Source organism: Glycine max, chromosome 5 (genome assembly GCF_000004515.6).
Source record: "Glycine max cultivar Williams 82 chromosome 5, Glycine_max_v4.0, whole genome shotgun sequence".
Lineage (NCBI taxonomy): Eukaryota > Viridiplantae > Streptophyta > Magnoliopsida > Fabales > Fabaceae > Glycine > Glycine max.
The window spans coordinates 22,201,723-22,273,811 of NC_038241.2; the positions used below are offsets into that span (position 1 = coordinate 22,201,723).

The 72,089-nt window shown below is 35.8% G+C and overlaps 4 protein-coding genes, 1 long non-coding RNA gene and 1 pseudogene across 52 annotated transcripts; 4 read left to right on the plus strand and 2 right to left on the minus strand.

Annotated features, from left to right (window-relative positions):
- Positions 1 to 10,391: 10,391 nt before the first annotated feature.
- Positions 10,392 to 14,936, plus strand: LOC100796045 (cell division cycle protein 48 homolog). Of its 46 annotated transcripts, none has more exons than XM_041015402.1 (10): positions 10,431 to 10,754; positions 10,954 to 11,003; positions 11,186 to 11,232; positions 11,324 to 11,365; positions 11,447 to 11,779; positions 11,941 to 12,656; positions 13,719 to 13,933; positions 14,040 to 14,261; positions 14,375 to 14,446; positions 14,526 to 14,936. In XM_041015402.1, the coding sequence occupies exons 7-10, from the start codon at positions 13,829 to 13,831 to the stop codon at positions 14,709 to 14,711; spliced, it is 585 nt and encodes a 194-aa protein (XP_040871336.1). In that variant the 5' UTR covers positions 10,431 to 10,754; positions 10,954 to 11,003; positions 11,186 to 11,232; positions 11,324 to 11,365; positions 11,447 to 11,779; positions 11,941 to 12,656; positions 13,719 to 13,828; the 3' UTR covers positions 14,712 to 14,936. The 46 variants fall into 46 exon arrangements, with proteins under 46 accessions (XP_040871305.1, XP_040871336.1, XP_040871309.1 ...); XM_041015375.1 differs by having other exon boundaries at positions 11,186 to 11,222; positions 11,294 to 11,365; positions 14,614 to 14,936; XM_041015394.1 differs by having other exon boundaries at positions 10,431 to 10,686; positions 11,294 to 11,365.
- Positions 12,112 to 12,570, plus strand: LOC106798825 (1-aminocyclopropane-1-carboxylate oxidase homolog). Its single transcript, XM_014776001.1, has one exon. The coding sequence runs from the start codon at positions 12,112 to 12,114 to the stop codon at positions 12,568 to 12,570; it is 459 nt and encodes a 152-aa protein (XP_014631487.1).
- A 4,056-nt stretch (positions 14,937 to 18,992) lies between the features above and the next one.
- On the minus strand, positions 18,993 to 21,960 carry LOC100782987 (uncharacterized; annotated as a pseudogene).
- A 9,931-nt stretch (positions 21,961 to 31,891) lies between these two features.
- Positions 31,892 to 34,101, minus strand: LOC106798727 (uncharacterized). Of its 3 annotated transcripts, XR_005891398.1 has the most exons (4): positions 33,561 to 33,990; positions 33,374 to 33,466; positions 32,641 to 32,724; positions 31,912 to 32,452 (listed from the first exon to the last, which is right to left on the minus strand). It is a non-coding gene; the product is annotated as an uncharacterized lncRNA (long non-coding RNA). The 3 variants fall into 3 exon arrangements; XR_003267030.2 differs by having other exon boundaries at positions 31,892 to 32,452; positions 32,678 to 32,724; positions 33,374 to 34,101; XR_005891397.1 differs by having other exon boundaries at positions 33,374 to 34,101.
- Positions 34,102 to 46,350: 12,249 nt separating this feature from the next.
- LOC100784061 (filament-like plant protein 7) lies at positions 46,351 to 52,794 on the plus strand. Its single transcript, XM_006579824.4, has 6 exons — positions 46,351 to 46,856; positions 47,512 to 47,635; positions 47,995 to 48,139; positions 48,248 to 50,813; positions 50,918 to 50,975; positions 52,223 to 52,794. Exons 2-6 carry the CDS (start codon positions 47,540 to 47,542, stop codon positions 52,706 to 52,708), a joined length of 3,351 nt encoding a protein of 1,116 aa, XP_006579887.1. The 5' UTR covers positions 46,351 to 46,856; positions 47,512 to 47,539; the 3' UTR covers positions 52,709 to 52,794.
- Positions 52,795 to 57,697: 4,903 nt separating this feature from the next.
- LOC100796566 (60S ribosomal protein L5, mitochondrial) lies at positions 57,698 to 60,199 on the plus strand. Its single transcript, XM_014775574.3, is given in 4 exon segments — positions 57,698 to 58,007; positions 58,010 to 58,082; positions 58,084 to 58,225; positions 58,227 to 60,199. Coding segments are annotated over 4 exon segments (510 nt in total). The 5' UTR covers positions 57,698 to 57,823; the 3' UTR covers positions 58,338 to 60,199.
- The last annotated feature ends 11,890 nt before the right edge of the window (positions 60,200 to 72,089 follow it).

Sequence of the window (72,089 nt, forward strand, 5' to 3'; positions counted from 1 at the left end):
AATCATCTATTTTTCTCTCACATTTAGGTAGTTAATTTTGTAGTTAACTTTAGGATTACAGAAAACATCTTTGCTTATTTCTATTTCCTAGTTTTATACAAATGTCTACTCATTGAATGAATACTTTTCTGAATGAAACAAACTCCCTGTGATTTGATACTCGGTTCTTACCGTTTTATATTACTTGTGACTCAGTACACTTCCTGATAAATTTCGCAATTGTCGAAGATCGAACAATATACACACACATGTACACCTATTCAATTAAGTATTTGTGCGTTGTTTGATGAAAGTGTATCGCGAAAATTTTCTCTCATTTTTCATAAACAAATTAACGGAGTTTTCATTTAAAATTGAAATTTACGCGTTTTAGAGTAGTGATATCGTAGCGATGAGGCGAGTCGTTACAATTGTAGGAACTTTATTAAAGTTTATAGCTTTATAGGTCTTGCGGAGGCAAAAAAAGCTCATTGGAAGTTCTAGGAACTTCGCACACCCTATTAAAAATCCGCACCATGTGCAAGTTCAAATTCACTGAAATGTGCAGTTCAAGAATTGCACACTGTGTACAAAACATTTGCCCCCTATGAATTGGCTGTTGTGAAAATTAATTCCAATTTTCTCATTCTAGTTTCTTTTGGGCTTGAACCATTATTGGCCCATAGCTTTAAATAGAGATTTTAGTCTCTTAGGGGGGAGAATGTTCTACATTTAGAGAGAGACACTTGAAGAAGTGTTTGACGGCTTTGGATGTGGAGGTATCCATTCCTCATTGTTTCTCCATAAAGTGTTTCTTCCTTCATGGCTAGTAGCCAATTCTTCTTTCTCGTTGGGGTTTAATGTAATTGGTCCTACTTTCATGTAATTTCTACATTGTTTCTATTTCAATTAAAGATTGTTATTGTTTTTCTTCTATGCTTAATGATTTTTTTTGGCCTGATCAACCGATTGCATGATTCTAATCATTCAATTGTAATTGGGAAATCATGTTTGATTGTGAATTGAAGAAGACAACCAATTGCTTTTATGCCTAGGGATAGGGTAAAGAGGATTGGTCATCACTAAAATCCTTTTTCTTAATGCCAACACCTTGGTTACACTAATACAAGGGGTTGATAGTGGAATAAAGGGACTTAGGTTCTTTTGCTTAAGGAATTAAGGCTTGAATAATTGTGTGGGTTAATGACATCCAAGCCTTAATTGAATAAGAATACGTAGTGATTACATGTTAGGAATTCCAATGAAGTTAAACCCTAACAGTTTCTCTCGATGAAATTACTCCAATTTTCTACATATACCAAGTGTTCGACAAACATTCCTCAACCAATTTTCTCTTACTTTTCTCTTTTATTTTTATGCTATTATCTTTAATTTTGGTTACTTAATTTTTTAATTTTCACAATCTATAATTTTACTATTAGTTACCCAATTATCACACAAGTCCTTATGGAGATGATATTTTACTTATCATTGTGTTACTTGAGTGATTTGGTACTCTTGCCAAAATCATAACAAGTTTCTAGCGTTGTTTTCAAGGACTTGTGTCTCGATGATTGGGTAAATTATTTGTATTTTTGTGGACTTTAAACATTCTTTTGTTCGTCTGTATTTTTTAATTTTTATTTCTCTCACCCAGTGCTAACCATCTTTTTAGTTGCTCTGGTTATTTGTAATTTTGTGCATGGTAGAAAACAAAAGACCACTTGCCAGGAGAACCTTGGTGGACTATGTCAACAATAATGGTCATAAGTATACTCTAACATTGTTAGACCAAGGAGCAACAATCGAACAACAGAGGCTAAGCTGGCTTTGGTCACTCTTTTTGGTCAACATGTATTTGCTAGCTTGGCCCATGAAGATCCATACAACCACCTTGCCATTTTCTCTGATCTATGTAGTACAACAAGGGTGGCCCATAATAAAGAATAAAACCTTTATATAATAGTTTTTTGCTTTCTCTTATGGGAGATGCCTTGAAGTGGCTCAATACTCAACCATCTCAGAGCTTCACTACTTGCGAAGATGTCAAAAGCTAGTTCTTAGCCCATTTCTTCCGAGAGTAAAAAAGGAGTCAAGCCAAGACTGATATATTGAGTTTTTTCCAGATGAATGATGAACCATTATGTGAGGCTTGAGAGAGGTACAAGCTCTCTCTTGATGAATTAGCCCAATCACAGTATTGATGAGGTTGACCCATTATATATCTTCCTTGGGGGTGTGAAAGAACAAACAAAGGTGATGCTTGATGTTGCAATTAGTGGAGGAAGAATCAAGAACAAGACATTGTAAGAGATGATTGAAAATATGGCATCCAGTGACTTTGAAGCTCAACATGATAGAGCTCCAACCACCTATAGAGGAGTAATGGAGTTGAATTCTCAGGATGCTATTATGGCTCAACAGTTGATCAAAGCTTCTTCTCAGCTACACCACCATGTGTTGAGTTGTTCTATATGTGGAGGCGAACACACTATGCAATAGTGTCCGCTTACTTTCAGTTCACAAGAAGAAGAGGTTAAGTACATGGGGAGTCAAAATAATTATGGGCAAGGAAGGAAAAATTATTATGGAGAGATTGATAGGCCTTAACAAAAGCCTAACCTTTATGACCTCACGACAAAGTTGGATGACACACTTGCAAAGTTTATGCAAGTATCTATTTCTAATCAAAAGAGCATTAATGCCTCTTTCAAAAACTTGGAGACTAAGATGGGGAAATTGGTCAAGCATGTGGCAGATTTGATGGAGCAAACAAAGATTGGTTTCTTAGCCAATACTAAAACCAATCCCAAGGGTTATTGTAGTGCCATCTTTACTAGAAGTGGTGGTGAGTATGACACTGGAAGTGAGGGTGAAGAAGAACTGGTAATAGAGGGTGTTGGATTGAACAAAGTTAGAGAAATGAGTGCTAAAGAGGAAAAGTTAAAAGCCAAACCCCCCATTGTTGTAGATCTTCCTTATTCGAAGAATCCAACTAAAAGGGATAACGTGGAGGTAAAGCCAACTCACATGACATTGTAACTTGTTGATCGCTCTATTAAGTACCCATATGGGGTGGTTGAAAACATGCTAGTAAAGGTAAAAAAATTAACATATCTCGTCGATTTTGTTGTCATAGACATGGCGGAAGATTCATAGATTCCCATTATCTTTGGATGACCTTTCATGAAGATCGTCAATGTTGTTATTGAGGTTAGGGATGGAAAGTTTAAGCTTGGAGCGGGTAATGAAAAGGTTACATTCAATGTCTTCAACGTCGTGAGCCCTTCAAGGGGTTGGGGTTGACCACAATCATCCTTCTTAGTGACCATTGAGATCACTCACTCATCAAGCTAGTGACATTAAACAAGCACTTGGGTGTAGGCAACCCAACCATTGTGAGTTTACATTTTAATTTTGTCATGTTGTTTTTCTTTCATTTTAGTTTTCTTGTTCCACTTTATGTTTTTTGTTTTGTTTGTGTTTTTACCAAGTAATTTGAAGTGAAGGTTCAGCACAAGCCTCTCTTTATTAAAAAAATAAAGAATAAAGGGAGGGTGAAGATATCGAAAGGGGTACAAAAAGCAAAAAATGAAAAAAATTGTGAATTTTCAGTGTACACCTACTACTGACTTGGAACTCTCTTTTTGAGGAAAAGAAACAATGTATACGTACACTTGTGCGAAATTTTTGCACCCTGTGCAATTTGGAGGCAATTTTCCACACTTTTGACCTTTTTTCACTTCTTCAAAGTTAACACCGTTAGCCCCTTTCTCTTTACATAATCACTTTCTTCTTCCCTAGCCTTTCCCCTTCACCAAACACCATAACCACCACCCACCTCACAACCCAAACACCTTCGACCACCACCACCACCACCATTAGTGCACTAACCCCGACACAACCTATAACCCCTACAACACCTCCCTCCACTACCACAAATTTACGTGTGACATCTTTACATAGCCTTCATCTTCTTTTTCCTTCTATGTGAACCCTCCAAAACACCATAGCCATCACATCACCATCAACAATCACCAACCACCACCTCTGTTGTCCATTCTCATGAGTTCCCTCCACCACCCTCTTAGAGGCCGATGTTAATTGGCCAATGAAAGTTGGGGACCAACTCATTTTTTGCCAAGGGGATGAGAATGGGCTTGATATGGAGACAGGGGAGGATTGTGATGATTGGTCTTCCTAAAGGTAGTTCTTTTTCCTTTGATTTATTGTTTTTTTGTCTAATTTTAGTCTTGATTAAAAAAAATTGTTAAGTGAAATATGATGTGCCTTGTAAAATTGCTAGCTTGTCCCATGGAGCATGAATTGAATAATTGATTTCAAATTGATTTTGATTTTGCTTTGAGACATGTTTTGTGGGTGAACTCCTGATCATAAATGTTTAGTTCAAGGTGGATTTAATGTGAGATATGATTGCATGGGTACCTTTGTTTCCTTGATGAGACCAGTCATAGTGAGGAATATTTTGTGAAGCATGTGAGTGACCCCTTTGATTCTTGCATAGTTGGTTTTGGTTGATTTTCTTGTGTATGATTGTATGCATGCTTGCTTGGAAGTGATCAAGTTCATGTTTGTTATGTTCAACCCACTTGCCAAAAAGCCTTCCTTGTTTAACAATAAAATCATTTGCACATTCTTCAAGGCAAACAATGAATTTTTCTTTTGATTTATGAACCTTTAGCCTATAGTGAAAAACAATTGTTTCCCAATTTCTAGGAATAGGAGAGCAAAGTAAGAGATAGGGTTTGACATTAAGTTTCGGGTGTCTGATGAAAAAAAAGTGTTAAAAGGAAATCATAGTGTCACAATTAGTGAAGATTGTAAAAAAAAAAAGTTGTCTCACCTTTGATCCACAGTATTGTTAAGAACAAATGTGGGACTTAGGTGAAAAACAAAGAAGCGATTGGGTTCTTACAAAAATTCAAAACACAACTTGTTGGTGGAAGATTAAGTTCAAGTTAACTTCATATCTCTCTTTGCTTTCAAATTCTCTAGATACTTTGAATTCCAAAAATAACTAGTTGTTTGTTAGTCCAACCACATTATAAGCCAATAAAGTCCTTTGCTGATCCTTGCTTGCATGTGTCTTAACTGTGGATTTATGAGAAATGAAATCCAAAATTGATTTGTGTAGTTTGAGAGATACACTTACCCACTTTGTGTGCATGAGAGAGATACTTTGTAAGGACCAAGGAACTTGGTTTGGTGATTGCAATTGTGTCATTCTTGTTAATCTCTTAATGAAATGTTCATGGGAACCTTGTATAGGCCCTACATCTTGTTTTCGATTGGAATTGATGAAACTGAACTTGTGAAAAGAAAAGGATGCTAAGTGGTGATAAGTTGGTGATTTGTGAGTCATGTCTTGTCATTGATTTCCATTAGGATTTAAGTAAAATTATGTTTTCTTGTCTTAGTTGTTTTAGGATTAGGTTCTACTTCTTGTTTTGTTGCTCGAGAACAAGCAAAGTTTTAAGTTTGGGGTGTTGATAATTGCTTTTTTTCCTACATTTTGTAGTAGTTTAAGGGTAATTATGTGATACCTTTTAGGATTTTGAGCTTTATTTATGTTTATTTTAGTTGATTTTTTAATAAAAGCTTTGTTTAGTTATGATTTTTATTTTATACCCTTTCAAGCATGATCCTTGGTTATTTTCTTGTGATCGTAAGAATTTTATTAAAGTCTATAGCTTCGAAAGTCTTCCAAAGGCAAAAGAAGCTTGTTGGAATTCCTGGGAACTTTGCACACCTTGTGCAAAAAAATCTGCACCTTGTGCAATGGCTGTTGCATGAATTAATTCCAATTCTTTCACTATGATTTCTTTTAGGCTTGAATCCTTATTGGCCCATAGCTTTAAATAGAGATTTTAGGTTGTAGCTTAGGGGGGAGAATGTTCTACATTTAGAGAGAGACACTTGGAGATGTGCTCGACAGCTTTGGGTGTGGAGGGATTCGTTCTTCATTGTTTCTCCATCAAGTGTTTCTTCCTCCCTAGCTAGTAGCTAATTCTTGTCTCTCATTGGGGTTTAATGTAAATGATCCTACTTTCATTTAATTTCTACATTTTTTCTATTTCAATTAAAGATTGTTATTGTTCTTCTTCTTGTTAGACAAGTGGCCTTAGATATCTTAAGAAGGGGGGTTGAATTAAGATATTACAAACTATTTCCCCAATTAAAATTCTATTTCACTTTCTATTCAAGTTACAAATTCCCTTAACAATGAACTCTTAAATAATGATTCAAATAGAACAATCTGAATATAAATATAAAACAATAATAAATAAAAGAGTTTAAGGGAAGAGAAAGTGCAAACTCGGATTTATACTGGTTCGGCCACACCCTTGTGCCTACGTCCAGTCCCCAAGCAACCCGCTTGAGAGTTCCACTATCTTGTAAAATCCTTTTACAAGTTCTGAACACACAAGGACAACCCTTCCTTTGTGTTCAGAATTCTTTTACAATAAGAGACCCTCGGTCTCTTAATCCCTTAGAGAATTAGAAAGAAGAGAAGAATGAATCTCTCTTGAAAGAGATAGATTTTACAATCTGAGCACTCAAATGATTCCTTATTGAATTGCAAGTGTATTGGCCAAGGAATTCTTAAGAGGATAAAATATTTTTGCTCTTTGAGAGAATAAACACTTGTTGTTCTGAAAAACTCTGAGCAAATTCGTGTTCTAAGTCACATATATATAGACCTTTGGTGGTCATGTAAAAAACCATTTGAGAAGTTGTGACTCTTAGAAATATTTTTCTGAAAATCTTCTCTGGTAATCGATTACAAGATTTGTGTAATCGATTACAGCTTTTAAAATTTGAATTAAAACGTTTATTAACTGCTGGTAATCGATTACCAATATTGTGTAATCGATTACACAGTCTAAAATTTGAATTCAAATATTTAGTAGCTGTTGTAAATCATTTTTGGCCACTGGTAATCGATTACATCCTCTGGTAATCGATTACCAGAGAGTAAATCTCTTGAAAAACACTTTTTAACTTAAATTACTTGGCCAAACCTTTTGCTATATCAATTAGGAATTCCCTTCCTAAAATACTAGTGATCATCTTGATGTTGTGGCTTGTATTCTTGAATCATTGTCTTGAATTTAAACTTGAAAAGCCCATTTGCATCATTTGCATCAAATCATCATGATCATCATCAAAACACCAAAGTCATTTGCTTCTACACTTCTATGCTTAATGCTTGTTTTTGGCTTGCTCGATTGATTGCATGATTCTAATTATTCAATTGTAATGGGAAATTTTGTTGGATTGCGAACTGAAGAAGACAACCAATTGTTTTTATGCCTAAGGATAGGTAAAGAGGATTGGTCATCCCTAAAACTCTTTTTTCTTTATGCAAGTACCTTGGTTACATTAATTTAAGGGATTGGTAATGGAATCAAGGGACTTAGGTTCTTTCGCTTAAGGGATTAAGGTTTGAATGATTTTATGGGTTGATGATAACCAAATCTTAATTGAATAGGAATACGTAGTCTTGCATGTTAGGAAGTTCAATGAAGTTAAACTCCAACTATTTTTTTCATTGAAATTACTCCATTTTTCACCATATACTAAGTGTTCGACAAAAATTCCTCCACCAAATTTTCTATTACCTTTCTCTTTTATTTTTATGCGACTGTCTTTAATTTTAGTTACTTGATTACTTAATTCTCATAGTCTATAATTTTACTAATAATTACCCAATTATCACACAAGTTCCTATGCAAACGATATTTTACTTATCATTGTGTTACTTAAGCGATTTGGTACTCTCACTATTGGAAACAAGACATACAACGAAGATTCTAAACTACATTCAATCATCTTTGAAGTTGACGTCGTTGAAAGTCTTGACTTTCAAAGACGGTTCAATAAAAAAAGAAATAGGTATCATTCTAAGATGATTATTAGTCAAAAACGGTCTTCTAAGACGGTTCTTAGCTAAAAACAGTCTTTCTAAGACGGATTTTCAGAGAACCGTCTTAGAATGTCTTTCTTTAAAACAAAAAAAGTTAAAAAAAAAATTAAGGATTTTAAGACGGTTTAAAAAACCGTCTTAGAATGTATTTTAAAAAAATTAAAAAAATTAATTTAATGAAAAAAGTTCTAATCAATCTGTTTTAAATGTCATTTTTTAAAGTGTATTTACACCACAAAATTATTGAAAGACACGGATATTAAAATTATGTTTAAGGGATATATCAACAAAAAGAATCCATAAAAATTACAACTAGAAAACTACCAACACCCAAAACTAACTATTAAAATCACATAAAATATAGCTAACATTACAACACTCTTAGGAATCCATGGCAACTTTCTATATGCCTTTGGATTTCAACTTAACAAGAACATAAGCAAACAATCCGTATGAAGTATAACGAAAATCCTAGAGAGAGAAAAATTAGGGACTCACTATTTGGTGACTTCAATCCTGATAGAAAAACACAAAGAAAATCCCCCACAAGTACTATATGATAAACACAAGTGAGAAAGAGTTAAAGAGTTCTCCAAACCCAAATATGAAACAAACAAATTCTCTAGAAATTCTCCAATGCCTTGAAAACTCTTACTATTTTTTTTTTTGTGAAATTGTTGAATACACTTATAGTTCCTGTTAGAATCACACACAATAACTCTGACACTACCAGGTTACCGTACAACATCAAAACACAGAAAAAACACATAAGAAAATAATGAATGTGACGATAGTAAAACCTAAGGCTTCACAGGAAGTCCAACAATAATCTCCAACGAATGCCTTCCACGGCCAGTATTTCATCAAAAAGAAAGGAAATTCAACAATTCCCTATAAAAAATCTAAAGGAAGTTAGGAAATGGAAGTGATACCAAACCCAGCAACATATTTCATCAATTAATCTGTACAATTTAAATTGTCATCATAAAGGAGTCTAAAAATGAAAAGATAAAACCAAGAATTCTAACTCCAGGTGATCACCTAAATTATGTAAAAACTTCTGTTTTATGAGAAGAAACAACACAACATCATTCCAATTGGTAACAATTTTTTATATTTAGAAACCACATTCAAAATCTGTTACATATACAATAACTAATTACTCCATCTTTCTCTTATTTTTCTGCATTAATTATTGTTTTCCTAAGATACTTTTAACTATCAACATTTTTTTTAGCTGAAAATAATGAATATTGTAAATTAATGACATAAACTTTTTCGCTCTTATTAGCAAACATATGAGAAGGGAGTATATATTTAAAATTATCCTTAATTTAAAAAATAAGGATAATTTTTAAAAAATATTATAAATAAATTTAATATTATTAATTAAATAAACTATTTTTTATATGAATTAATTAAAAAGATCTTATAAATTATAAAAAGATACATAGGAAGGGAGTATATATTTGGATACAATTATAGAATAAGCACATAGAAGATTTGAGACTTAATTAACCCTACTCACCATAGGCTTTTTATAGTGGTTTAGAGTAAGCGATTTCTTGTAAAAGTTGGCAGTGTAGTTAAATATCAAAACAAAGTGATTTGGTTTGTTTATGTAACTGATAGTCTCAAAATTTCTCATAGAAGAAACGAAAATTTAAAAATTTCCTTTTGGAAGTTAGGGATTTTTGCTCATAATTTTTGTTGGTTTGGACAAGTTGTACTTGCAACTGAAGACGTAACCACTGATACCACATCACCACCGGTACAAAAAGCTTTTCCATTACCCTAGTTAACACCGAAAAAGAGAGGATATTTACTACTTCAATATGATAATGGAAATTAATCAAACAATCATATAGGCATAAATAGATAATTAAACATTCAATAAAAAAGAAATTCATTTAAGAAAAAAAATTATCAGCTCAAAAGATAAAACATTTAACTAAATAAGAAAATGCAAATTTAATTTCATATGGCCATTCCCCATCAATATAATAAGATAATTTATCTTTTACCTTTAATATCACAAGTTTGACTGATGGGTCATTCTCATACAATTCTAGATTTTTTTATTTGACACATTTGAAAAATAGTAAAGAAGCCACTGTCATTCTTTTTCAACAAAAGAACTATATTTTTTTTTACTTATTTTAACATCATTTCTTTGTTTAATACAAAATATATTTAATTACTGGCTCATCCTTGCAGCTAGCTAGCAGATGAAAATTGATATATCAATATTTATATATTAAAATTGAAGTATGCGAAAAATACTAAAATAGCCATAGTTAAGAGCTTGACAGCTGTCCAATTTTTTGATTTTTTGGTCAAAATACTCGACAAGAGTCCAAATTTTTAATTTTTTGGTCATTTTAGATGTCCAATTCCCACTCCTTGCTTGTGCCACGTGCTTGGTGCTTAAACCAGTTTTCATTTCTTGGGTGTGTCACATTCTTTGATGGTTAAAGCTTTCTGGTGGGGTTAGTGCTCCAGCACACATGTTTTGCTTTTTTTCACTGCAGCAACACGTGTTTTTCTTTTTTTCTCCAAAATTGTTTTATCTTTCCATTTATCTCTTTGCAGTGCACACGGGAACCTTGGAGAATTCTAAAATACAAAAAAAAACCGGAAGTTGAGATTTTTTTTATTGTTCTTTGCATTTCTTTTGCACGTTTTCTAGAAGTTTTTGACTCACTTTGGTGGTGTTGATTTCATGGCCACCTCTTAGTCCCAGCATCGCTGCGTTTTTGGTATTCCTCTCTCTCTCTGTCTCTTACTTCTGGTGTTGTTGTTGTTTTTCATTTGGGGTGAGATAAAGGTTGGTTTTTTGGTTCTGGGGTTTTGTTTTTTTACTACCCTTTGATTTTTCCCCTTTGTGAATCTTGAAACTTTGTGCATGGGTATGTATGGACTCTGGGTAATTTTAGTGTGTGATAGGTCTAAATTTTTTGTTGTTGTGGTTTTTGGTTTAGGGTTTTTGATTTTGATTTGGGTTTTGGATTGTGTGTATTTGGCAGTGGAATTTTGCAATTTGGATTAATGGGTTTCGACATTTGCGTTCTGAATGGTTCGTGCACTCACGAATACGTGACCACTTGCAGCTAAAACATTGACCTCCTGTGATCATTTGAAGGAATGTGTAGTCGTGAATCAATTGTGTTGCTGTTTGCTGGAAAGTGGTCACTCTGAGTTTTAGATGCTATTGTCTTTGCTGTGAAGTTATTTTATTTGGTCCTGATTGTATTTCAGGAACTCAAGGTCACCTTCCCCATGCTTGAAAGTAAGAGTAAGGAAATGTAAGTGTATCGCTTGCTTATTGTTTTTGGTTCCAAATAATATTTCTCTCTTAAAATACAGGTTGAGGATCTTGCCCGTTTGCAATTTCAGACAACTCCTATCTATATTGATGTAGATGATGGGAGAACCAAGGTGATGTCTCCCCACTTTATCATAATATCTGCATTTTTTTCCATCATAGTTATCGTTATCATTACCCTTTCATGAATGCAGGTCACAAATGAAAGATTGCTTCAGGGTTATCTTGTGGTTCCCTGTGCCAAGCGATTTATTGTTCTCTATTCCTTTTTGAAGAGACACCAGTCAAAAAAAGTGATGGTTGTTTTCTCTTCATGCAACTCACTCAAATTTATTTTTTTCTCTTCGTGTTATTGTTGCTGTTGCGCTAGATTCAATTGTTTCAGGTTTGTGCTTTCGCCCCTGCTGTGCTGGATTCAATTGTCACATTTGGATTCGATTGTTTCAACCCCTTTCAGATTTGCAAGACACATCATGTAGTTATTTGTAGTTCTATGTTCCTCAGTTTTTAAAATACACCAGTGACAGGTAAGGAACCATGTTTTAGCTTTATGTGTGAGCTATAGAATTTTTCTTTTTAGGAAAAAGTGAGAAATGCTTCAACTAAATAAAAACAAAAAATGATCCTTATCAAGTCATTTTATTGAATAGTAGTTTCAATGATTTAGTTTCCCTATAATTATATGCAGGGCATCCTGGGAAACAAACAAGCATGCCTCCAATCTATTCACTGTCTAGGAAAACTCCAATGAAAAAATTCTTCATTCTCTGTTTGATATACTCTCTCTTCAATGCTTGTGTTTTGAACACTTCATACTTACTTCCATTACTATGATTTGGTGCATAGAAAGCCTCTAAATATGGCAGCCACAAGCACGGATAAGTTGGAGGCAGGAACGGTTTCAAGTTATGACAGGAAAAGTGAAATCAAGGCATTTGATGATTCAAAGACTGGTGTCCAAGGACTGGTAGAAAATGGTGTAACAAAAGTTCCACTTATGTTCTATTGTGAAAACTCTAATCTCAATGATGGCATAACCAGTGCATCAAATTCAAAGATCAGCATCCCCATAATTGACCTCACAGTCATCCATGATGATCCTATTTTGAGAGATCATGTTGTGGGAAAAGTTAGATATGCATGTGAGAAGTGGGGCTTCTTTCAGGTTATAAATCATGGAATTCCAACTCATGTTTTGGATGAGATGATCAAAGGAACTTGCAGGTTTCACCACCAAGATGCAAAGGCGAGGAAAGAGTACTACACTCGCAAAGTAAGCCGAAAAGTTGCTTATCTTTCCAATTATACTCTTTTTTAAGACCCTTCTGCTGATTGGAGGGATACACTTGCATTTTCCTTGGCACCTCATCCACCCGAAGCTGAAGAATTTCCTACAGTTTGTAGGTTTGTGATAATAGTAATACTACTTTAATTATTATCAGCACTTGCACATGTTAGGACTTAATAATGGTGGATAACTAATTTCTTGGGACAATATCTAATTTGTGGTGAGATGATATCATTACATTGAAATTTTTGTTAAGGGAACATAGTATATCTGTAACTATTTTTCTAAAATATCTTCCACAACTGAAATTTTTTATTATGTTGGAGAGTCTCGCATCATCTACTTCAATACTTCAGATGCAACTTATATACTGGATTTGTTGGATTTGATCATTTGGAAAAATCAATATGACCTTTGTTCAACTACTACCTTCATTCAATCATCTTCAGATGATTCTGTTTTGACTTTGGTTTGGTAGTTGTAAACTTTTGGCTCACTTTCATTGCACATGTTGCTTCAAAATGCTTGAAAAGGAAGATCTTAAGCCCCCGTTGGGAACATATTTTGAGTTTCAGACTGAAAGTTTTGAAGAATGGTTCCCATTTCATTGTTAAAAAAATTTGACACTTCATTCCCAACTTTTCCCGTGCATTCTTTTGTAGTAACATTAACACTTTCATTACATGTTTCTTTAATTATTTGTCCCTATGTATTTTGCTTCAGTCCTATGAGGAATAGCTTGGAGGGCTAAGAGGAAATGCAGGAAAACTTATTCTCCCAAATCAGTATATAGTTTAATAATATTTCACTGATTTTATATTTTTATATCTAGACATATTTATATTACAGGAATCTATAAATTTATTAATATTCTTGCAGGCATCTAAACAAATTTGTTACTTTTTATTTCACTGATTTTATATTTTTATATCTAGACAAATTTGTTACTCCTTATATCACCTCTTATTTTTTTAATCTAATGGTTATAAAAAGTAATTCCTTGACAGCTAGGATTATCAAACAAATATACCTTTCCTTTCATAATTTTGCATACATATATAATAAAAATCTCATTTTTATTGGTGGGCTATCTTTGATCTGAGCATTTTACACTTATTGGTGGCTTTAGTTTCTCTACGTGGTCCTCAATAGATTTTTAGTTGTGCCTTTATGTGTAGATTATAGCCCCAAGCGGCATATGAGGTGGATATCCTTTGGTATATAGTTGAGGTTAATTTCACTGCCACTGCCTACAAATCGACCAAATAGCATTGACCCTGCATTGAAAATGTCTGGTAGATTTGATAGTGAAATTGATATTGGTGTTCCTGATGAAGTTGGAAGACTTGAAGTCCTTCGCGTACATACCAAAAACATGAAGCTTTCAGATGCTGTAAATTCAGCATTCTTAACTTCCATTTCTGTTGGTGGATTTTTGTGATTTTTTCTCTATCAATTTTTGGTATGTCTAACTTACTGTACTGGTTCTCCTACTGTAGGTTGATCTAGAGAGAATTGCAAAAGATACTCATGGATATGTTGATGCTGACCTTACTGCCCTTTGCACTGAAGCTGCTCTTCAATGCATCAGGGAGAAGATGGATGTCATTGATTTGGAAGATGAGAGTATTGATGCTGAAGTGCTGAATTCTATGGCAGTTTCAAATGAGCATTTCCATACTGCTCTGGGAACAAGCAATCCATTTGCTTTACGAGAAACTGTTAGTAGTTTTTTTTTATTCTTTTTAATTCTTTTAAATTTAAATTATTATTTAGCTGGTGAGGCTTTCTGTCTTTGTTGTTCTTTCCCCTAATTAGCAATCTTTGTTGACAGGTTGTTGAGGTGCCTAAGGTCAGCGGGGAGGATATTGGAGGCCTTGAGAATGTCAAGCGTGAGCTGCAAGAGGTCTGCTATTCTTGGTTAAACATTTTTACTTAGTTTTATATCAATTTAATCTGAAAGGATTTTGCATTTATGTATGTAGACTGTTCAATATCCTGTGGAGCACCTAGAAAAATTTGAGAAGTTTGGTATGTCACCATTAAAAGGGGTTCTCTTCTATGGTCCTCCAGGATGTGGAAAAACTTTGTTGGCCAAAGCAATTGCTAATGAATGTCAAGCTAATTTCATCAGTGAGGGGCCCAGAATTGCTCACTATGTGGTTTGGTGAAAGTGAAGCCAATGTTCGAGAAATTTTTGACAAGGCCAGACAATCAGCTCCATGTGTCCTCTTTGATGAGCTTGATTCCATTGCTACTCAGGTCTATTTTTGTACTTCGCATCCATGCAGGCCAGGTTGAATTAAATTATGAGGCTGGGTTGAAAGGAATTGTATGATTTTGTTGCCAAATCTGTAGATGATTTAAGGAGATAATGTTACACGATGTTTTTCCTATGTCTAAGTTGGTTTTTCCTAGAAATATTCTAAAGTATCATCAACGCATGTTGCGTGCACCTGGGAGGCTAAGACAAACTCATCAAAACATTGTATCTCAAGAGAATAGTGCACCACCATTTCCATCAAAGAAGGATTTTGGACGATTTTATCTTATTTTATTCAATTTTTTTAGTTTTATTCATAAATTAATATTAATTTTTTTTCATTTTTATTGTATTATATATATATAATACAATAAAAATGAAAATTCTAATTAAAAAAAAAACAAAAATAATTTATATTTTCTTAAAGAACAAAATGTTTGTTATGTTTAATATTTTTAATTTAGTTTGTAACATAACTATCTTGTGCTTAAATATGTGCAAATTTATAATTTTTATAACTTAGAAGAAAAAAAAACAAAAAATACATTTTTTATTCCTATCTTGCAAAAAAAAAATCTAATACTTACTAAATAAATAACAAGACAACCCGGGAGGGTGTAGTAGTAAGATCAGCGAAATAAGAAATAAACAAAATATTATATATAATTGCTATTTTACAATATACGTTGTATTGATCAAGTTAGTTTGATCTCGGAGAGTGAAAGAGAGTTTCATATTGTAATGTAGTTTTCTCTTTTTCGGATGAAAATGAAATCATCAAGAGGGTGTCTGTGTCACTTGATTACGATACTTAATGAGTTATAGTTAAATTGAAAACCCATGTTTTGGTAAACTGGATGTATAAAATAGGATATGTCAAATAGTTTTTCTTTTTTCTGGTGGGGTTTGAAAATCTTTATATAAAACGAATAAAGGGTTAGTCACCTTTTTTCTTTTTCAGTTAATGAATAATGTTTATATTTTTATCTTGTTGATTGCTTCCTGCATTTTTATTTACATGATATATTTTTTATTTTCTGTGTATTTTAGTTATTTCTCTTTATATTTATGGGTGAAAACAAATTATACTCTGAATTTCTTATTTATTGTAATTGAAAATACTCTATCAACTTTAATGCTGAGATTCACACGGGAGACACACCGGTAGTGCAATGAAAATTAGAAATTTTCCTTACTTTCTCTTTTTGTATTTAATTAATTAATTTTGTTATTATTATTATTATTATTATTATTATTATTATTATTATTATTATTATGTGTTGTTGATTTAACTTTAGCAAGTGTGTTTATTTTTTATCTTATTGACTTTTCAACTTATTATATATCCTTTTTTATGTTTTATTTTTTAATCCTCTTTTTCTTTTTCAGTTAATTAATAATGTTTCTATTTTTATCTTGCTGATTGCTTCCTGCATTTTTATGTACATAATATATTTCTGATTTTCTGTGTATTTTAGTTATTTCTCTTTATATTTATGAGTGAAAACAAATTATACTCTGAATTTCTTATTTATTATAATTGAAAATACTCTACCAACTTTAATGTTGAGATTCACACGGAAGACAAATCACATCAGTAGTGCAATGAAAAGTAGAAATTTTCCTTACTTTCTCTTTTTGCATTTAATTAATTAATTTATTTTATTATTATTATTATTATTATTATTATTATTATTATTATTATTATTATGTGTTATCATTATTATTTAGTTATTATTGTTTGTTTCATGTTTTTTCACGGGATTTTAAGACATTAGCGTTCCTCTCGTTTTTCACTTGAATTTTTTTTTGGTGGTGAAGTGAATGACAATGAGAAAAATCCCATAGGAATGGTGGTGAGACCTATTCTTTTGCATTGTCTTTTAAATTTAAGTTGTTAAGATAGTGCAGTTAATAGAACATGAACATGAATTTGAAATTGATAATTTTTCTCTCTTATTGCAAGTAATTAGAGAAAATAGTGTGGTCATTGTTGAGATGTTTGAAATTCAAGTGTTTAAGTGTAAATTAACAATTGTTATGTGACCTGACAAATGTAAATATGGAGTAATTTATATTATAATTGACAAGTTGTCATATATTTATAAAAAAAACTATTTGACTTATTTGAAATTTCAATTCTCAATTTAATTACACTTTCTTTTTACTTTTTAACCCTTTTAGTTTTAAACATTTATTTTGTTTATTATGTTTGAGCCTTATGAGATTCATCTTAATATAGTTTGTCAATTTTGTCATCTAAAACAATTTTTTTGCATGAATATCAAGTTTTTTTAATCAAGTGATCTATTCGTATGCAGAGGTTTTAAATTCGCATAAACATCAACCTTTGAAGTCCCTAAATCAAGTGACCCATACGTATGCACGGTTTCAAATTCACATGAACATTAACCTTTGAAGTTTGATTAATCGAATGACCTGTGCGTATGCACGGGTTACTGACTAGTATCCTTTAAAAACTAAACCACTTGAGATCTCTCAACAATGATATAGTTTCATTGATCGATCTTCCAACGACCTTAACTGTAAATTTAACCGTGATCCCAAAGTAAAGTAATTTTTAATTTTATAAGAAATATAAGAATTCGCTTTATGAACTTACCATTTCATGGTAAAGGATGTTTAGCTTTTGTGGTCTATTTAGTATTAGTGCCTTGAAACCAGAGTCTCCTATTTAGTATTAGTGCCTTGAAACCAGAGTCTCCTGTGAAAAGTACCTATAAAGAAAGTCATGTGATAAGGAAATATAGTTATTAATAATCCCTTGGATTATTTAATTTTCAATTTTTCCTATCATTTTTAGGAGATTTTGAGTCAATTGTTATAAAATTTAACTCATTAATTTTGCCTTCAAATAAATGAATTTTACAATTTTTAGAGTGGAAGATTTTTTTTTTTAATTTTCTAAACTTTAATTATGATTATTATCTATTATTTTTACTTTCTTTGTAATTTTAGGAAATAAAAAGATGACTAAAAAGAGCCAACGAATCATTTTCTGCAATTTTAGGGATTATTGTCGGAGTTGAAGATGGATAAGGAAATGGGGGCGACTTGTACTCAAGGGGTGGTGCCAATGTAAATTTTCTGTGAATTTGTGTGTTTTTTTATATTGGCCTCTGCACGTTGGGATATTATATATACTCATAAGATTGGTCAATACGTGGGTGGGACTAGCAATTTGGTTTGGGATGGTATTTTTAATTATGTTTTTTTTGCTGGGAGATACGAAATCTGTAATAAGGAGCATTATTGGTTGGATTTTCTGGATTTCTTCTGTAATCTGTAATTATTTGGACTGGTTTTAACATACGTCAAAACTGGTATTCTTCTCTTTTTCAATAAAATGGTTTTTTGTTTTGCCTTTCAAAAATAAGATTGTGTTTGAAATCTTGTGAATCACCTTTGATCATGTAGAACGACACTAGACTCTTACTTTTTAATTAATTACTTTGTGACTACCTGATACATTTTCCAAAGTCTCATCAATCATGCAATCAGAAAAGATATATAATTAAGACCTTGATATATAATTATTTTGATCAATTATGATAAAAAAATATATATTTTTTAAGTAGTTTTATTGTTGAGTTCTGCTTTTTTTAGAGCTAAACGATAATGTTAACGACCACAAGGATAAAGTGCTAATGAACTAAACACACAAGGCATTGTTAATGTCAGAGTATAACATAGAAAAGTGACAAATGGTATCAAATTGGGGGGAAGAAAAAAATACTGAACTAACTAATGTACCCTCATATGTGTGTAATGGGATCGATTACTCTGCAACGTAGTAAATTTTTGGGCATCTTGATTTGTCATGATGTAAAGGATCATTTTCCCAGGCATCATATATGAGACACAAGAATGAAGAATAAGCAGCCAAAGGCTTAAATAGAAAATTCCAGCTGACAACTCACAGGGCATTAAGCAAAACCTTTCAGAAGATGGAAATTAATAAGCCATAAAAAAATTAGTTAATTGGACTGGTTTAAAATTACTACCTTATATCAATTGCCATTATTTCATTGCTTCTGACCCGTGGATGAGAATAATTCGGTAAAAAAGCCTTAAAAGAGTGAAATATAACTCATCATTTCTAATTTTATATTTAGGCAGCTCATGAAGAAAAAAAAATCATGAATGAATTGAAAAAGCCCCAACTTGATTACAAATTTCACATATTGTATTTCTTTTCTTATTGCACCATCTTTGGATACACTTCCTATGAGCAAACTGCATGCCAAGAAATAGTGAGCAAACAAGTTCATAAGTAATCACAAAAAGCATGATGTAAGTGCATCAAGGGCATAAAAGCCAATTTTTAAGCGTCTTTGATTTTATGAACTTCCTAATAGATGCTAATTTGCCAGCACAGATCTTTGAGGCATCAAACTTTTACCGATTATCATTTCTTCTAACAAGTACCTCTATGAGAATTGTGATGGTGCAACTTCATAGAATTGTCTACATTGCAATTTTAGTCTTGAGGGTGTTATTGGGAAAATACCCAAGTCCCACATCGGCTGCCTCAATCCTTGGAGTGTAGCTTATATACCTGTTGGGCAACTTTACTTAATGCCAATTGGTTTTAAGATGAAATCTAACATGGTATCAGAGCAGACTCTAACCCTGGGACCTCGCATTCGCCTCCGCTGCAACAAGCACCCACCATTTGTGGTTCACGCACCAAGCCCAATAAGTGCTGGGCGTGAAAGGGGTGTATTGGGAAAATACCCAAGTCCCACATCGGCTGCCTCAATCCTTGGAGTGCAGCTTATATACCTGTTGGACAACTTTACTTAATGCCAATTGGTTTTAAGATGAAATCTAACAGGTGTCTACAAGGAAAAGAATACCTTCAAATTCCAAAAAGCCATTCCAGGGGATGCATGAGATCTAGGTAAAGAATATCATCAGTCAATTTACGTTTCCACATTGCATAATGGACAGAGAAATTTTTTTAGTTAAGTGAGGAATATGTAGAAAACCAAACTTACCAAAGCAATCAGCATGTGTCACTCACACAATGCCTTCACTTAAAACCTATTATGGCACTTCAAAAACTCATGTAAAATGAAAGTCCTAGTGACTTAGAAACATACTGGCATAATTAAACCCGATTTTAGGAATTTGTTTTGTTTTTAAAAAAATAGGCAAGGACATCAAATAACATGCACTAAGAATATGTTTCCTAAAAACTTATAAATTATAAGCAGATAAATAACTTTCGTTATGATCTAAAAATTAGGATTTCGGTATGAAATAAGCACCATCAACATTTATGGAATTTAGTTCAAATGGGCTATGTTTATTTCCGTTCCTTTTATAATAGAAAAAATATACTACATTTAATCAAAGCTTTTACTGGCCAATTAATAAGTGAACACGGTAAAAACTCCAGATTCCCATATTAGCTATGAATTAGCAAACATAGACTTGGATCTCGACGTGTCATGTTTCATACAAATGCTTGAAAGATCAGAGGTTTCGAAGAATCCAAACACTTGGAACATTACAATGGTCCATATGCCAAACACCTAGTCGGAAGAATAATGAGATGAGACCCAAGATGCTTAAAGGGTGGTTTCCATTTGCAGATTAATAACTAAGAAGATTCCTGGGATCTTACCTTCCAGATAAGTATATTGATATCAAACTGGGAGTTTCGGTATGCAAAAACTGGGGAAATGGTTGCACCCATTGCTATTTCACTATTGACTTGAATAAATCAAGAGCAAAGAAAATTGTAGCAGCTAGTAGCTTGATATGCATCACTCTGCAAAATATCATGAAATGAGTTTGATAAAAGAAAATAATAATAATAAATTGGACTAACACAAACATTAAAACACAAAATCAAAGCCATGCATAAAAAAATAACATCAAAGCTTCCAGTAGGTGAATAGCCGTGTGTTGTTACCACCATATAAATCTAGGCTAACATGTTATCATGCACAACGATCATTACAATGCACAATTATAATTCAGAGTCAGGGCAGGTACTTAGATTGCACACTTGGTATAAATGAATAGTGATTCTTATTTCTTAGTACCTGCCTGCCAGCTACAATGCTGTTAAGATCTTGATCAAATGAGCCTCCTAATATCCAAAGCTGAGACAAGTTGAACTCATTAGGTTGCTGAATCTTGGGTTCCCAAAGTGATATAATGGTTTTTGCTCCATAATACTTGTCTCCTTCAACATATGCTATTGCATGCTGATTAACGACCCCCCACAAAAACACCATCAGGAAATTAGACCAAGGTTACCAATTAAAAGAGGAAACAAGAAAACCTGATAACATTACAAGACACCCAAAAGTCAAAACAGTTCTTACCTGATGACCACTTTGGTTAATTAAATCAGGCTCAATTGACCTAGGCTTAGGGATTGTTCTGTGCTTCTTCCTACCATACCTTTTGACTGAACTTGCTCTTAGAACATCCTCTTCCTTGGCCTAGGCATAGGGATTGTGTCCTTAGGGCATCTACCATTCGCATGCCACAACTGAGTGATTGGGGTATGTGTTTTTGCTTTTGGCTTTTCAAATAACTTGTTCTCTTCAAAAATCCCTTTAGCATGGAAACTAGGCCTTGTCTATTAAATCATAGCATGGTGTTAGTAAAAAAATACATAAAAATGAAGAAAAACAAAGAACAGAAAAAGTAGATCTTGAGTGAGGAAAATGGACCTGAATCTTGAGTGAGGAAAAGTAGAAAAAAGATAACCTATACAAACCAAAATCAACACCCCATTTTAACATGCAAGTTCTCACGCATTTTTTCAAACACGTTGAACGTGGTTTTCACTTTTGTAAGTAACTCACCTGAGAAACACCCTGGTTTGGAAAAAATGCATTCTTCGCCGCAACAGGTGGAGGAAAACCACCCAGCACTCCACTATTCTGGAAATCAAACTTCAAAAAGACTAAATCTTTCATCTTCAACCTCACAACTTGCCCTGCAACTTCATATAGAACATCCCACGTGTCGTTTGTTGCCTTAAACGACATTGTCGTTGGCAACAGAATGCGAGAAGACTTGTCGAGGTTTTTTTTATCATTGTACACATTCTTTCTCCATTTTTTGCTTAAAATACACTACTTTGGGCATTACCACTTTCAGTAATTTCACGGAAGTCGGATTCTTTACCCCGACTTCCCTTCTTCCTTTTTTTTTATAAAAAAGTTTATATTTTATTAAAATTAAATATTATATTATATAAAATATTTTTAATTAATTAGAAATTTATTTATTTATTAAATTAATTTATGTAATATTATTTTATAATTTAATTTTGTTATTAAAAAAATGATATTATTAAATTTAAGTATTTTTGTTATATTATTTAAATTATTTAAGATATTTTTTGGGTTAATATATATTTTAAAATCTGAATTTTGTATAATAATACATTTATTTTAGTAAATATTTATTTTGTATAATAATCTGAATTTTTAAATTTTTAATTTAACTATTTTATTAAATATAATTAGTTTGTTTATGTTATTAGATTTAATTAAAAATGATAAAACTAAAGCTTTTAACAATTTATTTATATAAGAACATTATACTATGTCATCAATAAAATATTTAAACAATGACATTTGTCTAAGGAAAAACTAAGATGAGGATACATTAGGACAATTATTTCTGTTATGACCATGTTGCCGGCAAAGTCCACATTTTTTTCTACTTGCTCTTTCATTTTCGTCTTCGTCCATCTCAGTAGGAATGCGAGTTGAAACGGGACGACCCTTTGCAGTCCTCTTTCTCCTTGGATCAGGACCCCACTGATCTCCTTCATATTCTTGCCACATTGATTTGTGTGGCAATAAACCAAAGGAGTTGTCGTAGATGTGCAAAATGTGTTGTAAAGTGAATATCATCGGCACATAGGTCATAGGATCAACATTGACAGATTTACAGGCAGTCATGACGTGAGAACACGGTAAATGTTTAGCCTGAAATTCACCACAATCACACTTTTGGGATTGTAACATTACTCTAAACCTTCCAGGTGGTCTGGGTGTTTCAAGTGGGGATTGAGTCTCTATTATAATAAAAGTGTGATTGTGTCTGTCGAATTCATTTACAATGTGTGTATTAGATTCTTGTTGATCACTATTGATTGCATCGAAGACGACTTCAGAATACTGTGAGCCGGAGTTGATCATTGCCTGAGTTTGTCGACCTCTATTAGCAAAGAGTTGTGCGGTCTTGAAATAGGTCTCCTCAACCAATGATGACACCGGCAAATGTCTTGTGTTTTTGAACATGTAATTAACAGACTCTGACAAATTGGTAGTCATATGTCCCCAATGTTTCCCCTCATCAAAGCATTGTACTCATTTTTGTTTGGATAATTGATCAAGTCATTCAGCTGCACTTGGCTTATTCGCACGAATATCCCCAAGATGTCGCCAGTGCATCTTCTCCGTGTGTATGCGTACCCTGTAAATATTTAATCAATGTATTATGTTATAAAATTTGATTGAAAGAAAATTATAACGAATAAATAAAATAGATTCTCACCAGCCAACATAAGTGGTTTCTTTAAATGTTTGTAGTTTGAGTTACCACGAAGAAAGTTTTGTGCAATGTGGCGCAGGCAAAAGAAATGGGATGTGTCCTGGACCCATAAGTTACTTGGGTTGTTGTAGGCACTTATAATTGAGGGGTGTCGGTCTGAAATAAGAGAAATGTTAATTTGCGGAGTAACATGTCTTCTCAAATTCTTTAGAAAAAACCCCCCAAGCTGAAGTTGTCTCCCCTTCTACAATGGCATAGGCAATCGGGAAGATATGGTTAGCTCCATCTTGTGCGGTAGCTGTCAACAGTGTGCCAGTATACTTTCCGTAAAGCCATGTACCATCTACTTGTACAATGGGTTTGCAATATGCAAAACCATTAATGCATGGACCAAATGACCAAAAGACACGTTTAAACAATCTTTTGTCCGGTACTATTTCTCCCCCCTCATACAAGGATTCTGTTTGAGCAGCGACCACAGTCCCGGGAACACAAGATTGCAAAGCTCCGAAAATTTTTGGCAGTTTGGCATATGATTCTTCCCAGTTTCCATGAATCATCTCCAATGCATTTTGCTTTGCTAACCATGTCTTCTTGTAGGATGAGGTATAATTCATGAACGTTTTGATCTCTGCAATCAATGTCTTGATGGAGACAGTTGGGTTTGTTTTGACAATTGGTTGGATGATCTGCGGTATGACGTGTTTGTCGAGTTGGCGATGATCTTGTCTGAGCATCGGCACGAGACAAGTGTGATGACCTCTGATACTCTTGATAATCCATTTGTTATGCCTCTTTGAATTGCATGTGCCCAAGCTCCATGTACAACCATTTTCATGTAACTTGCAGACGAAGTGTAGCCTTCTTTGGTCAGAGTAAATTGTTTTGCAATCAAAATGATTTCTGATGTTGTATTCTTTGATAGCCCGAATACATTGTGCTTTGTCATCGAAGGTCATGCCAACCTCGAGTACACCGACTGGTGGTTGTACATTGTGTTGCTGATGAACAAAATGGGGTCGATCAATATAGTGTGGTAGGTGGTCAAAGTTCAAGTCTACTGGACAGCTAGGTTGTTGATATTGCAACGGAGGTGACAGAGGTGTCGTTGGTCTACCAACACCCTCGTCATCGTTTTGGTCATCACTTTGGTCATCGCTTTGCTGATTGATGTGATCAAAGAACTGTTGATCCTCATCCTCAGTAAAATCATTCATGTTTTCATGATGAAATCGTATTATGGGATCTTCGTTAGCAATGGGATGTTCATCTCGGTTTGATGTTTGCGTTTGTGGTAGCTGTGAAGGTGGCGTAAAGGGGGATGAAGGATGATTTTGTTGGTCAAAGGAGGTTTGTTGGCCATGAAAAAAGGAATCATTCTCGGATAATATTTGTGTGTATGAAGTATAAATGTCAAAGGGGTCTTGTGATTCAAGGTTGTTGTATGAAGATACTGGATTATTGAGGTCTATGTTGTTGTACGGTAACTGTTGTGGAGGCGGTAGTTGTAGTTGTGGACATGAGGGTTGTGGAGACGATGGTTGTGGTTGAGGAATAAGCTCAGTAACAACATAGAATTCGGCAGAATTCAATTGTGGATTCTGGATAATTGTTTCCATCGCGCCTCTAAGATCATCATTGTCGAATAGTTGAGCTGAAATAAAACGTGTCTAACCGAGATGAATTGAAATAGGGACACGAAATAACAATTGAGCAACTTGTTCAGTTGCTCGAGTAGGAAGACGATTGTTAATTTTTCGAATGAATTATGTAAACGTAATAGAACGACTGGCGTAAAAAAATATTGGGGTCGTACATTGGTATGTCGATCCTTGAACTGGATCGTCTACAATGTGACTACTGTGGTAAATGAGGGTCAGAATTTCTTTAGGTGGAGCCATGGTGGTGCTTATGGGATATGAGTGGAAATGGTGTGAGAGTTACAAATCGAGTTTTGTTTTGTGAGAAAATTGTTGTGTGTGATATGTTGTTGTCAAATGGTGATATTATATATAGGCTGAGAAAGTTTAGTACCAGAGTTAGATTGGAATGTTAGGTAGGAGAGTTAGATTGGAAGGTTAGGTTGGGAGAGTTAGTTACGAGGGTTAGATGGGAGGGTTAGGTGGGAGTGTTAGATTGGAAGGTTAGATGGGAGAGTTAGATTGGAAGGTTAGGTGGGAGATTGTTCATTTAATCATGATTGTTGACCGCAGTGTTCCGTATCGCATGCCAAGGTCACATGGATTGTTCAGAAACATGTTAATGGGATAAACATACGCATGTGAGTGAACAGTGTGCAACACCACACTTTAATGGAGTGTCAGTGCATGTGAGGGTTAGGTCTGACATTGCTCCGCATCTCTAAAATGATGCATATGTAGACTATTATTACTGAAGTAAATTAAAAATAACAACTTCAAAGCATGCAACAACTACAACTAGATAATAAAGACGGAGAAAAACTTCAATGCAATACAACAACAAAATATGTTAAATTATTCATTCTAATTTCATGGTATTCTCCAGCTTCTGCTCCGTGTCGGCTCAACTTAGGTCATTAACTTGAGTAGATGATAATGAATTATGAACATCAACTTTAAGTTCCATACATATTACACTTCTCATATTGACAAATGTATGAAACATGCATGAGACACCTTCTTCGTCAATAATTTGAATTGCCCTATATTGAACTTCACCATTTAATTGATATACAGGACAACGATACCAAAGGGTATTAATTATAGGCGTAACACCATTATCTGTAATTGATGACTGTATTGCAGTGATTATATTTGGCAGCGTCATTGTTGGATTCAAGAGTAACGACTTTGTGTTGTCACCTCTGAAAATTGCATTTGCACTTGAACTTTGAATGATTTCACCATTGATATAAACGTACACACAAATAGACTCTGACCTCATTGCTAGCCCTCTCTGTTTTCTCCCACAATTTGATTAGACACAACAGTGCAAAGTATTAGGTGACATGGTAGGTTTATATATGCAATCAATCACGGGTCCATGGTTCACGTGCATTAGAATCTCGATGCGTGACAGTACCACAGTTGATGTTAATGTGCTTTGGAATCTCGAGGCCTTGCAACGAGACAATTTATAAATGTGCTTTGGATTCTCGAGACATTTACAATTACCTTAACGTACGCATGCGGGTGAACAATGTGCACGAAATTTTAGTGATTCACATGAATTAGAATCTCGATGCACCACAGTACCATAGTCATGTTAACGTGCTTTGGAATCTCGAGGCCTTACAACGAGACAAAATATAAATGTGGTTTGGAATCTCGAGGTATTACAATTACATTAAGTATAATGTTGAGGCCATGCGAAATGTTGAGAACAAAGCTAATGCGGTTATCGTACGCATGTGGGTGAATAGTGTGCATGAAAATGTCATTGGTTCACGTGCATTAGAATCTCGATGCGTGACAGTACCACAGTTGATGTTAATGTGCTTTGGAATCTCGAGGCCTTGCAACGAGACAATTTATAAATGTGCTTTGGATTCTCGAGACATTTACAATTACCTTAACGTACGCATGCGGGTGAACAATGTGCACGAAATTTTAGTGATTCACGTGAATTAGAATCTCGATGCACCACAGTACCATAGTCATGTTAACGTGCTTTAGAATCTCGAGGCCTTAGAACGGGACAAATTATAAATGTGCTTTGGAATCTCGAGGCATTACAGTTATCTTAAGTGTATTTGTGCTTGCAAAACCGAACATAGTGTAAATGATAAATAGATGAGAGGTGCATGTCAATACCACATTTGCATCAACCAACTTCAAATTTTATATCATTTGTATTCGGTTTACCATTTGACATCATTCTCATGGATGATAAACCTCTATTGCATCATCAACATGTTCATCGTTCACGTACTACGATTAATGAGTTAATCACTTCCTATTCTCATGGATGATAAACCTCAGTCAATGTATTCTACTCCTTCACCTGTTCATCAAACTTTTGGCCACACTAGCGAGTCAGTCACTGCAACCACCCATGAATGGATGACCGATTTATTTGGCATCGATTTCAATACACCAAATTCAGCGGCATCATATTTAGCTACTTTACAACAGTTCGATGCACCGCATTCGTTTGGAGAACAAGGTCAAAGTTCTTCAGCTGCAACAACCAACATTGAAAATACTAACATAGAACAACAACATGATCATGACGTGGAAGAACCAGTCATACTGAAAAGAAGAAATCCGCGACGTAATCGGCGTCCACCACCTTGTGGGACTGGTCATCGTCTTGGTCATTGAAGTATAAAATGTTGTGATAATGGGATCAAATATGTTTAAGTACCCCTGTAACGGCATCATCAAATATGATTTGGACCCTTGCAACTATGGTTAAGTACCCATGTTCTGTATTTCTTTAAAATTATGTTGAACGCATTAATGATGTTTGTGACTCATTTTTTCTATAGTTTGAACGTCAAAGAATCCAAAACAAATTATTTCGTGCACCAGTTCCATCGACTAACACCTCAAAATACAAGTACAAAATAAAAAAAACTATGATTTGGATCCTTGCAACTATGCTTAAGTACCCATGTTCTGCATTTCTTTAAAATTATGTCGAACACATTAATGATGTTTGTGACTCATTTTTTCTATAGTTTGAACGTCAGAGAATCCAAAAAGAATTATTTCGTGCACCAGTTCCATCGACTAACACCTCAAAATACAAGTACAAAATAAAAAAACTATGATTTGGACCCTTGCAACTATGCTTAAGTACCCATGTTCTGCATTTCTTTAAAATTATGTCGAAGACATTAATGATGTTTGTGACTCATTTTTTCTATAGTTTGAACGTCAGAGAATCCAAAAACAATTATTTTGTGCACCAGTTCCTAACAATGCGAGTTCCTAACAACTGTTCTTTTGATACACTCAAGCATAGAATGCACAACACCCTTCAACTAACCAACGATCAATTACTGGATGAAATCTACTACCGACAGTCGTTCATAGATGCAGGTCAACAATATTTTTTTTCAATCTTTACAATTGAAAAATGATGATAATGTTTACACAATGTTAATGTGCAATGACCAATACTCGTGTGTTGGCCCTATAGAATTATTATGTACCATTATTAGAACACCGGATGCTAACTCAGCCTGCTTCAATCAACCATCACTCCTACTCATGATGCAATTATGTATTACAACGGGAAGTGGAACATACCTTGTCAAGCTGAGTTTTTGGATTACTCCTTTACTAGAACTAATCCAATAAGATTTGGCATTCCTTCGGGATGTGGCATGGAGAAACTCAAGGATTTAATCAAGCAAGTTGCACCTACAGGGGTTCCCCCTAATGGAATTCACATATCACAATTGATTAGACGATTGTTTTTTCGACAACCAGGTCATTCTAAGTATTCCGAAAATTTGATTGAATATGACATAACAGAATTGAAAAATGATGAAGACGTGCTAAAGGTGTTAGCACAATCTAACTATTGGAAACGATTCTACACAATAGAAATTTTGGCTATTTTTAGCAAACCAGTAATCTAAATAGAAGAAGACATGTATTCTACACACCATATTTCAGATCCTCATTAGTTTTGTTATGTTTGCATTGTAAGTGTAATTTTTAATATGTTTCATTATTGTCGAGTATCATTTCAGTTACTGTAATTTGAGTATTTTGTCTATGACAGATTTGCCATATATTTTTTTGCGGTGTTTTTCTTTTACTATATTTTAATACTACTAACTAATTTTATTATTTTTTAATTACAAGAACATACAAAAATTAACAAAACATAAATTTAACTACACAATTACATATAACATAAATAAAAAATTATACTCTAATTTTATCCAATTTTTATATTTTTCTTTATATGTATATTTCTCTTTACAAAAAATTATAAAATAATATTACATAAATTAATTTAATAAATAAATAATTTTCAGATTAATTAAAAATAATTTTATATAATATAATATTTAATTTTAATAATATATAAACTTTTTTATAAAAAAAAAAGGAAGAAGGGAAGTCGGGGCAGAACCCGACTTCTGTGAAGTTGCTGAAAGTGGTGTACTTTGGGAATTAATTCCCAAAGTAGTGTATTTTAAGCAAAAAATGAAGAGAGAATAAAAAAATCACTTGTTCAAGCTTTTATCGCTGAAGTCGTTGCTCTGACCCGACTAACTTTTGATTCCACTCAGTATAGATTGAGGTGACCCGACCAAACCACGAGCCGTCATCTTTTGTCTTTGCGAAAAAAAAAATATAAACAAAGTTAGGTTCCCCGAAAAGAAAAGATAAGAAAGGAAGAAAAGATTCTAACTTGAACTTGAGAGGAAAACTGACATGAAAATATAAATAATGGGTGTCACCCATGGGTTGGGCCTCGTGCCCTCAGAGAATCAAGCCTGAAGACGAAGACATGTTATTCTAAATTTGAAATGAAGAAAGAATGAATGAATGCGGAGAAGGCAGGGAGGGAGACTGACAAGATAGAGTTTGCCTAGAAGTTCAACAGCAGAAAGATAGAGTTTGCGTAGAATGCTAAGAGGTTTTGGTTAGGGTTTTTAAACATAGCAACGAATAGAATGATAACATGAGAGTGAGAGGGAAAGTGAAAAGCTGAGACACTTACACTTACATCTAATACGGTATTGTAAAAACAGTCTTAGTTGAAAATTTTTATATTTACAAAATTGTCAATGCCTTACATTCTAAGACAATTTTTGAGAACTGTATTAGAAGGTGAGTCGTAAAAAACTATTTTTTTAGTAGTCTTATCAAAATCCCTACAAGAACCCAATATCAATGTTAAGTTAGAAAAAATATGTACTTATTATGAAATGCTTATATTTAGAAGACTAAAAAATGAGTGGTATATACAAATGAACCAATTTTAAAAGCTTTGATGAACTATTATTGAAGCAGTGTTACCTTGAGGTGCTCTATCAATAGAAATGTGAAACCTTAGCTTTTGAATTGCTTAAGTCCTTGTCGCAAAGAGCAACACAATGGCGTGTTTAATAATCCAACAACATACATGCTAGTTGTTAAGTCCATGTTGGACAATTGGTAAGGCTGTTGAGGTAGGTAGGGGTGAGCATCAACCTGTGACCCACACAAATTGATTAAAAAAGAAGGCTTCGAGGTGGTCGGTTTTGAACATTAAGTCTGATAAAGTGAAAAAGTCAATTAAATATGGGTTTATCTGTCGAGTACGGGTCTAAAAAAAAAAGGAATTGTTGGAACCTGCACCCAACTGAGATAAGTAAGAATATAAAAGACATACTTGATCAACCATTGATTTAATCGCTTTCAGACTAAAAAAATAATCCCAACCGTATATTATGAAAATAGTTGTCTTGGGTCTTCACATTTTACAAAGTTGAGCCAGCCTTTCAGACTTTTGTCATGCATATAGAGCCTTGTGTCATTGAGCAAGTATGAAGTGCATTTAATTTCTTTCCGTTCTCCACTATAAGTTCATTTGCCCAGGTCCTTTCTACTCTTTCCTTGAGCTTCTTCACGCGTCCCTTGTCCTCCATCTTCTAGCATCATATGATGGGTCTTTTCCCTTACCTTCCTTTTATCTCATCCTTTCATAATCTTCATCTCTTAGTGCCTTGCAACAATCACCATCTCTCCACCTTTAAACACAAATCTCCAACAAGGAAACAACTCACACTATCACTTTCTCTTCCATAGTTGAAACTATTTGCTTCGTCTTTGGGTAGAGATTGGCACAACGATATGCATGTCTAGCTTCAACTATTGACGAAGCTCCAAAGGTTTGCTCATGGCAGACATCAATGGTATGGCTTGTTGTTGCTTTTGGTGCCATCAACTCGTATACATCGAATCAAATAGCCCATGACCCATTACATCCATGCTAACTCATTGGCAAGCTATCAATTTTTCACAAGTAGTAAAGTAAAATGGAAGTCCAAATATCGAGTCCACAGGGACTTTATTTGTACTTAGATTGGTGCAAACTCAATTTTCAAGCAATTGATAGAGTAGAAGAGATAAAGAATTATAAGTGTGAAATTAAAGGGGAAAGTAATAGACAAAAAGACAAAAAAAATAAACAATGAGTTAAATGCGAAGGATGAATTCAAAATGCAAATGTGTTGGTGCCTAGCATGCCAAAACTACTTGGGATGTAGTGTTAATAATTTTTCTCTATCTAATATTATCCCAATTTTACCCACATCTACTTTGATACTCTACCATTGGTTCCCCGCATGAAAAGCCTAATTTATCTATTTTCTCTCTCAAATTCCTTTGCAAAGATAAAATATTAAATCACATTAAGAATAAAGATGCATGAACTAGGCTAAACAAACATTACTCTATTCCTAGACATGATTTCATTTGGATGCTTTTTCCTAGTTCTTTAGAAAATGACCATTTTCCAATGCATTACTTCCTAAACAATGCATTAGTATGGGTGATCAGACCATAATCAGCAACAATAAAGTACCAAAAAAGAACAATAAAAACCAGAATTGCATTAAATAGATAGTAGGGAAGAGTTACATTACAAGAGTTTAGCTGCTAAGCTCCCAACAATAGGAGTTTAGCCTCTCATAGTCACGAGAGGTTTTACATTTTAGGTTAGGGGTTGATGGGGATAGAAGAAGAAGAGGAATGGATAGAGGAGGAGAAAGGGATAATGGATATAGAAAGAGGGTTTCCCATATCTGAGATACTCAGGCTTTGGATATATTCATTAGAGAGCTCTAAGTCTCGGTGTGTCTTTCTCCTTTTCTTCCTACTCCTTATAGGTCTAAGGTAGCTTAAAATCCATGCGACCTCGTGCTAAGCGGACCTTTTGGGCTTAACAAGTATGGCGGTGATTATGCGCTTAGCGTGAATTTGTGCTAAGCACACCTTTGGGCTTCTTCGTGGGCCTTCTTTGTGCTAAGCTTGGGATGGTCGTTGAGCAAGGTGTCATGTTGGGACTGTCTTGTGCACTAAGCGAGATGCCTTCTTCACGCTAAGTCTTTTTCATCATGTTTTTGCATCAATTTTCTTTCAATTTTTCTTCTTTTGAATCCTGCTAGTCAAGAATTAAAATTTTCATTATTCTATTAAAACCAACAGTAATTTAGAGGAAATCAATTCATTCTAATCACTTTTTAACTATTGAATAAACTTAAATTTTGTCGTTATCAATCTACAACACAACCAAACCAAATAAATACACAGTCAAGCTCGGTCCAGAAAAATTGATGGTCAATTTACATTGGATAAGCATTTTTTGGTTTGAAACCGACCGAACCTGTCTGATGCAAACCCATAGAGGTAGGATCCAATGTAAGTATGTAACTACAAAAAAAATGTATTTTATTATGGGTTAGTTTGAATTATTAATAATAAGTATTTATAAAAAAAATATGATAAACATAAATTAACTTTTATAAATCAACACATCATTGGTGTAATTGGAATTAGACTTGATTTACTTAAGATGATGAACCGACTTTTCTCTAGCATAGATCAGCTAATAACCTAAAAAATTAATTTTAATAAATTAAAATAAATTTATGTGTTTTAAAAATTAAAATATATAAATTATTTTTATTTTCTTATTTGGTTTTCTTCTATACATGAAACAAATTGCTTTTTGAAAATGAACCATTTAATTTATTGTAAAAAATATTGATATATATATATATATATATATATATATATATATATATATAAACTTTATTAATATTTATTATTTATCTGTCTCTTTTCTTTTATCATATTATATCACTTATTATATTTATATATTTTATATATTGAATATAGTTTGACATCCCAACTTTTCTCTATTAATAAATAAAAATATAATTAAAATATATTTTTCATCCTTATAAAATTAACAATTTATTCTTAAAAAAAAGTTTTCTTATTGTAAAATTAAAATATATTATTTTTTTAGGTGGCCCACCCCCACAAATTATAAAAACCGCTGCAAATTTGCAAATACCCTCAAAAAACTTTCAACATCTTCACAAGCAAAAAATCTTCAATAAGAGTCTTCTTGGAACCAAAGCCATACATCCGAAGTCCAAAAGTAAACCTGAATGATCCAAGCAACCCAAAAAAGAAATCGTAAAAATCGCAAACTAAAATGACATTAGAAAAAGTTCACATCCATGGTCAGGGATCATTACAAAATTCCCTGTGATTGTGAAGTCGTGCGTCATTGTCGGAGCGCTGAGGGGTATTTCGACGTCCGACGACGAGGAACGGAAGTACCTCAGGAACTTGCTCGTGACATCATAGCTCAGCCTAAATCAACCTTCAGATGTGCGAACATGGAGGAATTGAGTTGGTCGTGGAAGCTGTAATGACTAATTGTTTCGAGGTCGCCGAAGGCGGTGATTCAAAGCTCGTAGGGAAGGTTGTCCTTTAACATGACGAGGAGTTTTCCATTGAAGAACACGAGGCCAACATTGGTGGTGTCGGTGCCGCTGCGGTGGTGGATTTAGTTGGTCAAGTGTAGATTTTATATTATGACAGAGAGGATTTTCGATCTTTCTTGGTGTGTGGCCCTTAGCTATATTGGCAAAAGAATAAATTTCCTGGGCAAAGGTTACTCTTGGGGGCAGCATTCCTTATGGGAGGTTTTAAACCCCATAAATAGTAAGAAAAGAATAATCAACAATTGGACCAATAAGAGAATGAAACATAGATATGGGACCAATTGAGTTTAACTCCTAACCAAAAAGTAGACGTTTTAATTTTGTGAGGACTTAAAATAGATGAAAATTATTAGGGGGACGAAATCTATACATTAGTAATTTTACAGAAATAAAAAACATATTTTAATTTAAAAGCATCAAATGAATATAGAATATGGAGGTAAAATGAGTAAAAATAATATGTGGACGGCAAAATTTGGCTTTTACACTAAAATAGTGTAATTTTTTGAATTTATTACCAAAATAGATAGATAGATTTTGAAAAAATTATCAAAATGGATAAATCGTCTTTCAAAACACAATTTCATTTTTCCAATTTTTTTTTTCAGAAACAAATTATTAGGTTATAAGTCGTCACAAATGATTTTTTTTAGCCATCACAAAATGAGGAAGATTTATCTATTTTGATAATTAAAAAATACACTATTTTGATATATATATAAAAAAAAAGCCTCCAACTTTACGGTGTATGCGTAAGTATTTTTACTTAGACTTGTGTTAAACGTCAGAATGAAGAAGATTATTATATTTTAAAATGTGTAAAATATAATTTTATTACGTAAATGTTTGATATTATTAAAATTGATTTGTTTTTAGTAATTAATATTTTTTTTATCAACTATTGATGAATTAAATTTAAGTTTTAATATCATATCACAAGATATGAATCCATGATCCATCAATAAATATCCATGCCACTTACTAATAGCCAATCCTTTTATATATATAATACTACACTACCAGTATTGAATTTTGTGGTTTCTCACTTTACACCACTATAATTTTCTTTTGCATCTATGATCAGCAATGTATTTCCACCATCCCCAAATAAATGTCTGTGAATTATTCTTACACAAATTAAAAAAACTAATAAATAGTTAAAAGTCGTAATTCTCCGGCTCACACTGGACAAGTTCAGGTCAATACTGTAATTGTCGGCCCATTGCAACATGATTTTCTGTTTGACAGTGGAGCAACACATCACGTAACCAATGATCTCGATAATCTGGCGCTTCATCATCCGTACACTGGTCCTGACTCACTGTTTATGGGTAATGGTTCAGGTTTAACCATCACTCATTCTGGAACACTTTTACTTAATGATTTATCCTTGTCTAATGCTTTGTGTGTTCCTTCCATGAAACAAAAAATAATCTCTGTCTCTAAACTTACCCAACAAACCAACTCTGTTGTTGTTTTCCTGCCAAACTCTTTTTATGTGAAGGACTTGCAGACGGGTCACACAACCCATAAAGGCTCATGTGTGGATGGACTCTATCTCTGGCCCGCCACCTCACCCTCCGTCCACACGGTTCGAACAGAATCCTCTGCATCATGGCATCATAGGCTTGGGCACCCTTCATCTTCTATTTTCAAATTTATTCAGAAACATTTTTCCTTAGGCTCAAATAAATTTCCGCAATCCGATTGTAACTCGTGTCAAATTAGCAAAAGTCATAAACTTCCATTCCATGAATCCACTCTTAAATCTTGTTATCCATTAGAAATAATTTTCTCTGATGTCTGGCTTCTCCTATTTTATCAAGTGACGGTCTTCGCTATTATTGCATGTTTGTTGATCATTTTACTCGCTATATTTGGCTATATCCAATGAAACGAAAATCTGATGTGCAAACTATATTTCCCAAATTTAAATCGCTAGTTGAAAATTTCTATCATCACAAAATGAAAATTCTTTACACTGATAATGGTGGCGAATATATTGGTCTTCGCCCTTTTTTACTAAATCATGGTATAAGTCATCATACAACGCCACCTCATACACCTGAACATAATGGAATTTCAGAACGCCGGAATCGTCACATTGCTGAAACCGGTCTCTCTCTTCTCCATCACTCGGGCTTGCCCCTCACCTATTGGCCTCACGCCATGACCACCGCCGCTTATCTCATAAATCGCCTCCCAACTCCAATTCTTGGGTACCAATCACCCTATTCTAAATTGCTCAACATTAGTCCGGATTATCATAAGTTAAAGTGTTTTGGATGTTTGTGTTTTCCCTGGATTAAACCATATGCTAACCATAAACTTGCACCAAAGTCTGCTATGTGTGTTTTTGTAGGTTACTCGGCTGATCAACATGCATATTTGTGTCTCGATCCCACAACAAGAAGGATTTACACCTCTCGGCATGTGAAGTTCGTTGAATCTGAATTCCCGTTCAACTCCCTAGTAACTCACGCTAGTCCAAGTCCGGAGCAACAAACAGGCCCACTTCAACTCTCCATCTTACAACCCATGAACCCACCGGAAGATTCATCTCCTGCCCCTTCCTCTCCATCCATCACCAACTCCCCATATATGGCCCAGTCCTCCACCGAACCCACAAACCCCACTCAATCTCCTCCTTCAACCTCACAATCATCCCCGCAACTCTCTGCTCCACCACCCCAAACCATTGTCAACCCAAATGGAGGTGGGATCATCACTCGGTCTAAAAACAACATTATCAAACCCATCCAAAAGCTTAATCTCCATGTCTAAGCCTCCTCTCCCATTGAACCCAACACCATCACCCAGGCCCTTCGCGACCCTGATTGGCGCTCAGCCATGCAAGCCGAATTTGATGCCTTACACCACAACAACACTTGGGATCTTGTCAGTCGGTCCTCTGATCAAAATTTGGTTGGCTGTAAATGGGTATTTCGAATCAAACGAAATCCAGATGGATCAATTGATCGTTACAAGGCTCGGTTAGTCGCCAAAGGGTTTCACCAACGCTCTGGTTGGGACTATACAGAAACTTTTAGTCCCGTTGTTAAACCGGTGACCATTCGCATTGTCCTAACTCTTGCAGTTCGTCAAGGGTGGCCCATACGTCAGCTTGATGTCAACAATGCATTTCTTCAAGGGACACTTAAGGAGGAAGTCTTCATGATACAACCACCTGGTTTTGTCAACAAAAACTTTCCTGATCATGTTTGTCGCCTCAAAAAGGCACTCTATGGGCTGAAGCAAGCACCCCGCGCCTGGTATACGAAGCTTCGCGTATTCTTGCTCTCCCTTGGTTTTGTCAATTCCACTGCAGATGCATCTCTTTTCATCTACCAAAAACCAGAGGTTACACTTTACTTATTAGTATATGTTGATGATATAATTATGACTGGAAATTCATCTGCAGAGCTGTCCAAACTCATTGCCACACTTGCTGCTCGGTTTTTGTTAAAAGATCTTGGATGTCTCAGTTATTTCTTGGGTGTCGAAGTAATTCCTTCCGCTGCAGGAATGTTTCTTTCACAAAGGAAATATATCATTGATCTGCTACATAAATCAGGCATGACAAATAGAAAACCAGCATCCACTCCTTTGTCAGCGAGTGTTCAATTACTTAAGGATTCTGGTGATCTCCTACCCTATCCAAATGAGTACCGCACACTGGTTGGAAGCCTTCAATACTTGAGTCTTACACGTCCAAACATCGCCTTCAGCACTAACAAACTCGCACAGTTCATGCAAAATCCAAGAACGGCGCATTGGTCTGCACTCAAACGAGTGCTCCGATATTTGGCGGGCTCTTGTGACAAAGGAGTCTTCATCTCAGCGACTGCTCCTTTGACCTTTCATGCCTACTCGGATGCTGATTGGGCTGGTGACAAGGATGATTATGTTTCAACCACTGGTTACTTGTTGTATCTCGGTAACACTCCCATCTCCTGGAGCTCCCGCAAACAACGTTCTGTTGCTCGATCATCAACTGAAGCAGAATACAAAGCCTTGGCTGACACGGCTAGTGAACTATTATGGGTTCTTTCCTTGTTCACAGAACTTGGTCACATGCCCACTGCCAATCCAGTCATATACTGTGACAATCTTGGTGCCACAAATCTCAGTGCTAATCCTGTCTTCCACTCTCGGATGAAACATATAGCCTTAGCCTACCACTTTGTCCGAGAACATGTTCAACATGGCAAGTTTCGAGTGTCTTTTGTGTCTACCGATGATCAACTTGCTGATATTCTAACAAAGCCTCTGCTTCGCCCTCGGTTCGAATCGCTACTGTCCAAGTTGCATCTCTCATCCAGATTATACAACTTGCGGGAGGATATCAATAATAATAATTAGTTTTCAATTCCTTTAATTATTTAGCCGTGCAAATCTGTGCAAATCTGTTATTTCCAATTCTGATTTGTTGAGAATTATTAGGAGATTGGTAGCTTGATTCACTACATATTAGGGTTGTTCACTTGTATATATATCACTGTAAATTAATATCAAATTTATCAATAAAAGTTACAAACTTATTACTCTATATTTTATTATTATATATCTACCTTGTCTTCTATCCTATTATCTTAATTTTTATTTTTTATTTTTCCATTTTTTTAGCACGACATTTAGTATATCTATTATTTTTTTTCTCTTTCTATTTCTTTTTTTTTTCCTTCATGCACCTAATTTTTGAGTACATTAATTATTTTCCTTCTATTAAAAACCATCTAAAAATATAACTAAAATTATGATAAAAATGTATTAATATTTTTTTAGTATTTTTTATTTCTTTAACTAGTATTTTAAGAATATTGTTAATATTTACATTAGTTAAGGACTTAGTTATTTTAAAGTCGAGTATAATTAATCTTAATAAAATTAATTTTAAGCCATTGAACATAAGTATGATGTGTATTTAAATTAATTTCAACTATATATTTACATTAGAGTGTGAGTGTGCATATATATATATATATATATATATATATATATATATATATATATATATATAAATTTAAATATTGATGTGAAAATAAATAGGAGCTAAGTTAGTAAATGGAGTTGGAATATAGAACCAACATGGGTTGTTACTTGTCACAATGGAAGAAATTCAGTCCTGTGGTCTGAAGTTTATTTTTCAGATAATTTAAACCATTTATGAAAAATATTATTAATTAGAGTAATTTATTTTGATAAATACCGAGTAGTATTTTAGGATATTAATTAGTAACAAAATTAAAAACATAATTTTTTTACTCTTAATATACTCTTACTTTAATTTTAATTGTACTTCTAAGTTCTAACATTATTTCTAATAAAAATATTGTATTTGTTAATTTCTTAATCAATAACTAGAATATGTTTTTTCGATGGTACTTGATGATATCTTAAAGTCTCATTTTTAAAAGCAGCTAATTAGAATGGAAACAACCTGGACACATATCCTTTTGTTTATTGTAGGTAAGCTCCACCAGTCAACTTTATCAATCAATTATAATCAAAATCTACATTAATGTTAAAGCTAAGAGTAAGAGAGTTCGGTCAGAAGGATGCTAAGAGTAAAGCCCAAGACTTTAGCCATATGAAGCAATGCATCTTATCCTTAACTAGTTGACTCTTTATGCCCTATTAAGAACCACTCGTTTTGTTGTTGTTGATAACCACTTTTTCATTTCAGTGTCACGAGAATATTAAGACCAAATTTTGTCAATTAATATATTCAAACCTTTGCGTGGATTGGCATTCAGTCGCACACTTTCATACATATTTTATTTAGTAAATATTATTAAATATCTTTAAGATACTTGCTAACAAAATAAACTTAAGTTTTTTTTTATCAACAATATAATTTATTAATTTTTTTATATTTTTATAGTATTTTTTTAATAAAAGTTTCCTATCATTAATTCTTCAATAATAATGTTAACAATTTTCTATTTATCAACATGCAGTGTAACTGAGATAATGTTCGCGCGTGAGATGGTTCAGGAAAAGAGACAAGGACTTCTGATCTTCCGAATTCCGATCGGTTGGATGATGCAAAATCAGATCACTGCATGAATTATTTGTCTGGGATTCTTTTAACTTAATTAATGATGTCAAATAAACTTATAATAGAAAAATTGTCACAATAATTTTATCCAATTTAAATAGAAATGTGTAACATGTATTACCAATCACGTGAATAAGCTAGCATAAGATTATTTCATCTTAGAAATTCGGGTTTAGGTCTAACACATGAATTTTATTAAATATTTAAAAAGAAAATTTTATCATTTACAATAATATTACCAATTAAATCAAAGTTTCCTTTATTGGAGGATACATGTAATTAAAAAAAATGCCTCCTAGGAAAAAAAATCTGATACTAAACCCAACAAAATCTATCAACTGTTTAACAACCACGCTCCTTGCACAGGCAGAAGAGCCAGCGGAGAACGAGATTCTCGGTAGCAGAGTATCAGTCAGGCATCTATAGATTATATAGTGCCAGATTTCTTTACAAAAATTATTAAATGTAATTTTTTATTTTTCATTTTTCAAGATACCATCAATTTATTATTTGCTCATTACATTTTAATTTTTTTTGACAGAATTACATTTTATATTTTTTAACTTTATTTTTTTTTTATATTTATATAGCTATCTTTTTGAGATTTTCAAAAATTAATAATAAGAAATACAATAATTTTAATAAAAGGATTAATAATCAAAGTTGCAAATGCTTGTTAATATAGCATTATTTAAAAGGATTAATATTAGGTTCTTGATTGGATACCTTAAGTTAACTTCAAAAGTAACATTATTTAAAAAGTTTAATTATATTTTTTTCTTTAATTATTGTAGTTGTACAATTATAATCCCGAGTTGTAGATATGATATTAAAAATATATTATTTTAGTCTTTTAGATTTACAATGGCCCCTATGATTTTAGTTTCTCGGTTACATGAAATCTAAGTCTTAAATAATTAATAATTATTAAATATATGTGAAAATATAACATAAAATATATTCTATATTATATATGGTAAAATAAATGCTAAAATATGAACTTAAATATCATTCGACAAAACAAGTATTAAATACACCAATCTAAGTCATAAATAAATAACAAATAATATATTAAGTTCTTTTTATAGTATATCATATTAAGTTTTATATAATTATATTTAAGTGTCAAATAAGTGAAATTTCAAGTAATATGATAAACACAAGTTTCAAATGAATTATTATGATGTGATAAATTTTAAAAGTCATAAATTATTATATAAAGAGACTATATGAATTTTGTGAGAATCCATATCATTGATTTTAGTTATAAATATGTTAACAAACCATTAGCAATATAAATTGTAAGGATGATGAGATTGTGTGATGACTAACATTTTGCTTAATTATTTTAGTGTTAAATACTCTTAAGAAGTAGATATGAGCATGAAGTCTTATGTGCGTAAAACACATGCTTAGAAAGGTTGTCTCAAAAATACTATCAAGGGTACAAGCCTTATAAGATCCTTTGTAGCCCATTTGCATGATGAAGAGTGCTTTCCTCTAAGTACTTGAACTTGACAAAGTGGAAGACAACAATGGTCTTACATAGAAGACAATCAAAAGGCTACAAAGAAAGCATCCAACATCAGAATGAAGTTGCCTTAGAGTTTACATCAAAATGATGAAGATCTTGATTCTAAGAACTGAACTTTAGAATAGAGTTCAAAATGATTTTAGAGTTTACATCAAAATGATGAAGATCTTGATTATGAGAACTGAACTTTAGAATAGAGTTCAAAATGATTTAAGCCTATACCTTAAGAACAATATCTTGTCTTATGTATGCCTTCACTAAAGAAAGTTGACTCATCAAAAGGCTGAAGTTGAAGACATTGCATCTTCCATATGAAGCCACATATACTGAGGGCTCATAAGAAGATTGATGTTGAAGCATTTCCAGATGCAACCAGGTTGAAAATTGAAACTATCCATGAGAAGATTTGATGTGCAACATCAGAATGGAAGACTGAAGTTATTATGCAGTCTAACTTTAGACAAAACACTAACACACTAGCAACTATTCCTTCACTTTCTATTTATGAAGCAACCTACTTCAAAATGTTTTGTGTTGTGAAGATGTGTTACGTATGATGAAGTTATGTTACTTCAGGAAGCCATATCAGTTGTGATGGAAGCTTGCTTGTGGAGCTTCTATGGAGGCTGGATCTTTGAGCTTCAATGGGGTCCTTTAATGGTGATTTTCCACCATGGAGATGCAGCGGAAGACAAAGGAAAAGAGGTGAGAGGAGGCGCCATCCATTAAGGAATAAGCCATGGAAGAAGGAGCTTCACCACCAAGAATTGCCTTGGATAAGAAGCTTGAAGAGGATGCTTTAATGGAGGAAAAGAAAGAGAGAAGGGGGGAGCACGAAATTGAAGGAATAAAAGAGGGAAAGAAGTGGAACTTTGAAGTGTATCTCATAAGACTTTCATTCATCAAAGTTAAAACAAGTGTTACACATGCTTCTATTTATAGACTAGGTAGCTTCCTTGAGAAGCTTTCTTGAGAAAACTTCCTTGAGAAGCTTCTTTGAGAAGCTAGAGCTTAGCTACACACACCCCTCTCATAACTAAGCTCACCTCCTTGAGAAGCTTCCTTAAGAAGATTCCTAAAGAAGCTAGAGCTACACACCTTTCTAATAGTTAAGCTCACCTCCTTGAGATGAGAAGCTAGAGCTTAGCTACACACCCCTATAATAGCTAAGCTCACCCTATGCCAAAAAAACATGAAAAAAACAAAAAAAATCGTTGCTACAAAGACTACTCAAAATGCTCTGAAATACAAGGCTAAAACCCTATACTACTAGAATGGCCAAAATACAAGGCTCAAACAAAGGAAAAATCTATTCTAATATTTACAAAAATAAGCGGGCTCATACTTGGTCCATGGGCTCGAAATCTACCCTAAGGCTCATGAGAACCCTAGGGCCTTCCCTTGGATCTTTGGCCCAATCTACTTGGAGTCTTATATCCAATGCCCTTGCGGGGTAGGATTGCATCAAGTTGTACTTCATCAAAATGATCTACTTCAGTATGAATCCTTTCTCAACTAACATCAGAATCACCATTCTAATGTATCTTCAGAATGCTCATAAGAAAAATTCTTCAACGATCATCTTTGAAGCTTTAAGAGGTCAACAAGGAGCATCCTAGAAAAATGTTGAAGTCATCCAAGAGAGAGAAACTCAAGCTAAGAACTCTGTGTGAGAAATCTGCCAATGTTAATTCAACCCTCTCAAGAGAGAAAGCAACCCACTTTTGCAAACACTTGTAAATTGATATAGATCATAGATAGAAATGAGATCTTATGATTCCTGAGTGGAAATACCTTTTTGTGAGAAAAATTTGTCTTTGTGCAGTCTAAACACAAAAACCCTTTGTTGTAAAAGTCTAGTAAATGGCTGGCAAATGTTGTAACCAATGGTGTTGTTGGTCTAGTACTGGCTAGGTGTGAAGTCTAATGGGGTTACTGAAAAGTTGTTGAAATCCAGTGGTTGGCTAGTCCAGTAGTGACTGGTTGTGTTAGTAAAATCTCATCTTGAAGGACGAAGACTGAACGTAGTCCAAGATTAGGGTGAACCAATATAAAAATCGTCGTGCACCATCTTCTTTCCCTCTCTCTGCATTGATTTTATGTTTTGATTTGTTAACTGGTTTTTGAAATCATTAAGGCAAAAAACCTTGCTTTGAGAAACTTAAAACTAAACTTTTTCATCAAAGTCCTTATAACTAAACAATCCCTTTAGAAACAGAACTTGAACTGTGAAATTTTATTTTTCTCCAGAAATTGCTTGAATTTTCGTTCTGAGTTCAGAATAGTTTTTCATTCTAAACTTATATCATAATACACTTTGTTTTAAAAAAGGAACAAAAATTTGTGAAAACACAATTCAAGCCTCCTTCTTGTGGTATTTTTGTCACTTCAAAATAGACAAAGAACACATTATAATTGGTTTGAATTGTTTTCCATTTAAACCAAATTAAATTAACTTATTCACATTTGTAATTTGTGTATCATCATCTTGATCATTGTTGTTACTATTGAACTACCACTACTATTGTATAACTTGTCTACTATCACTCTGCGACTAATATTATCACTACTATCCGTGTTGTTGCCAAATTATTGTAATCATAATCATTGTTATTATTGTTATTAATGGCATAATCCACTAGGCTAGAAATGGATCAAATTGAGGCTTATCTTTGATAGGCATGAACTTGACTTTTATTAAACAAACAAAGTTTGAATTTGACTTATTTACTTGCCATAGGTTGTTTTTTAAGGTCAGACCTAATTTGCATAAAAGTTTAGCCTAATTTGAACAAAAAACTAACCTGGCTTCAAAGTTTGTTTAAAAGTCTATTGGTAAGACTTATAAAAAAAAGTTGATAAACTTATTGGCCTAGGTGAACCTTTCAACCTAAATTGGCTTATTAATAATTATATTTTTTATACTATTATGTGTAATATACTCACACATATTAAGTATATGTGTTATATATAATTATATATATCTAATATAATATAATGTAAAAATATAATACAATATATGTATATAAATAGGTTAACCTATCAAGTTTGATATTTCCCCCCTAAGGCTTGGCCTTTTTATCTAATTAAGGTTTTTTTAGAATGTCTAACTCTAGTCTTTTTAATAAATTAACCAAGTCTTATATAGGTTATCAACATGCTTTCAGTCTATCTAAATTATTCCCATCTTTAGTGCGTTTGGTAGCATAGAATGAAATGAAATTGAGAACAAATATTAGAATTAAAGTACTCTGATCGAGGGGGGAACCAACAATAATTTTTTAATTTTTTCCTTTCTTTCCCCTTCATTTTCACCCCACCAAAACACACTATTTATCTCCATCATTTATATCATTGTCACCATTACCATTGAATTCTATAGTACAAAGGATATAATAGGAAATTTCAGACAATTTTTCCAATACATGTATAAAAAATCACACAATACAAAATTGATTACCTTGTATATTTTTCATAAACAAAAATAAGAACCAAAAGTTGTGTTATTATGCAATTAATTTTATTGTATTATTTTACTTGCATTGTTGCTTGATATATCTAATATAACTTAAATATTATCTTCGTTTTTAAATCTAAGATTCTTTTTTTGAAATTTGTTTGTCTCTTTTTAGAAGATTATTTTCAAGTTGTTTTTTTTTGCATTAATTATTTTTTTTTCTAAAATATCATTAATCACTTTACAATAAATGCATTATCTCTTTTATAAGGATTAAAGAAGAAGACTAACACATTAATTAATTATGTAGAAAGTAATTAATTGATAAGAGATAGATGATGAATGCCAATAAATTTAAGGGTAATTTTGAAAAAAAATATAAATTGCTAACAAATTTAATTCTACTAACTAAATTTAACCAACTTACTTAAAGAGTGAATTAGTTAAAAGAGTCTTATATTTATGGACACAGGTAGTATCATTCACATGTATAGAGCAATGTTATTTCACCAAACTTGAAAACTTGAAATTGCACACACAATCCTCCTGCCACCACCAACATCTCCTCCAACACCTCAACTAAACCCCTGAACGATGTCCAATTTGAGCTTGACCACTCCAACCACGAGGTTGCCTTCAATGGCTCTTAGATGACACCAAAATCTGATCGTAAAGAAGGTGATGCCTTTGATAAGGACCCACCCCGGAAGAAGCAAAAACAACTTGTTCTCTCTCCCAATGAGGACCCACTCCCAGAGAAGCATAAGTAACTTTTCTCTTCTGATGAGGACCCACCTCTGATGAAGACAACAATGAGGCCTCCTTTCTCTCGATGGCAGTGCCATGATTCCTGGACAAGACTGACCTCATAGCAGTTCAATGACTGGGTTGGGGAAGAGACAAGTGTTTCAAGGATACGATAATAATAAAGACACAATGGTATTTTACACACTTATTTTTACTTTATTTCTTTGACCTTTCTCTCTTAAGCCAAACAACAAAACATATATCACTTTATTTCTACAGTTTTTTTTTATAACTAAATCAAAATATTTTAATTAGTTATGATTTTCTCCCTCCAAAGCATAAAGCATATTACTTGTACTCTTTGGACTCATATGAACAAAAAATAACTACTTTCACACAAATTAAGAAAATTAGTTGAAATAATTCAATTTTACTAATCCTAAGTAAAATAAAAGCTATTCCTAACATGTCCTTTATTAAAACTTGATATCATAAATAAAATAGACTTCTTGAAAATAAAATTCAATTAAATGAAAAATTATTGAGAAATGATATCATTAATTACAGATAAAATTAATTAGATATATTTATATTTAAGTTGAAAAATAAGAAATTTTTTTGGTTTATATATGAGTCCTTGAGGAAGACTATGTTAATATGGAGGATGTGATCTTACTACTACACGTGTACTTGAATCTTTCTCATCTTTTATTACTTCTTCCTCACATGTAAACGTATCCAAGTCCTCGACTCCCGTGTTGGCAGATCCAATAAAAGCACCAAGCCGACACTTTTCTCTCTGTTCTCCTCTCTCATTCTGTCATTTTCTCTTGACTCCTTCACTTCACTTCCCCATCATCTTTTCACTTCTTTCTTTGAGTCTTTACCTTTTTTCCTCCCTCACCAAACACACTCTCTCTCACTCTACAAAGAAAGCTGAGCTGGTTGTGGGTGTTGTGGCCGCCTCACACTCTCACTTCACCACTCTCCGCGCTGGTGAGAGATCACACATCATGTGCATTTTCCTTCCAATTCTTGATGTCTGAACTCTAAACCTTTTAACCTTCAAAACTCTTCAGCTCTCAAAACTCATCACTCTTATTCACCCTTTTTATGTTCCAAACATTTTGTGTCTCCTGAACACAGTTTTGCAGCACACCATTGCTGTTCAGTTATTGTTGTCCTTTTGGCTCTTTGGATGATCCATTCCATGCACAACCACGACCTCAAACTTTGTTCATAGAGGTGAGAAACCAGCTAACACACCCTTTCTTAGATATAGCTATATATATAGCACAACACCTCTGCTTTTCTTCTTCTACTTTTATTTTTCCAAAATTTCTCTTTACTATAAAATGAGTTTGTATGGCTTCTTTAATCAGTTTGTTCTCTTAATGGAAAAACGTGGAAATAAAACATTTTTCTCGTGATTTTCAGTTGCATGCGAGTTTTTTGTCGGCTGATATGGTTTGTCTTATTTTTGGTCATGTTTGTATAAATAGAAAACTGCGACGAATTTATGTTTTATGAAATGTACGAATTTGTATCTTATGTGGTTGAACTTGAACTCCATGCGAGTACTTAAGGAGGTTACTGACAATATTTCCTTGTGATTTTAGTTGCATCCTCTGCAATCATGTTGTGACAATATACTCACATGGTTAATTTAATTTTTTGAGGGAATATTCCACATATATAGTGTGTCTCAATGGAGATCATACTGCTATTTATAATAATAGTAATGTAAAGAAATCCGGATTATGCAAGTAATGGCACTGATTGCGTGAAGTGTTGGGATTTATGTTATCTTGGATCCTTGGTTATGTTTTATGATGAACTTGTCCTTCAAGTAAGACTTACAGTAGCACACTCTCTTTCCACTGGCCTTGATTCAATGCAGGTTCCTCCCTGTTAAAGCTTTTAGCAATATGGATCAAAAAACGTGGCTTTGGAGAAAAAAATCCTCAGAAAAGACAATTATAGCTGCTGACAACACAGATCTCAGTTCAAAAGAAAATGAAGAGGTAATTTAACTGTTTTTAGCATTAATTATTCAACTCTGATCAATATAATTATAATTTATATCTTCATTAAGCTGTCAGGTGTCTGCTTGTGATCTTACCTTTTCCTATTTTGTCTTACTCCTATTAAAAGGTATTAATTTAGTACTTCATTAATGAACAATATTAGATTCCTTATTAATAAAAATGCTAATTTCCTGGGCCCTATGTTCTGAATTATTATGATCATAAAATGGACAATATAATTCTCGTTGTATCTATATATTCACCAAACTTTGAGGGCTATTTGAAATTTAGTTTTTGCTTTATTAATTGTTAAAAATAACTGGTATTTTGTCTTGTTTTACCTTTTTCTACTTTAGGTTCAGGCACTTGTAGCTGATAAAGAAGAATTGGAGAAAAACTTGAAAAGATTAAATAACAAGCTTACTTCGGCACTTTCTGATTGTAATGCTAAAGATGAGCTGGTGAAGAAACAAACAAAAGTTGCACAAGAAGTAATGGAAGGTAGCGTTTGTGTATATCTCTATCTCTGTGTGTTTATTTATCTAATAACAGCTTATTTAAAAAATGTTTTTAATTTGACCAATCTCTGATAAATTCTTGCTTTTGAAGGTTTGAAGAAGGCAGAAGCTGAAGTGTTGTCTATGAAGCAAGATCTGGATGAAGCATTGCAGCAGCGTTTAGTTTATGAAGAAAGAGTAGTCCACTTGGATGGAGCTCTCAAGGAATGTATGCAGCAGTTACGATTTGTTCGAGAAGAACAAGGGCAAAGGATTCATGATGCCGTGATGAAGGCTTCAAAAGAATTTGAAAAGGAGCGCCTAGTTCTGGAGGAACAGTTATCTGAGACAAGTAAAAGGCTTGCAAAAGCTGAGGCTGAAAATTCTCATGTTAATAAGTCCATATTTGCAAGAGAAAATTTGATTGAAGATCTGAAAAGACAGTTGAATCAAGCTGAGACAGATCACTGTGCTCTGATGAATAGATTAGAGTCCACCGAGAATGATAATACCTCTCTGAAGTATGAGGTTCGTGTACTTGAGAAGGAACTTGAGATCCGAAATGAGGAGAGGGAATTTAACTGTCGAACAGCTGATGCTTCTCACAAGCAGCACTTAGAGAGTGTTAAAAAAATTGCTATGTTAGAATCAGAATGTCAGAGGCTGCGCCTTCTGGTTCGGAAGCGGTTACCAGGTCCTGCTGCCCTGGCAAAAATGAAAAATGAAGTGGACATGTTGGGACGGGATTCATTTGAAATCAGGAGGAGCAAACTGAGCTCAACCAGTTCAGTGGTTGAATCTTCAGTTGACACTTCTCCTGAGACTCCCATTAGAAGAATCAACACTTTGAATGAGCAGTTATATACTATGGAAGAAGAAAACAAGACTTTAAAAGAATCCCTGAATAGGAAAATGAATGAGCTCCAATTCTCAAGAGTAATGCTTTCTCGCACAGCTTCCAAACTTTTGCAACTTCAGTCGCAGATTGAAGAATCGTCTAAAGCTCACATAACTGTGGAACAGCTAAGAAGTTACCTCACATCACATGAGTTCTCTTTGGCATCAATGTCTGATGCTGGCAGCGATGACAAGGCTAGCTGTGCGGAATCCTGGGCTTCTGCATTGATTTCAGAATTGGAGCACTTTAGAAGTCGAAAGGAGAAGGAACCATTGTCATGCAAAAGTGTTGGAGCTTCAGACATAGATCTTATGGATGACTTTGTTGAAATGGAGAAATTAGCAGTGGTCTCTGTTGAAAGAGGCACTGAAATCTCATCTGCTTCTTTTAAAGCCGTTAGTGAAATCAATGGCTTCTCAGAGACTGGGACAAAGGATACCACTCCTGAAGTAGAAGGTAAGGAGATCATTCCAGTGTCTGATCACATTTCAACTGCGACAAGTGAGACCATCCCTGAAGTAGTAGGTATGGAGATCATTCCAGTGTCTGATCATATTTCAGACCTCCCAAAGTCAAATAAAAAAACCTGTTCCATTGACATATTGACGGGCAATAGTCCTGGTTGGCTTCAGGATGTAGTAAAAATGGTCTTGGAACAAACCCATGTCACACACAAAAGCTCTGATGATATACTCGATGATATTAGAGTAGCTTTGAGGTATGTGAACAATCCTGATCTGTTTGACTTTGATTCAAGCAAAGACTCTGGTCATATTGACACCCAGGATCCTCCCCAGTGTATTCATTGCATCTCATGTTCAAATAATTCTTTGGTGGCTTCTGGTGATGAAAATAACACTGGCATCTTGTCAATAAAGAGAATCACACTACAATCTCAGGAAGATCTGAGTAAATCAATTGGAAAGATAATTGAGATTGTTGAAAGAATCTGCCTGCCTTCTGTGGACTATGATAGTTCAGATCCCTTGCACGAAGGAGATGGGGATATCGTTTCATACAAGAATGTAGGAATGCCAACAGGCTACATGGTTCGTGTTTTCCAGTGGAAAACATCTGAACTCAGTAATGTTTTACGGCAATTTCTACATGTGTGTTACGATTTACTGAGTGGCAAGACTGATTATGGAAATTTTGCCAAAGAACTAACAATATTATTGGATTGGATTATGAATCATTGCTTTTCACTTCAGGATGTTTCGAGTATGAAGGATGCCATCAAGAAACAATTTGATTGGGATGAGACACAGAGTGAAGGTGAGACAGAGAATGAGATAAGTCATTTTGCAGAGGAAGACAAGTTGCAGTTTCCAAGGGAAAACTCGTCATCTTTGCCTCAAGTAACTACTTTGGATGGTCATGATCTTCAGAATGGAGAGATATATTGTAAGGAGAAAGAAGAACTTACAAATATTAAAGACAAATTGATCAGTGCAGAATCTCAAAAGGAAGTCTTGGAAGGGAAGCTTCAATCAGCTACTGATAGGATTGAATCCTTAATGAATCAACTCCAGGAATCAGATAAAACTATTGACAGTTTGAGATTGGAGATACATTCCTTTAAAGAATCAAATGGAAAACTTGAGAATGAAATCAGAAATCAGAAACTGATAATTTCAAATCCTGATGCACAACATTCAGAAGAAGAATTAAAAGAGGCTCGTAACAAGGTTTTGGCTTTAGAAGTGGAACTGGAGAAAAAGAACAGCAATTGTAAAGAACTAGAAGCCAAATGTATTGAATTGCAGTTCCAGCTTGAAAGGTATGAATCATCCTTACATATTTGTTTCTGTTCAATATTTTTTTTGAACATTTGGCTTTTAATTTCTAATTGTTAACTGTCACATACCAAATTGTTGTTCTCAGCATGTCAAAGGAGTGCTCAAACCATGATATTATTGAGAAAGATAAGCCACTGCATAATGTAAGTTCATCTCTTTCTAGTCCTTTTTCTTGTCAACTCCTAGTCAGATTACTAGTTCTTATGTAACTTTCAAGAATATTTAATTAAGGTGAACCGTGATTTCTACTAAAACAAAGTTAGAACTTATAGTATTTGGACTTATGTGACTTTAACTTGCCTTTTAAATTACAAACTGGAAATACCAATCTGGAGCATGTAAACATTGAGCAATGTATCCAATATACAAAGCTGAAATAGATGAAGTGTGGTGTTGAAGTTGCACATAAAATGGGCTGGGTATATCTATATTTGAAATTGTCTTAATTAAATTTTCCATCTATGATATCCTTTCCTATTATCAACAGGGTCTTGGAACTTTCTGTATCCTCGGAGTATAAAGTGAAAATATGTGACTAATGATGGAACCTTTTGTCATGTTTTTTTTTTTTTTTTCAATCATAATTTCTAAATGATGGATGAATGATAGGTCTGATAATAGAAAACACCTAATCTGTTCTATTATAATTTGTATGCCCCTCTAGACTTCATTCAAGAGTTAGTCATCATATATTTTTCTGTAGATTAGGAGCTTCAACAGCTGGCTCCATATTTAAAGAAAGTAGACTGTCTACATTTTATATGCTCTTTTTGGGAGCAGCTAATAAAACCTAAGCAAAGCACTCCCTCAGTAATTTGGTGCTTATATAACTGATTTGAAATTGACTAACTAGGTCAGTTTCTTTAGGGAACCATTGAAGAAGTTCTATGAAGCATTACAAGTGGTCCTAATAAATGAAAATAAAGCTCCAATGACATGTTTGGTGTTTGCAAAGTATCAATCAGAACAATAGACAAAAATTGGAATAAAAAGGAACTATCTACCCTGGTGTATGATTGACTAGCAATAAGTTGTAATTTAACCATTCATAGGCCTAATTTGCACAAACTTCTATACAGGAATTTATAGGAGAAGAAATAGAGAGGTAAAATGGATCAAATTCTCTAATAGGTTAAAATCAAGTTCTTCATCTTTTGGAAAAGATGGAATGTGAAAGGTTATAAATAAGTTACGGTGCACAAGTTGACTTTATATTAGGTGACAAGTTTAATTCATTTTACCTCAAAATTTTCTTTTCCTATAAGTGTTTGTTGAAAAGTTTATCCAAAGTGGGCCTTATACTGTGCCTTCTGAGTTGATTACCTGTGCAAATGCATTCTTGTGGTGCTTGTGTTGGTATTGAGTTAAGGAGTTTTGATCAATCCTACAGGACTGGGAGATAACAGCTGCTTCAGAAAAGTTGGCAGAGTGTCAAGAAACCATCCTTAATCTTGGGAAGCAGTTGAAAGCGATGGCTGCACCAAAGGATGCTTCCCTTTTTGACAATGTCATTGCTGCCCAATTTAAAGCAAATACCAACACTGCCGCCACCACCACCACCAATGTGGATCCAAGTCTTGCCCCTCCAAAATTTATGAAAGTGAAAAGTCGATCTCTACTCGATCAGATGCTAGCCGATGATACTAAAGCCAAGGTTCCCAAAGGAAGCAATGACAACTCGAACCCGATCACCATTCCTGGCGTTCTAGAGCCCCTGGAAAAGATTCTAGTTTTGAATGGTGTTAAGGATCACGAAGACAGAACCACTGATAATTCTTTGGCCATTGTACCAGCTAAGAAACCAGGAAGTGGAAGTTTGTGGAGGAAGTTATTAAGGAGAAGGAAAAAAAGTGCCATCTTGAAAATATCCCTCTAGTTGTACACACGAAATGCTCATACATAATAGATTGTAGTGTTGTTCAGTACAGTACTAAGCCGAAAGAAGGAAAGTATATTTCTGTGTGTTTCTGTGTTTTGCTCTTGAATATACACCTGAAAAACTAACAATCAGAATTCTTGTTATGAAAGGCACCCACCATTTTTGTTAGGGACATACAAAAATGAAGCTTCCTTCATTTTTGGCAAGCTTACTTTTTTTTTTTTTGCCAAGGAAGCTTCCTTCATTTAAATGGTGGTTAGGATATGATAAGATATGAGGACTCTATTAAGTAAGCTTACTCGTGCAAAGGACTCTATTAAGTAAGCTTCCTTCAATCAATGGCTTACTTTTTTTTTGCCTTGCTCAATGCTTCAGAAAGAGAGATTGCTTAAAAACATATAGCGAGTGTAGTTTACGGAACGAGTCTAAAAGCCTACACTGGGATTATTGATTAACAATAAGCTAGCCACGCAAGGTAGACTGATTCAAAGACGGATACCATAGGCATTGAGAATTGCTTATAGAGAAGACTGACTACTGGTGCGGAAGATGAGCTGTTAATAAAGATTCTCTTACTTACGCAATTCAGTCTTTAACAGCGCTTATCCCGCATCCTGGACTATTCTTAATGTTCTTACTGGGAAACCGTAGGTAGCCTATATGCTATAAGTTTTAAGAGCGAGGACCGAAGGGATGGAAGAGGCATGATAGCGAAGATCAATCCATCTCAATTACAAAAAACATTGCCTTGGGCATGCAACCCAAAAAGATCGAAAGACTGCTCGCTCGAAGAAAATTTAAAGGAATTTGTCGGCCAAGCCCCTTCGATTCGGCAACAAGAGTCAGTTATGGAATAGTCTTTTGGTCGACTTCTCCTTTTTGAAGGACTTTCTGGCCGGTAGGCTTTCTAGCGGACCTACTTTGCTGACAGGAAGGATACGAAATAGATAGTTGCGCTTGCCTTCGCTTAGAAACTCTACGCCCCCTATATATATATAGTAAGGCATGCTCTCGAAACTAGATTCACTCGTTCTTGTCTCCGGCGATTAACCATCTTAGACTCCGAGTTCTTCTAACTGATGACAAGTATATCTAACTCTAAAAGATCTCGCAACTGGAAGGCTTAGGCACCTTGCTTCAGCTGCTTTCCTTATTTCCTGACTTAACTTGCCTCACTGGCTAGATACCTTCCCAATACTTGACTTGAATGTGAAGGGATAAAAAGTACGTACTTGCTGCTTGAGAGCTTTCCCACTTTCAACTTACGCGTAAACTATCTCCCTCCCCTATAGCAAAACCATTCCTACTCTACTATAGTATTTGTTTGCTGGCGCAGGTAGTAGAGGCATTCTCCACTCCAGCAGTAGTATATGTAGAATCTGAAAGTGAAAGGCTGAATTCCCGGGGAATCCTGCAGGCTCCAGCTCGGAGACTGTATAGGAGACCATGCTAGCCTCTTTGAGGCACTCCTCACTCCTATTCCAGCTACTTCCCTAACTCACAACAAGCGTTGGTAGTGACATTAAAACCTTAATTAATAAGAAATAATATAAGGTATGAGATGCTACAAATAGAAACAAAAGAGAGACAAAACAGTCAATGTTGAGTTGAGCCATCGACAACTCTCGTGCAAGCACAAGGAGGAGTAGCCCGATGCTTGTGAGTGACACGGATAAGTGCTACCAGTTTGCGGAAATAGATTTGGATAGGCTTACTTAATGCTGATCGCAGAGACTCAGACCCTCAAGACCTTCTAAGCCGAGTAAGGTCCGCTTGGGAATGAATGTCGAACCGTTTGGATAGCAAAGGAAGAAGGAAAAAGTGCGGCAGCTTTGGCTGCTTGTAGAACATTGTCTGAAGAGCTCACTGAAATACGGTTTCCAGCTCCTAGGATCGATCCTTGCATTCAAATAAAGGAGCTCTCAAGCTCGATATTTTCTTTCTCGGTTGATACCAGCACACAAAGATCTTCCCTATGAACAGGAGGCAAGATTTCTGCTAGCTAGGGATTGGGGTAGGATAAAAAGGCACCCAATGCAATGAAGAAGACTTTGCGAAAAGGACTGCTTTCGATTCTTTCTTGTCTATAGGATTCTGTTGAGAAGAGGGGACAAGCATCCGACTCGATTTCATGCAGGCTGTCCTAACAAGCCAAATATCATATAAAAAGATAGGATGTTTCGAGAAAGTCTTCGTTTTTTGTTTCCTTTGAAAGTTCCTTAAGAGCAAAGAGGCGATTCGTGACCTGGAAGGCTGCTAGCAAGAGGTTCTGCAAGAAGGAGCTTTTGGACAAATCCGTTGTCCGTGGCATTGGGCATCACGTTAAAGACCCTTATAAACAAAGGACTTACATATATAATACCCCTCGTGGTAATATCATAAAAAAATAAGGAACACCGGAACTCACAACTCCGCATATTTCTTACGGGATTGATGCGAGTTTGAACCCTATAGTAGAGCTTTTGGGCTAACGTTCTATTTTCTGAGTGACCGGCCTCGATTGCTCAGACGTGGGAGCTGCCCTCCCTAAGCTTTTCCTGATTTTAGGGCTGACATGTTTCATTGTCGTGACGAGGAAATTGTGTATAGAAAAAGAAAGAAAGATGATTCGCTTTTTTAATGTTCTTTTAGCCTTTCGTGAAGCTACCTTGTTTACCGGATCCAACCAACGATTAGAGGTATGCCCGTCCGACTTCGGTACCTCAGGTCGTAATTAATTACCCAATTGGCTCAGTTTGAGTTCTGACTATAGCTGCAACCTATCTCATGTTGGTGTTCAGTGTACCAAATCCTGGGTACAAGATCTCAAATCTTGCATTGGATTCGATTCAGGATACAAATTTTTTTTTTTCGAGAAAAGGTCCCATCCTTCAATATCATGATTGGGTCGACCAGGCCAGATCATGAGTGAATAGAAAATCGAAAAATATGATTTTTTTTTGAATTGTTGACCAACATTTGTTTGATAACAATTGTTTCATAATTTTGTTCCCCTTTTAGTTATTATTGTCTGTCGTACGGTACGACAGAGGGGTATCTATATATACGCCATTGTTTATGACGCTGTAAGAAAGAAATTGTGCAAGATTGTACTTAGGTTTACTTTATCTTTTTTTATATGGATTTCTCTTGTTGTGCTATGCTGTTTGATGGGTCTAATCTTTGATTGGTTGAGCCCCTTTTTCAGGCCGTCTTTTTGAAGATAGGGGTTGCTTTTTGTAGTTGATTCCTCTCCATTGCTTTCTTAAAATTGGGCCTAGCAGGGGGACTAGCCATGGCAATCATTTTTGCTGTGAGGACCCTCCTCATTGGAGGGAATTCCAGCCTTATCCACTTATGATGAGCTCGGAGGGTCCTAACCAGGGATGGACAGATCTCCTGGGATCTGCAGAAAGCGAAAGCGTAGGCACGTCGTCCTCCGTTAACCAACAAGGGGCACGCCCTACGCCTGCCCAAATGAAGTAGCTCCCCCTGTCGTCACCTATCCTTATCCAGAAAATGAAATAATACGGGGAGATAGTGTGGAATCCATTGAGCGGAGGTTTTTGGGGAGATTCTTCTCTCTTTCAGCCCATGACATACAAATGGCCCAGATTCAAGCCAAAGACCTATTCGAGGTCAAGGTTGATATACTACGGGTCATGGCGGGCCTTGACCTAAGCGGGGATTGGATTGGATGGGACGGGGGGCGCGAGCATTGGAAAATCCGTGTACCGCCACAGAGGAGGAGTCCTTGAGTAGACTCCATCAAATGCTTGATGACCTATAGACTGCGGGTTTGCAATCTGCATCCTTCTGGCTATAGCTCGAAAGAGTGCCCTTACGGGCAGATGAGGACCAACACTCTGCCACCTTGGACATGGATGAGATTGCGTGCAAGCTAAGACGCGACGCTCCCTGATGTGTCATTATTTTCTCCTATTTCTTAACCTTTTTGTCACCAATTTAATTACTGATTAACTCTAATTGTCAAATTTATTATTCAGTTTTATCAATTGGGCAATTTCAGGATAATTATAAGCAATTGGGCAGAGCCAAATTGGACTTGAAGAGAGCAGACAATTTTATTAGATTTCATCTAATTTCATTTTATTGCGTTCAGTTTTTATTTCGTTTTAGGCCGAAATAATGTAATCAGGCCCAGTGACTTTGAGTGACCCTTATAAATAGCACAGCCTTGGGATTCGTGGGGGACTATTCTATTAGATACTATTCTATTATTCAAGAGAGAATACCTAAGCTGAGTGCATGGAGTTTTAGGGTTTTACGTTTTTAGCTTTGTATTATTGTTCACGTGAATGCATTTTTCCATTTTCTGCTTCTAATTGCAATTTCATTTTTGTTCCTTCTTCTGCCTTTAGCTTCATTTACGTTTTCTACCTTTAGCTTCATTTATGTTTTCTGCTTTCGTTGAATTTATGGAAGGCTAAATTTCTAGTGTTGTTTCCTTCTGAGGATGAAGCATAACTCTCTTTGAGGTTCTTTTTTTTAATGTTGCTCTCCTATCGGTTTTCCCTTCACCAATTAACCCACATTCGTTGCTGTTAATCTATGCACACTTCATGTTCGATTAATTGCCTCTGTGCTTAAGTTACATTCGTGCTTAATGAACGAGGGATTAATTGGTGTATGTGTTGCTTAATCACATATTGACAACCCTAAGTTAATTTTCGCTTAGTAAATTAAATTAGGGTTGGACTAACTGGTTAACTGTTAGGGATAAAATCCTCATAACCTGGGATAGGAGAATGGCTTTTGAATCAAGAGGATACAACATGTTTTTAATACTGTTAATTTTCTATTTCAGCCTGCTTGTTCTTTAATTCACAAAACAAACAACCCCCCCAATTGTTACTGTTACTATTATAATGAAGCATATTATGAAAATTTGGTTAGTCATTGCTCGTTGGGAAACGACCTAAGATCACTTCCTAGTTACTGCATTCTAATGTTTATTTGATTTGGGTACGGCCTCGATCACTCCCTATGATATCTTTGGTCTTTTTCCCATGCTCTCTGTTGATCAACAACCAAGCACATCTCACTTTCGTTATTCACTACTCTGTGCAGGAAAGACTATCTTTATGGAGGGAATTTTGATTTCTCATCACTATGTTTCCACTCCATTTTCATTACGAAGATGTATCACGTCAGGATCCGTTGCTCAAACTGAATCACGCCAACGTTATGGAAGTTCCTGGATCGTGTGAAATAAGAGTAGTACCAAAGGCACCCTATGATTTCATAATAAAAAATGGAAAATTGGCTATGGACATTCCGTGCGGTCAGAAATTCATACGACACAAAGGGGTTTGACAGGAAAGTCATTTCGATCCAATCCATTCTTGGGGTCAAATAAAGACAAAGGATATGTCTAATTTTTCGGTCAGAATCTCGACAGTAATGTCTCTGTTAGATTCTCCGGTCGAAATACGGGAAAACTCCATTCAATTCTCGATGGAAACGAAGTTTTGCGAATTCTCCCCGAAACTAGAAGATCATTTCGAGATCTTCAAAACATATTCGAGGGTTCAATGTGACTATTGTCACTTCGGCCAACACACAAGATGAGACTTTACCACTGTGGAACGACTTTTTGCAAAAAGATGAGGGAGAAACTCAGTAAGAAAGAGATGTCGGATCAGCGAAATATACGAGATCACAAACGCAGATTGCTCGCAGCTAAATATGAATTGAGACGAAAGCTTTATAAAGCCTTTTGTAAAGATTCTGATCTTCCTAGTGATATGCGGGACAAACTTCGTTATAAGTTGTCCAAGTTGCCAATAAATAGTTCCTTTGCACGAGTAAGAAACCGATGTATTTCCACGGGTCGCCCTCATTCCGTATATGAGTTCTTTCGAATTTCTCGTATCGTTTTTCATGGATTAGCATCTCGAGGTCCTTTGATGGGCATAAAGAAATCGTCTTGGTAGCAACTGCCAAACCAATAGAACAAGGGTTAGCTCTGCAGCTGGTCCACAAGCAAGGTAAGTAGGTTCATTACCGGCTGACTCCGAACAGACCTAATGGAGTAATCCCTTATCTCGGATCGGAGATGCTATGCTAACGGGGCTGGAATTGAAGTGGGGGACCTGTCTACCGCCTGTGTCTATCTCCTGTCAAGTATGCTTCCCAGACATAGACTACATATAGGGTAGTACTCTTGGATATAATATCAACGCGTGAACGTGAACATAACATTAAGTTACAAATGTAACTCCCGAGGGATCGACCACTATTCTAATCTAAATAAAGTCAGGCGGAGAACTGTTTTTCATTGGAGCGCCGGAGTGCAGAGGTTGTTCCTATCATGGAAGTCAGAGTGTGGGACTGAGCCTTCTGAATGATAAAGAAAAAAAAGTGCTTAGTTTCGTTGGAAAAACCAACGCAAATAAATATCATATTTACTTTATCTCGCCCAACTTCTAAGGATAGATAGAAAAGGTTGGAGAGAGTGACTTTTGAAAATCTCTCCTTTCTAAAGCTGCGCAAGGCGGCCCCACCCCCAGAACAAAGCCTCACCCCTCTTTTCCCCCCTTTAATGAAAGACCCTCACCCCGCTTCCTATTCATTTTTGGGTCGGGACCCGAAGGCCTTTTTTTTCTCAAGAGGTGATTTCGAGAATCAACCAACCGAAAAATCCGTAGCCCAGGTGACTCACAACCTCCCTCTCGCCCAAATAAAATGGGATGAATTAAAAAAAAGAGAAGCTTTTTGATTGATTCAGGGTGCAACGAAACCAAATTCTTTCAAGGCAAAAGGGGGGCTTACTTACAATAATGGATTCTTATTTTTAAGTAGGGCCCCAAAATGAAAAAAAGGTGGGGGAACCAGAGTTGTTATGATAGGAAAGAGAAAAAAATGAGGAACCAATGATTCTCTCTTCTTAAAGAACCTATATCCTCCACACTTAATCAACATTTGATAGATTATCCAACCTCGAGCAATCTTAGTTATTGGTGGGGCTTCGGTTTGTTAGCTGGTATTTGTTTATTCATTCAGATAGTGATTGGCATTTTTTTAGCTATGCATTACACACCTCATGTGGATCTAGCTTTCAACAGCGTAGAACACGTTATGAGAGATGTTGAGGGGGGCTGGTTGCTCCATTATATGCATGCTAATGGGGCAAGTATATTTCTCATTGTGGTTCACCTTCATATTTTTCATGGTCTATATCATGCGAGTTATAGCATTCCTAGGGAATTTGTTCGGTGTCTCGAAGTTGTAATCTTCCTATTAATGATTGTGACAACTTTTACAGGATACGTACTACCTTGGGGTCAGATGAGCTTTTGGGGAGCTATAGTAATTACAAGCTTAGCTAGCGCCATACCTGTAGTAGGAGATACCATAGTGACTTGGCTTTGGGGTGGTTTCTCTGTGGACAATGCCACCTTAAATCGTTTTTTTAGTCTTCATCATTTACTCCCCTTTCTTTTAGTAGGCGCTAGTCATCTTCATCTGGCCACATTGCATCAATATGGATCAAATAATCCATTGGGGGTATATTCAGAGATGGATCAAATTTCTTTTTACCCTTATTTTTATGTAAAGGATCTAGTAGGTTGGGTAGCTTTTGCTATCTTTTTTTCCATTTGGATTTTTTATGCTCTTGATATTTTGGGCCATCCCGACAATTATATACCCGCTAATCCGATGCCCACCCCGCCTCATATTGTGCCGGAATGGTATTTCCTACCGATCCATGCCATTCTTCGTAGTATACCTAACAAATCGGGAGGTGTAGCCGCAATAACACCAGTTTTTATATGTTTGTTGGCTTTACCTTTTTTTTAAAAGTATGTACTGCGCAGTTCAAGTTTTTGCCCTATTCACCAAGGAATATTTTGGTTGCTTTTGGCAGATCGCTTACTACTAGGTAGGATCGGATGCCAACCTGTGGAGGCACCTTTTGTTACTATTGGACAAATTCCTCCTTTTGTTTTTTTCTTGTTCTTTGTCATAACGCCCATTCTAGGACGAGTTGGAAGAGGAATTCCGAATTCTTACACGGATGAGACTAATCAGTGAAAAATTCTGACACCAATCATTTACGTATTACACCAAGAGTTAATTGACAAGAGCATTAGTTTTATAGTTGGCTATGTTGAAATAGATTAGAAAAGGGAAAAGTGAGTGAGAGAACTGAAAAAATGACCTAAACACCCTTAATAATCCATAGGGAATAAATAGGGACGTTAGTCCCCTCTCCATGAAACAATACAATCCGTTTGCCTGTCTTGGTTGATTTTGCTTATCTCTTTCTTGTTCTTCGGCAAGCTGCTCTTGCTCAACTGGAATCAATTGCAGTTGGCATATATAAATAAGTAGAAGATCTTGTCTTCTTTTATTTAGGAATTTAAAGAGAGGAATCCATTGGCCTTAGCTCATCTAGCCGTAGCTCATTGGGCAGATTGCTTTGAATAGAAAAATAGTAATGATTAGAGTCGACATTCTTTCACAAAACCCATTAAAAAAAACAAAACAGATAACAACACTTTAAAACAGAGAAATTCAATAAATATCAAATAATCAACATATTCCATTGCAAAAAAACATTATGAGCTTCATACTCGAATCCCTGTGCTTTCACTGTGCTTTCAAAAACGTATTGTTAGAACTAAACGTATTGTTAGAACTAGAAGTGTTCTTAGTCCAGGTAAGAGTCCAATGCTAGATTAATAATGTAAAATATGAGATATCCTAAGGTATTTAATTGCTTGTTTGATAGAATAAGGAGGAAAGAAGTCTGTTTCCTATTGATAGTGGAACTCCCACAGGCTGGTGGGGAACTCCCATATGGATGACTGAGAATAATTCATATATAGGCTATAGGCTTGAAAAGAGTGCTAGCTTTCGTTAGGCCTTTCTTTTCCTAAAGATAGGATCCCACCTTCCCTAATTCTAAGCAAGAACATCTTATTCAATTCAACAAGTGCTACCCACTAATCTAATATAATCTCAATCGAATGCTCCTTAAGTTTAAGGGGTAAGTCCTCAACGAAAAGCCATAACTCTTAGCCGTTTAGATGCCATATACGCATGGGCTACTTCACTCCTTTCTTTATTTCACGTTTTCTCGGGAAAATTAGTTGCAAATAGATTTTTGTCCATAAACGGACATTCAAATCGATCAACTCGCTAAAACCCCGTATTTTTTTTATTGCAAGTCAATTTTTACCTATAGACGGACATTGAAATCGATACAGTTTCATTTTCCCGGGAATTTTGCTTTCAAATGGGAAAGATTGGATGAATTCCTATCCCAAGAGCGGATTCTGATTCAATAGTTTTCTTCAGGTTGGTTCGGCTTGAGCTTGAGACATATGTGGTTCTTCTGGGTCAGTGCCAATCGGAACTACATATCAAACAGACCGGGTTCCATTTAGTTCCAAAGACTGGTAGGGATAGGGATCAATTCAATTGACCTACTTCCCCTTACTATAAATATAAATAGTAAAACTACTCTGTCCCATAGTGAGAGTGGAGTTCCAAGCGACCATTTTCTGCCCAGCTTTCTTTCCTTTTGTGAAAGCATATGACATAGTTAAAGAAAAAGAAGAGAATGCAAGCGGAACTTCATCCGTAAGCGGTGTTGGAGGACTGGCAATTGAATCAGCTGTTGATGCAATAAAAGCTGTGATCCTAGGAGTTGCACATGATGGGGAATAGCTAGTGCATCGATATTCTGTAAGTGTTCCATAAATCGGAGGATTTCCGCTTTGAGATCTCAAAGGATCTCATTTGAAGCCCCTCCTAGGCCAAGTTCCCCCACTGAAAAAGCTAGAGAAAGGTTGCTCAGCCCCGACTTCCCTAGGCCCTTCGTTCAACTCGCCTTTTGGCAACTACACTTCCTACCCAAAATAATAGATAGAAATATCGCAAATAGAGCCATTGCAACACCCACAAGGGAGTAGTTCCCCACCCCGGAACTACTTTACCATATTCTGAATTTAATGGTTTCAATAAATCACCTACAACAGTTCGTCTTGGACCAGATCTAGAATTATCCTCAACGGTTTGCGTAGCCATAAATACTATTTTTTATTCATTGAGATCTGTTTACTTTGTATATCATTCCGCTATAAATATAAGGATATTATCCTATAGATCTATTGTGGTCTTGAAACTTTATAATTCTAATAATGGAAACAACAACCCTAATTGTCATCTCTATCAGCTAGTTAGCTAGCCGCTCTTTCCCTAGTCTTAGCTAGTCTCATTTTCCTTCGGCTTCTGGTAAGGCTCACTTCACTTCTCTTGAAAGACAAGACAAGGAAAAGGTTACTATGTAGCTAACGGGAGAGGTATGAAGTTCTTGACCTTAGGGAGAGGTTAGAATACACACTCCCTCATAGCCCAAGGAAGGGCCGTAGCTTGATTACTTGACTGCCAGTTCCAATGTCACCTCGTTCTATCTATCTTCCTTATGTTACCTTGTTCTTCTTGCCACTGGGGCTTCAACCTTTCCATCACTTCCTGTGATCGAGCTAGCTTAACATCCATCATTATTAATTAAAGCATGATGCTGCTATTCTGCTCAACACATTTCTTTAGGATTTTCCCTTGGTCAAGTAAAGGACCAGGTGAGCTGAAGGCGAGCAGAGGGACGTAAAGTGCTCTATAAGCACAATAAGGCGGGGAACTCATTACATATATAATCTAGTTGTTGTTCATACCATCACGCTATGGTCGAATGGACTTGTAAGGACGAACTGAAATACCCCATTATAGCACTCTAAGGTCCTGAGAGGAACTATTGAAGCTTCCAGCTTTCCACCTATATGAATTGTTTGAGTGTAAATAGACACGATCTTGGTTCGGTACGCGTCCAGTCCAGTCTCTCTAAGCCCTGAAACCGTAACTATGGCTATGTTCTGAGATCCGTCTTTTCTGCTGCTCAAAGATCTCTCTGATTCCTTTTCTTTCGAAGTGGCATTGCCCAAAGTCGAATCAAAGGCTTAACATGGTCTTCTTAGCCCAGGCTAACTAGAATAGTTAGTAGCTTATAGGATCCCAAAGCAATAACCACAGATGGAGGAGCATTCGTCTTTTTAACCAGTTTTCCAAAACCAAGATATCCTGCCTATCCCGAAAAACGGACTCCCTAAAAAAAATGTAGCTTCATAGCAAGAGTGGTTTTGACTAAGCATATGACAAAGGCTCGGCCGAAGCTAGAGCTAAGTGACTATTTCAGGGTAAGTATGGAAAGCATAGGTCGACTTATGAACATTGATTGGATTGGTTAATTTACTTAAAAATCCGAAAGGGTAGTGTCATACCCTAATTTCGTCCGGGGACCTTTGCTTGATGACATGCGACCTTTCTTTGGTCCTTGTGAGGTGCTTGGCACCCATCATTAGGCAATTTGTGAAATTCCAGGACATGCCGGAAAACCAAAAAATATTGATGCACAATCCGTAAGTTTCCGTGACACACCGGAAATCAAATGGAAGCATCGTTGCATAATTAAGTGAGATTCCGTAACATTCCGTAAGTCAAAAAGGGGATGATTATGTAATCCGCAAGGTTCCGTAACATTACGGAAAGAAAACAAGTATCGTTACGAGATTCGTAAGTTTCCGTAACTTTACGAAAAAAGAATCACCAAAAAAGGTAAGGGGGTGAACTTATCAAGATAGGGGTGTAAATAGTAATTCAAATCTAGGCCCTTCCAGAACATTTTGGAAGTTGGGTTGCTTAAGGAGGAAGCAACTGGGCGGCAAGCTCCTCCACGTTTTTGAAAAATGGTTTTCGGGGCTTCCGCGGCTTCCGTAATACTTCCGTAAAATTTCCGAAAACCTTGGGTAAGCATATTCCACTTAAAATTGGTGAAAGGGAAGAGAAAAAAGATGAAAATCAAATTCGAAAACAGTTCCGTAAGGCTTCCGTAACTTTTCCGTAAAATACGAAAAGGGGGGTGAACTTAGTAATTCGGGTGCGCTTAGAAATCTTCTTCATTAAGTCTTTGGGCGGCAAGCACCTCCCTTTTTTTCTATAAATAGGGGAGGGGGGAGCTGTTTCAAAATGTTCAAGACCCCTTTGGCTATGCATTTCGGCTATTTTGGGCAAAAACACGTTTTCGTGAAGAAAAATCAAGTCGAAGTACTTCCGTAACGCTTCCGTAAGCGATTCTGTGGAAATTCTTCATCGTTCTTCGTCGTTCTTCACCGTTCTTCATCCGTTCTTCGTTCTTCAATGGGTAAGTTTTCGAATTCGAGACTTTCAATTCATTTCTTGTTTTGTGTACTTTCACTTTAATTTCGTTTACTTTCAGTTTTCTTTTCTTCCGTTTTTAACGTGCTTTAACCATTTATTTAAGCCGTTTTCTCGTCTAATAAATGATAAAATGAATTTCAACCGATCATTTGTGTTGTAATCTCGTTTAATCACTGTTAAAACGAAATCTAACCGATCGTTCACGCTATAACCTCGGTTAAACCAAAAAAAGTAAAATAATAATAAAATAATCAAAATATCTTGAAAAATAATAATAAAATAATCAAAATATCTTTGAATAAAATAATAAAAAAAATCAATCGGACGTTTTTCTTTGGAAGTTTCCTTGAATGAATTGATTAATAACCAAAGTGAAACTAAGACTAAAATCAACTCACAAATCAAGTTTTTTTCCGAAAAATCACTAAAAACCGTTTTAAGGTCCAACGCCTTAAACGGTCCTCTTTGCTTTTATCGGTTAACATGGACCGTTCAAAAGCATAAAATCAACATGTGACTTTACCGCTTTTGCAAGAACTACGTAGGTCTGATTTCCTCATCGCAATTGAGGATACGTAGGAGCAAAAGCCCTGCTTTTGTTGACCACCCCAAGAGATCGTTAATGGTCCAAATGCCTTAACGTTTCTCTCCTTTCAAAAACAAGAGATCGTTAATGGTCCAATGCCTTAACGTTTCTCTCCTTTCAAAATCAAAAGATCATTTAATGGTCCAACACCTCAAATGACCTTTTTGTTCAATCAAAATATATCTTGCAAAAAGATAAAAAACAACTTAACCAAACACTTTGTTCCGAAAGAACTACGTAGGTCTGATTTTCTCATCCCAATTGAGGAATACGTAGGAGCAAAGGGAAACACCCTTGTCGACCACAAAAAGAGAAAAAATATAAAAAGGGTATAAAGGATATAAGGACATAAAAGGGAACGTAAAAATCAAAGTCATGTTTGCACATTCGATTAAAGGCTGTCGTCCCTTGTGACGGACGTGTGGGGTGCTAATACCTTCCCCGCGCGTAAATACAACTCCCGAACCTTTCACTTAAAAGTTCGTAGATCGCGTCTTTTCCGGTTTTTCCGATGTTTTCCTCAAATAAACGTTGGTGGCGACTCCGCGCGTATTCCTTTCGTGGAACACGCATCCCGCGAGTCACGCGTCGCCCTCCCGCCGAAGGGTAGGTTGCGACAGTTGGCGACTCCACTGGGGACTATTTTTAGAGAGTTAGGCCATTTAATCTTGTGCAAATTTTGCCATGACTTACTCCTTTGTTGGCTTCCCCTTATTATGTTCTTGTATATATAACTCTTTGATGCTTTTAGTGCATTTTTTTTTGTATGCATGAGGTAAATATTTATTCATTTGATGCACACAAACACTAACACTATTTACACACACGGTGAGTTGAAAAAGGGCCCTATACCCGGGTTCATGGGAACATAAGGAGTGGAGGTGAATTTGTGATCATGCTAGGTCTCCGACTTGCTTGATTACAGTGAACCCTCATCTAGAGTTTTTCTCTTTGAAAACATATTGTTGCTAGTAGTCCCTACTGCTGCAGTATGTTCTTCGAAGGGGATGATACCTCTAGAAACCATCAAGAGAGATATGACTACCTTGGGGGTTATCACTAAAAGCCTAGTTAGCTCTCTCCCTTATAGGTCCCTTAAATAGGGGTACGGAGCAAACACGCTGCGTGCCATTTTTCACACTGCCATGCATAAGTATCATATACCCTTTTGCTTATATTTGTTTGTGAATATTGTCGTACTATGTACATCCCCGTGTTGTGCCTTTCGCATATGCATCATGCGTGGATTTCGTCTTTGATCCCCTCACTTTAGCAAACCGATGGAGGGTCCGTGTCGCCTTCTTAAAAACATACGTTGGGTGCCACGCTGCCCAAACGTTGTATCCAAGAAGGAAACAATTTCTCGGGCTCCCGTATTCGTAAATTGCATCTGTGTCATATGCATTTCTTCATGTATTCATGATAATGTCGGAGTTTTGATTCGCACTAGATTTTATTTCACTTTAGTAAAACATGGGATCAAGTCAAAAGCCTTCGCTTAAAAAGAGGTTCTATCAAGTCAAAATCAAGAGCTTAGAGGTCACCAGTTTACGAAGTTGGGGCAATTAATGGGTCAACTTCAACGGCAAGCCTTCCGCAAAGCCTATGGTAAGATTTGGGACCTAGCTAGGGTAGAAGTCTCCATGGAACCGATTGCATCCCTTCCCAGTATTATGACCAGCCCTAAGGTGCTTCACATTCGAGGACTTCCAGCTAGTGCCGACTGTGAAAGAGTTTGAAGAAATCCTGGGATGCCACTGGGAGGAAGGAAGCCATATCTTTTCTCTGGGTTCTATCCCTCCACGACAAGAGTTGCCAAGTAGTGAAAATCTCAGCACAAGAGTTGACCGGTAAAGCAAATCAGAATGGGGTAGTCGGAATACCAGGAAGTGTTTGGAGGAAAGGCAAAGGCCTTGGCAAATCAAGGCGAATGGCTTTCTTTATTGACATCTTGCGCTTTTGATCTTTGGAGTTGTCCTCTTTCCGAATATGGAAGGGTTAGTGGACCTAGCAGCGATTGACGCTTTCCTCGCCTTTCATCATGCAAGGAAAGCCGGTCGTCGCCATTTTGGCCATGTATGACACGTTCGACCGGGATGTGAAAAAGCAGCAAGAATTGTTTGTGTACTGCTCTCTATGTGGGCTGGTTTCACACCTTTTTCTCCAAGAAGGTAGGCCCGTCTATCCGCTACAAGGTCACCGCTCGTGCGTCGAAAAAGGAAAGGCGAATTGGGACCAACTCTTGGCTAGCATGGAGGGGCGTCTGTTAATGGTTCCCTCGCTAGAAGGAAGGAAGAATCAGGATTCTATCTTCATGCGAAGGATTCCAAATGTTCCTTGATGGACAAGGGTTGTATTAATATAATCCGTCTCGCCATAAGACACTTGGCTACCCATGAGAGGAGTGCCATCAGACGAAAGCATCACGCCTTTCATCGCACGGGTTTCAGTGACCACAACGCGAGGGTACTCCAAGGAGTTCGCAAGGCATGGGATGCGGCGTGAAGAAAGGACAGAGAGCTTAGGGGAAGCAGTAATGGGATCATCGGCGGCTATCATAAGTGGCTGAGAGTCCGAACACAAGGATTGGATTGGCTCCCAAATCTAAAGACTGTGAGAGACGATGAGGTTAAAGCTTCGGAAGAAAGTGATGAGGTACAAGCCCTAAAGGCAGAGCTTGAAAGAGCCGGGTAGTCGAAGAGAAGTTCAAGTCCATAGCCATCAAAGTCTGAAAAGAGTATGATGAACTAAGGGACGTCAATATGGCCACCGCTGAAGCCTTGGAACGAGAAACCAAGAAGGCCCGAAAGGAAGAACACGACCAAAGCAAAGTTTTGAGGGGCTTTATAGGGCAGCAATAGTGAGCTCAAGCTCCGAAGAGGTGAAAGGAATCATCACGGGTCAAAGGCATGATCTTGAAGGACGAGCTAAAGGCTTGCCTTAGGTCGAAAAGAAATTTGTCCCAACAGTTAAGCGAGACTGAAGGGAATATGTGGGCCATCATCGATGAGTGCAAAGAGAAGCTAAATCTAGCGGCGACTCACGAGCAAAGGCTAGAGGATGAGTACGCCAAGATATCAGCAGAAAGGGAAGCAAGGGAAAGGGTAATTGATTCATTGCACCAAGAGGCAACAATGTGGACGGACCGATTTGCTCTTACTTTGAACAGGAGTCAAGAACTTCCCCGATTGCTAGCCAAGGCCAAAGCAGTGGCGGACACCTACTCCGCCCCCGAGGAGATCCACGGACTTCTCAGCTATTGTCAGCATATGATAGACTTAATGGACCATATGATTAGAAACCGCTAGGAAGTTTGTATTGTCGCTCAGATCTTGACTAGTTATAACTTTTTGAAAAAATGAGTTTATCCCACGTTTTTACTCCAAAAATCAGTGCGAATCAAGTCACTCCCACATTTTATCTCTAGCATGCATTGTATGTTGGTCTCGTCCTTTGTCACGGGAAGCCGGAAGGTCCATATCACCTTCTTAATTGTACACATGGGGCACTGCGCCCCCAAATGCGCAAGTAAGAAGAGATAATTTTCCGGGCTCTCGTGTCCGTAAAATGCATTCATATCATGCATCGCATAAGCATCTCTTCATAACATCATAATGAACATATCGTTCCTGCATTTGTCCGTTATCATATTCCAGCCTCACATTTTGCATGAGTCATGGCATCATCATGCATATGCGTTCAACAAACTTTTTGATCTGCAAAATTGCATACCATTTGTTTTCATGTTTGCTCATCCTTGTGTTTTCCTCTACAAAAAAACAAAAAGGGGAAGCGTGAAACTTCACACTACATTCTTAGTTGCATGTGTTAGGCACCATGAGCCAACCATGTTGGGATCATAAACCCATTTCTAAAAAAAAAAAACACACAACAAAACAAAATAATTGAACATGGTACCTAATGCATGGTTAACTAGGAAATGGTGTTTCTTCGGGCATCTCAATTTCATAATTACATTTTCCATGCATAGCTTAAAGTATGCCCGAGTCATTCATCCCTATGAGATGTTGTTGAAGTATTGGCGATCAGAATTGCCATTCCTTGGATTATAGGGTTGAACCAAGCTCATGCTTTTATAAAAAGGTTCATCAAGTCAAAATATGGAAGTAACCGTCTTGCAAAATTGGGGCAAAAGATGAATCGAGTCACATCACTGCTTCGTCTACTGCCAAACATATTTAGGATTGTTGATGTCCTTGTTACTTCCAGTTTCACCTTGACAAAGATGTCATGGACCATGTTGAAAATCTAAATTGATTCAACCCCATATCCTGCGTAAAAATTCGCAATCTTCAACTGTACATCATTCGCATACATCCATGCTTTTCATTGGTTGCATTGCTCATTGCATTCTTTCCTTGAAAAATAAAATAAAATAAAATAAAATAAAATGAACTTAATCATTGTTATCAAAAAAAAAAACATGCTTTACGGCGTCCTCACCGAACTTGTGCTAGAGCTAGAGTAATGGGTGAAGTAGAGGAGATACAAGAGAAGATGAAGGCCGACATGGAGGCCATTAAAGAGAAATGGCCACAATGATGGAGGCCATGATGAGCGTGAAGAAGATAATGGAAGCCAATGCGGTTGCAATTGCCGCTACCAGCGTTGTTGCTAAGGTGAACCTGATGTCCCCATCCGGCTCAAGCAAATGAATCATCCAACCTCAATATGGTAGGCAAAGATTTGGGAAGTACGGGCAGCCCCATGATGTGCAAATTCAAAACGAGCACGCCTTCCCGCATATGGCTTGCCTCTCAACTATACGCCACCCAATGTGGCGTACACTCCCAATAAGAATGTCAATAACTCCACTCCTATACCCATTGAGAGCCAACAACCCCAAACTGATCATGCACATGTCTCTTAAACCGTGGGGGACACATGAAATTCCCCACCACAATCTAGCCGACTTCGAGCCTTGCTCGGATATGCCACGGAAGGGCAAGCAGTTGGTGGTATACCCTACAAAACCCTTTGGAAGGCCCTCAGTATCACCCACAACTACACCTCTTGCATTCCACGACAAGTAAAAACCCTCATGCTATGGCAGAAATGGGAAAGTTGGATCATCTAGAGGAAAGGCTCAGGGCCATTGAAGGAGGTGAAGATTATGCCTTTGCTAACCTAAAAGAGTTGTTCCTAGAACCCAATATCATCACCCTCCCAAGTTCAAGGTGCTGGACCTTGACAAGTACAAGGGGACTACTTGTCCCAAGAACCATCTAAAGATGTATTGTCAGAAGATGGGGGAATACGCAAAAGATGAGGAATTGCTAATACATTCCTTCCAAGAAAGTCTTACTGGGGTAGCTGTTACCTGGTACACTAACTTGGAATCTTCCCGAGTCCATTCTTGGAAGGACCTAATGGTTGCCTTTGTTAGGCAGTATCAGTACAATTTTGATATGGTTCCGGATAGGATGCAACTACAGAACATTTGCAAAAAGGGGACGATCTTTCAAAGAACACGCCCAAAAGGTGGAGGATCTGGCGGCCCAGGTGGTACCCCAATGATGGAAAGGAGACGATGATCGTGATGGTAGACACATTATCGATACTCTACTATGAAAAGATGGTGGGCTACGCACCCTCAAAGCTTTGCGGATTTGGTCTTCGCCAGTGAAAGGATCGATGTGGGTCCGAAAAGAGGCAAATTTGATCATCCTACTAGGACGACTGAGAAAACTGGGGCAAATGAAGAGGGTGAGAAAGAGGGAGAAACCCATGCTGTGACTGCCATTCCTATACGGCCAAGTTTCCCACCAAACCCAACAATGTCATTACTCAGTCAATAACAAACCTCCTCCTTACCCACCACCCAGTTATCCACAAAGGCCATCCCTAAATCAACCACAAAGCCTGTCTACCGCACTTCCAATGACGAAGACCACCTTTAGCACAAACCAAAAAAACACCAACAAAAAGGAATTTTGCAGCAAAAAGCCTGTAGGGTTCACCCCAAATTCCGTTGTCATATGCTAAACTTGATCCCATATCCACTCAATAATTCAATGGTAGCCATAACCCCAACCAAGGTTCCTCAACCTCCATTTTTCTGAGGATACGACTCGAACGCAACGTGTGCTTATCGTGGAGGAGCCCTGGGGCATTCCATTGAGCATTGTATGACCCCGAAGCATAAAGTGTGAAGTCTAATTGATGCGGGCTGGCTGAAAATTTGTGGAGAATCGCTTGTTGAATCATAACATTGACAAGCAACACCATACATGGGGCAATTCTGGAAGCTGTTGTTATGACTCATCAGGATTTTCAAGTTTATGCCATTATTATAAACCACAGTTACAATGCTAAATGATATGGATAAAATGGACATCCTTGTCCCTCATCCTCTCACAAAACGCATTTTGGGGAGGAATTTATTTCATTGCTACAAATATGGATTATTTAAAAGAATAAGACATGTATTTGGATATTTCCCTTCAACTTAACAAAAATTGAATTTTTTTCCATACACGCACGAATAGTTGAAGGGAACTCTCCGAAGAAAAAATGGATTATGGGAGTGTGTGACTTGAACTATTT

Bases quoted from the DNA above. Each gene is read 5' to 3' on its own strand.
- LOC100796045 (XM_041015371.1), top strand. From the start codon at position 13,829: ATGTCTGGTAGATTTGATAGTGAAATTGATATTGGTGTTCCTGATGAA. The intron at 13,934-14,039 runs GTAAATTCAGCA...CTCCTACTGTAG, and splicing joins ACATGAAGCTTTCAGATGCT to GTTGATCTAGAGAGAATTGC. The intron at 14,447-14,613 runs GTCTGCTATTCT...ATGGTCCTCCAG, and splicing joins TCAAGCGTGAGCTGCAAGAG to GATGTGGAAAAACTTTGTTG.
- LOC106798825 (XM_014776001.1), top strand. From the start codon at position 12,112: ATGGCAGCCACAAGCACGGATAAGTTGGAGGCAGGAACGGTTTCAAGT.
- LOC100784061 (XM_006579824.4), top strand. From the start codon at position 47,540: ATGGATCAAAAAACGTGGCTTTGGAGAAAAAAATCCTCAGAAAAGACA. The intron at 50,814-50,917 runs GTATGAATCATC...TGTTGTTCTCAG, and splicing joins TTGCAGTTCCAGCTTGAAAG to CATGTCAAAGGAGTGCTCAA. The intron at 50,976-52,222 runs GTAAGTTCATCT...TCAATCCTACAG, and splicing joins AAGATAAGCCACTGCATAAT to GACTGGGAGATAACAGCTGC.